The sequence below is a fragment of the Protopterus annectens genome, chromosome 4.part0, assembly GCF_019279795.1.
Source record: "Protopterus annectens isolate FY-2018-M chromosome 4.part0, PAN1.0, whole genome shotgun sequence".
Lineage (NCBI taxonomy): Eukaryota > Metazoa > Chordata > Ceratodontiformes > Protopteridae > Protopterus > Protopterus annectens.
Window position 1 is genome coordinate 1,201,067,029 of NC_056733.1, and position 72,089 is coordinate 1,201,139,117.

Consider the following 72,089-nt stretch of genomic DNA (forward strand, 5'->3'; position numbering starts at 1 on the left):
GAAATTATTATGCTGCACCATCCCATCTCAAAACTGTACAGACCTTTGTAAAATGTCCAAATCATTGCATCATATTTTGAAAAGCTCAGTTTGTTAAAATATCATTCATTTCTGCTGTTTTGTATTATAGTAAGTTGTTTCCATCATAAAGTAAAAAAATATTTGTTTTATACAAATATTAGAAGAAACATTTATTTTTCTCTTTCTCCTAAACTCACAGGAGATTTGCCATATCAATGTTTCACTACCCCCCTTGCAGGTCACAGTTGCCCAAACAGGGACAGATGGTAACCCTACTTGTGAACGATCGATTCCAGAGAAGGAAAATTCATGTAACCGTGCCAGCTCTTAAATGATAAAGCATGATAATGAAGTACACAACATTTAATATAAGCAGTCTTTATTTCCATGATGGTTAGCTTCCAGTTGTAGTTTACTGTGCAATTTTTGACTCACATTTTGGTCCATTTCTCATAAAATTGTAGTTTCCTGGCAAATCATTGAGACCCACCTGCTGAGTGAAGTCAGAAAATGATGGCAAACATTTCATTTTCAGACTTCATATCCTCCAGAAAAATTCATGCTAATGCAAAACCTGTTATTCTATCAACTTTCTAAGTTTGTAAGAGAAATATTTAAATGTGCCCCATATTTATGGGCCCTTGTCCCCCTGTTTTTTGTGCCTTTTTTCAGATTTCTTGCTCTTAGAGGTTGAGAGATGTGCTTCAGTAACATGGTGCCACTGCATCCCTCAGCAAATACCTTCACAACCAGCAAGAGAACACACTGTAGCAAAATGGTCCTATGACAGCAACTCAACCCAGGTGCTCAAACTACAATGACCAAAGTGAACGCAAAGTGAGCCACCAACTTGAGCATTTCATGACTACCCCCTGCGGATGAAGGACAATTCAAATATCAAGCAACTGGGCAACCTTGCGATTTCCGTACAACCTAAACACACTACTAAATGGGCCAAGCAAACCACTTTACAGAAATATTCTCAGGAGCACCTCTGTAAGCCAGCCCCAACAATAGTCAAGGTTGCAACCCCAAAAACTTCTCCCATGTGCCAGTATGTCCACTCCATTCTACAAATGGCTCAAACAAAAGGATAAGGATCAAACCCTGTACTTTGTATCTGTGAGGTAAACACCTTAACCATTATGCCAACCCCAATGCAACATGTACACAGCAAAATAAATGGTGAATGTTAAGGAGCTCCATTGGTGTTGTTTCCAATGCTCACTAATGGCAACACCATGCATGTGCAGAATACACTGTTACCTCAAGGAGCTCGCAGCTCACAAAAAGGATTTTTGAGGCTCACTGCACCTCACCTGTCCACCAAAACACCTCAATATTAAACCACCACGACCAATACCGATGTTGCCTTAACAAAAACACCCCCTGACCTGCAACATACTGCAATAACACACAGTAGCCAATGTCGCATGCACAATGCCACAAAAAACACACAGTTAAAATGAGACCATTGAGGCAACCTAATACCGATAACAGCAACAAATCACAGAAAAAGAGGACTGGGGTTAAAATCAAATCAAAGTGCTAGTGATGAATTGAACTGCCCCACCAGTACATTAAGTGACCACCTGTCCCTAAACACATTACATCTATCATCTATTGCGTTAACAAAATTAAACACCAGCAAACCATTACCAGCTCCACCACTTGGCCAACAGCCTCATAGAATCATCGTTCTCACAGCATCCATTAGAGAAAATATAAAGGTAACCTACAGAATCCTAATAGGGCTACACTTCCTTTTCATGCCACTAAGATTTACCATATCAACAGGAAAAAATATATATATAAACCACTCGTCTATTATTCGCATCCAACTACTATTAACCCGTTGCCTACCTGTTCTTCTGGAATACCTACAGGTCATCTCGAATGTAACACTTGCCTTAGCAAGTTAATTCCAAAATCTGATACCTTACCCAGTTACACTCACACAAAACTAGTTAAGCCCCTCCTTGTACTTCATTTCCACCCAACCCTCCTACTTCCCAATTTAACCCTTCCATCTCACCACATTAAGTTTCTTCCATATTATCTTAACTACCATTACTATTCCTATCTGACCCTCACAGAAGATGTCCCCTGTACAAATTGGTTGTTTCCCAAACCTCATTTACACAAGGAAGTCCATTATGGTAAGATTACATCTACATACATATTTATAATTTATTAAACAATCTCTGTGAATTTTTAATATAAATAAATTGAAGTCAAACTGCAGTGGCACTAATAAACTGGTTAGGTAGTTGCTAGAAATGTTTTGCACTCACGCATGAGTAAATCATGTAACAGTTTTAACTCTGCCTTACAAAGAATTCTACACTGCATTTTAATTGAACATCTTTATTAACTTTAATAACAAATATGACACATATAACAGCATGAGTAATCAAAAAAGCATCAACACCATGTGCTGTAACATGGTTCAGTAATTTAGTAATAAAAACAGTTTTTTTTTTCATTTCACACATTCACAACTATAGTACATTTATTTATTTATGTATGTATGCATGTATGTATGTATTTATTTATTTATTGTCATTTGTTAACCGGGTTAGTCTAATTGAGCCAAAGGCCCATTTTCAGTGGAGACCCAAGGAGAAAAGCTTCAATTTCAATTACAGACATTCCAAAAAGAAAATTCCAGTAATTAATATAAAGACTAAAAATTACAATAGAAATAATGACAAAGAAAGATTTACATAAAATGAAATCAAGAAAGACAATCCCTGGGATTCATGAACCTTGCGCCAGGCGCCCGCATAGCGTCGGCGTTATAAAGCCAAATATGGCCACCGAGCGATTCAGGTATGAACCAATCCCACGTGCACTACCGGCGTGCGCCGGACCTGCGCCGCCCCCGGCGTAGGTATGCTAAACACACTGTGTGCGGTATTGCACCATGCAAATGAAGGCAAATAGCGATCCACGGTTGGGCAGGCGAAGGTAAGCACGGCAATGTAAACCAAAAAAAACGGTTTACATTTACCCAAACATGACCAAGGAGTAATGGAAGGCTGTCAACGTCAGGTATCATACAGGTGCAATATGCCAATGGCGAAAGGCACCGAGAATGTCCAAAGAAAACATGCACAAACTGTAAATAATGACATAAATGTTATGTACGCAGAAACCACAGCAGAACCCCGGATATGTGCACAGAAGGTGCAAAACAATGAAATAATATGAGAATGTCCTAAAAGAGCAGTATAATACACATCAGATGCACAGCCACCACACACCATAGTATGTATGGAAAGCCTCAACCCCAGCGCAAGGGTTGTCAAGGAGTGGCGGCAGTGTTCGCGCCGTAACCATGTATTAGCAGTCAATGCCATGCAAATGAGGCAGATAATAGTGAATCGCAAAACCGCGCCGTGTAAGGATGGAGCAAACGGCGAGCGGTAGTATACCGAGGAGTGGCCTACACGGAATACATGTCAATCGCAGAGGGGTGTGCCACTGTAGGAGGAAGCACATTGGAGGCCAGCAAACATGGGCTGTACAATGCACATCACAGCAGTAGGACCGGGCGTGAGGAAATAGATGCGCTGAGAGTACATAATGCGCGACAGATGCATGTGCACGAGGATGACTACGTTCCCCAACCCAGTCATGTGACGGCCTCCCGTCAACAACCACGGATATAGGAAGGTAATGCGGAGAATATGAGGAAATGCGGAAGCAGTGTAATTGGAGCCGTAATGAGCAATCAACACCAATCAATCCAGGAAGGGCAGACGGCGGCAGCTGACAACTCTGCATGCAGACTCCGCAAAACGGGAAAGGGGAGGCATAGGAATGCAAAGATAGTAGGGGATGTAGTAGAAATGCAAAGAGCAAAGAACCGAAATAGCACAGCCAAGTACAGAGGTAGCATAACGGCGGCGGCAGACAAAATGCATCATATGCCATGTGCCTGCAGGATGCACTGCAGGCAATAGTAGGTGCAACGTGCAGAAACAGTAATGTAAGATGCAAAGCTAAGCCAATGCAGGCAACTGTAATGTAACACTAAAGGCAATACCGTTGCAGTTGCAACGGTAAAACACCGAAGATAATCCACAGATACGGCTGCACAGACACACCCAATGACATCACCGGGTATACAGCACAACAGTATAAAGTGTGAATGCACACAACACACAGCGATTTCCCAAACGCCGCACCGTAGGGTGTAAACACACGGGGAACTTTTAATATGTATATGTTGGGTGCCGCCGTGATGCATAGGTATGTGTCAGAGACAGACGGAGTTGCGGAGGAGGGTGCCGACAACTACCGTAGGCCTCATAGGAGAAGGAGAGTGTTCAGACCAAGGGTGACCTACCAGGGGCTGCAAGACCTGGAGATAGTAGAGCGCTACAGGGTGGACAGGGACACGTTACAGCAAATAGTGGAGCTGTGCCGCCACGCCTGAGAACAAGAGACAACAGAGGGGAGCCCATCCCAGTGGACACAAAGGTATGTGTGAGCTTGCGAATACTGGCTACAGGTACCTTTCAAAGGCCAACCGGGATATAATGGGTATCTCACAGGCATCAGCATCCAGGGTACTACACCAGTTCCTGGATGCCATGTTACGACATGCCCATGAGTATATAAACTTCCCCAGATCTCAGGAGGAGTTGGCTAGCAATATGCGCCACTTCCACCGTGTGGCACAATACCCGGAGGTACTGGGTGCGATAGACTGTACGCACATAGAAATCAAGTCACCGCCCGGGAGCAGGGTAGACGCTACATAAACCGCAAGGGATACCCCTCCATCAATTGCCAGGTCGTGTGCAATGCGCAGGGCATTATCATGGATGTGTGTGCTGGCAGCCCTGGAAGCTACCACGACTCCCATATCTGGCATGCCTCACAGCTGTATCAGGTATTCGCCAGGGGACATCACACAAGGTCACCTTGTGGGGATGCTGGCTATGCACTGGAGCCGTGGATGATGACACCCATCAGAAATGCACACACACACATGCAAGAACGCCATAATGAGGCACACGCACAAACCAGAATAATCATAGAGCGTGTGTTTGGGATGTTGAAATCACGGTTCCGGTGCTTGGATACATCCGTGGAGCCTTGCAGTACTCTCCAGGCACATGTGCCCACATATTCATAGTATGTTGTATGCTACACAATATGATTCTGCGGAAACAGCTGCTGCAGGGACATAATGGTGTAGGGCCACCAAGCCCGCCACAACTGCCAAGGCAAGCACAGGCACAGGGCGTTCAGCGCCATGAACACACTGTGCCAGCCCCAGTAGGTAGACGGAGGTGACCCAATATGCCTACGCCCTGGCAAAGAGGGAACGATAGCACATACTTTGACAGCGTAGGCCCCATGGACTGACACCTCCTTACCTGCACACACAGTGAAATGGACGCCACACAAACATGTCCGCCCGTAATGTGTACCGTATGTGCGGACCTATGTGTGACTCCAACAAAGGCACCACCCAAACACTGCACACCCAATAGCCAGCAGAGCATGGAACGCCAACACCTCAACCAAGACGCCGGTTCTACAGCAGACGGCGAGTCAGATGCTGCCACTTTCGCCGCAAGTCGACTACATATGTACTTATGTGCATACACAGATACGGAAATAGATATCATTACACACGTAGAAATATATGTACACATACACAGATATAAAGTACAACAGGTTAATATGGAACCCAGGGATGCAAGTTTACAGATAAGTAAGACGCGAAATCCCCACATAGTAAACATAGTGAACGACAACCCGATCATCCGGGAGGGTGGGCAGAGCAGGGAACGCCAGCCATGGAAATGTCAACCTGCATCAATACATATCCGCGGGTCGGGATGATCGCCAGGCCACGGTACAGTAACGGATATGTGCGTGTCATATCCATAGGCTATGAGTGCGGAGGTACACACCGCCGGCGATGCGGCCAACGTAGGTACTGTGTGCAACCGTCGGTGCGAAAGCGGCAATCATACCTGTCAAGTGTACGTCATTATGAGGAACGACTCATTTGGGGTCTAAAACAGTTCATGTTCCTCGAAGTTCCTCAAAGTTCCACATTGAAATAGTCTGTCACACATTCATTGTTAGGAATGTATTTAAATGAAATCCTGGTAAATAGAAATTAATCATAGTAATTCATTAAAGGTTCTTCTTTGTAAGTAAATCAGCATATTTTAACCATCCTATGACCTTCTTAGCTGAAGTTGTTAGTAAGCCATTAGTATGTGTTCCACATTTTGCCCATTTGTTCCACATTATGAATGTGTGTGTTCCTCGTTTTGGAAATGGAAGGTTGAGAGCTATGGCGGCAATATGTGTATGTGTGAGGTGAGGTTGTCGTGTGTTCCGCTGTGTGTGTGTAATGTGTGTGCCACTGTAAAATGTGTATGTAGGTGACATGTCACAGGCGGAGTGTAATAACATGCGTAGGCATACAGTACAGGAACCATAGCCGTATGTACAGCAGTACCCACAAAGTAGTACTGACATCTCCTCAGTGGCTAGGTGTGTGGCGACGTAAAACGATGCAAAGCGGAAATGTCCCAGAATGTACCACAGGACCATAGCCAACAGGAGATGCAAAGGACGCATGTACAAACCATGACCGTATGTATGGCGGCCATATGGTAGACTCAACACGATACGTCGGCAACGTTACACAGCATCAGGCATGTACGGCGAAAATACGCATGTGCTATCCCAGCACCGATCGTGGCCACCTACGGTCCCGTAAATACCGCTGTGTGTTCCACGACCGTTAAGTAAGCAAGAGCCACACGAATAGGAGGCAACCGGTAGCATACAGGCCGTCCCAAGTACAGGACCACAATCACCGTAACTATCAGTGACAAAATGCCAATGGATAGTAGGCACGGACGAACATCCGCAGATATATAACCGATGTGAAGGAGGAATACGTGCAGGAAGCAAACATGCAGGCGATACCGACACCACACGACATCAACAAAACAAACATTCCCAGAACAACAGACAGGTAACCTGCAGCTCCCCAAGCAGGGATGGAGCACACACACAAGCATATCTTGTATGTATAAATGCAAGACCCACACCCGCACTGCCACCCACATCCGCAGATATACCCCATCGCACATATCAAAGGGATAACAGCCAAAACCGTAGCAAAACATACAGGCAGTCAATGACAGCGCATACCCGCAACAAGCCGTGGGAAACACTAGCAGCAGCTGATGCATCCTTGCATCCGTTGTGTACAGGAATATAACAGCTATGTTACACATCTGAATGCACAACGCCATCGACAGACGCCAGGACACGGAGACCCACATGTCGAACAGAATACCATACCCAACACACACAATCCACGGCTAACACCACAGCGAAATGTACCTGACACCACACATAGCGGATGCAGTCACACAAACATGATACAATACATACCATCCCCACGAAGGTATTGCAAATAACCAACGCCCACACGAGGAATGAACCATGGCCTAGTGCCGACGCCAGAACGCATTTAATGGAGGAGGATCACCTGTGATATGCGCATAAGTACACACCGAGGAACAGCTATTGGCGTGATGAACCCACATGCCTCAGGTGACGACGAATATAAGGAAGACTCCCTGGATATTCAAACCGTATGTTCATACCGAACAAATAGTGAATACAAAAGAAGGAGTAGCAAGCAAGTACTGACGAATACAGAACCAAAGGCCGGAAAGGTATGTCGAACCCACGAGATGTACTGTTGTGTAACGCATGATACGTATGACGAATCTGTACAGTATGTGAACGGTGTGTGTAAGTAAAGATACCTGTCCATCAGGCAGAGAGTGGTGAAAGTTGGTTATGTAATGCTAAGCCGCGGAGCATACCAACGACTGTGGACAACGTGTGCACAGCAGTGGGACAACATGTACACACCCGGGATAACCCCAGGTTAGGCTTGCCACCTTTCAAATGGCCAAAGTGGGACATTTTCGGACACACATCAGATGTTACAGGCGGACACATACCCATGGTCAGTACAAAGGGTAGAACTTTACTCTTTTGCCTAAATAAAAGCGTATTCTTGTAGCAGTTTAGTTGCTTATTGTGTTTCTTGTAACATTTAGGAATTTTACATACATAAATAACTATGTTATGCAACTATTACATAAAAATGGGACATAATTATGTCCTACAATCTCAGGACATTTGCCATTTGTAATATGTTTTGTCAGGACACAACTGCCCAAAGAGGGACTGTCCCTTGCAAAGTGGGACAGGTGGTAACCCTACCCCAGGTCCGCCATAGGGATTTCAAACACAGAACAATGCCACCACCCACGCTGATGCTGGCAGTGGATATCCAACAATGAAGTGCCACAGCAGGGGATAGGACATGTATGTATAGTGTCACAGCACACATGTGTATGGGCATATACCGTCGATGTCATACGGAATGTGCGCACGACGTGCACGTATGCCTCGCAGTAGGGGTGACTATGTCAATTATGTGTAATGCAAAGCTGTCATGATGGATATGTTCAGAAATCATATACAGTATCACAGGCATAGCATGCATGATGGAGGGATGGCCTAATGTTATGTACATAAACAGGATATGTATGGCCTGCACATATGGGACAGAGTAGTAGCAGAATAGGTACCCAAAATGGAGGGAACAGCAAGTAACCGTGTCCAAACGTTCTGTAGCAGGTGCAATGTGTGCAACAATGATGTCCGGCAGGGCCGTGTGTAAACACATGTGCAATGTACACAGTAGTGTCACCCTCCCCATGGTAGTGTCCACTGAACAGCAGAGGTGGATGTCAACTGTATGTCTATACTGTACTGCCACTGTGGTGGTACCATGGGTCTGTGTCACCCTACCAGCAAGGGAGCTATCACATGACCAGTGACACAGTGTGTCCCTGTGGGATGTGCACAGGACCTATGTCCCACAGCACGGTGTGTGTCCAGTCTGCGGAGGTCACACAGATGCCCAGGCTGGGCAATGTGGCATGTGTGCACACATGCAGGAGTGCTCCATTCACCCTGCCCACTGCAAACGCCATGTAGGAGTACTACATGCATCAGTAATGCGGAGAACATGGCCCATGGCAGAGTAGATGACACCCTGTGTTAGTGGTATGCAGGTGAGTACAGATGTGTTTCACGACTGTCATTTGCATATGTAAACTGTCTGAGCCGGGTAGACATCACGGCATGACTATACTGTGACATGTAAAGGTGTATCCATTGTGTAAGGTACACCACACATGTGTTATGGTAACATTGCCCGCGTGTACATGTGTGTATGGCACAGGTACAAGGGCACCCAATGTATCAGCTAGACATACAGTCCAGAAATGTGTGGCCCTGCACATGTGTACCCACGCCATAGTGGAATATGGCAACCACAGCACCATGTGGGGCATGTGTGTGTACAGCAACCATGTACAATGTGATATGCATGTATAGGGACAGTATCCATGTGATACACAGTGCATGACTGTCACTATGCAAAGGTGATGTGTATGCACTATGTGTGATGTAACTGATGCAATGACATCCACATGATATATCTGCCACACTGACACCTGTATGGTTGTTAGCAGTATGAGTAGGTTGAGCTAGAATGCTGCCAGGTATGTACATGTGGTATATGTAGGCATGGACAGTACTGTGTGACAGCATGTAGTGTTTGTAAGCAAATAGTGAGCATGAGGGGCCACATGACTGAGGACTGTGCAATGTCACATGTACCTGACATGTTGTAGTTAGCATGATATGCCTGCACCACTGTGTGACCTGTACAGGAGTCACATGGTGTAACATCCTGAGACATAGGGTATGATGTGATGCTGGATGCGGACATTGGCAATACCATAATGTGGAATGGCGCTGAAGGGCAAAGAGCGGATAATGTGTGATTTGTTACCCTCTGTACCACACCAACCACCCATGCAATGGTATGACAGGTGGCCAGCATGTGGATGTGGTGTGCTGTGGCACAGAAGCCCAACAAGGGTGCCAGTAAAGGCATGGAGGTCGTCAATGAGTGTGTGAAGCATGTATGTGAGGATGTGGCCCAGTGCCATACTGAATGGCCCAGTCATGGGTGTACAAATGCAGCCCCATATGTGCAATGCAGTACCACCCATGTGTAGTGTGTTAGATGTGGTAGTGTGGTGGTCAGGGTACACAACGCCCATGAACGGGCTAGCAGTCAATGCAGTGTGCTGCTGCAGAGACATAACACAGCCAGGTTGGCGGGATACAACAACCACGGAGATCGGAGGTGACATTGGGACCGTGTCCCAGGACATAACGTGTGCATGGCAGTACCATGTATGTGTCCACAGGGTTAATACAATGTCCAGCCATGGAGTGGAACCCTGTCGTGAGTGAGAGTGTGTATTGTTGGTAGGTACCCCATTGGCAGGCACGATGCCAGCAACATCTGTGTTGGCAATGCCTGCATGAGTGTTGTATGCTGCATTGAATGTGGATGTAGCCAAACAGCAGAGACATACCACCACACTGTGTGAGGGCCCACACTGCAATGTATGCCAGTCATGTGTAGGTAGCTAGCTGTGGAGTATGTGATGCACCATGAGGACCCACCATGACTGTCAAGTGACGCACCACACACATGTGAACATAACTACTGTGCAACAGCCTGCACATGTGCCCATACAGCACATGTGCATGGAACAGGAATACCACTGTGGCGTCTGTGAAAAGGCCAGTACCACCATGTCTCTGTGTGGAATAGCATGGTCCCTACCAGTGCGTAAATGTAGCGGAAGTGCACTGTGATATGTGTTGGCATAGTCACGATACTGTCCATCGTGACGGGTGCCATGCCATCAACTACCTCTGTCAGTGGATGTCGGTAGTACCGCCTGTAGAGCGTATGTACCATGCATGTTGCGATGGTCGTGTGTCTAGGGCGTGGCTAGCAGGGCTGAGAAGCATGGATGTTCAGCAAACAGAGTGGGGATGTCTGTAGGTATAGCACACAGACACATGGAGGTATGGTGCATGCCGAGGGTAGTGTAGGTATGGTATGTGTCATGTAATGTGTCACCCAGCTATGCGTACTGCATGGCCAAGCATGTGTGGGTACATGGGAGTCCATACTAGGGAAGTGCGTGTTGCTGTCAGTACATGGCAGTAGCAACTGTCCCAGGTGCAATGTACAGTATGACAACACGGCCAGCATGTAACCTGTGGTGTACAGTGTATTCACCGTCGCGTGTCACAATGTGTGTAGCGGTCCCGAACATGGGTATCTGAACATGGATTACCTATGATGCAATGTGTCTCGGGAATATACAGTATGTGTGTAAATCACTGTGTGGTGTGGGAACCACCCACCCGTGTTTGTTGCAGTCCAGGTATGTGCCTGGGAGGTATGATCTGTGTACAATCTGGACTGGCAGGTGTGCTGTGTAGGGCATGGAGGCAGGTCCCAGGCACTGCAGATAAATGACATGCGTGCCGTACTGTGTGTGCAGTGCTTGTGTACAGCACAGTGGAGGGTGTAAGCATTGTCACACATCACTGCATGCTGTGCCTGCCTGTGACAGCCCTGCCGGAGACAGACATGTGACACTGCTGCACAGGCAGCATAGCATGTGAAGATGTACATGTGGGCTGCACACCTTAGGCAGATGTCCGCAGGTCATGTGTGCCACGGTAGTGTGGTTGAACACGACTGTCAGACTGGACAAACACCACATGCCTGCATAAGTACAGTATGACCATAGTCAACAGTCCCAGTGACAGAGTAGGCCAATGTACAGTATCCCTGTGTGCAGACCACTGGCTACTGGACACCTGGCTAGACACACACCGGAGGGTTAATTCACCATTGAGCCATCACATGTCCCAGTCCATGTGGCCCGTATAATGTCATCACAGGGTGGTCACAATAGCAGGTGGCAAGGCAGACACGGTGTACCAGGTGATGTGTCATGCGTGCATATGTTGAGTAGCACAGCCGCTCACATGTCCGCAACATACTGGTGCACGATGTATACTGTTACATGATGTGTGGGACTGCACTGTCACCCACTACAGGGCCATCTGACACAGGTGTGTTGTGACAGGTGTAACCCATGTATGCACAGGATACACACTGCTGTTGTAGGCAGCCATGCTGGTGGCTACCACTGGTACATGCAGTGGTCATACAGCCATACTGCACACAGTGTTCATGCAGGAATGTCCATTGTTGTGGACAATGTGCTGCTATGTGAAGGTAGGTGTGTGTTGTGAATGTTACACATCCAGATGACACCATCTGGCGCAGTCATGGTTGTCAACACCATAACACACATCCACAGCAGTCAGAACCCAGTCCTGACAATGTGTGTCAGTCACCCTCGTACTGTGTGACATATGTGCACATGGCGGAACACCTCCCACTGTCATCTAAGATGGCTACATGATGGCTGGAATGTGCTGTGGAAATGTACAATGCTGGTAGCCCAATGAAGTACCTGGAATCACACACAGTACGCTATGGCAGCCATGTAAACCATGCACTACAATGACCGCCCAACAGACACAAACAATGCATTGACATGTGGAACATGTGCACATGACAACCCCAATGAGGTATGTTGCACATATTGATGTACAATTGTCATCTATGGCCATAGCATGGATGCAGACGCACATACCCCACAGGTAGTACCACGTGATGTAGGTAGGGGGGCAATGCTCGTGTACATGTGATAGTAGCTGTACAGCCACATGTCCTGCATAGCTGTCATGTAGGGGTAGCTGTGGCATGTGACCGCTGGACATGCCCGCACAATTGACCATGTCCCACAGGAGATGTGTTATGTGTGTACCACATGTGATGTGCCGACAACAAGCTGTGACGTGTACGGCTGCCGGTGTACCTGTGTGACATTGTCTGTGATGGGTGCAAAGGCATATCGTATCGTATTGCATGCCCACAAGCCCCACATAGGTGCATAGCCTGAACATACAATACAAGGAGGGTGTGGGATGATAGCAACCACAGGAGGAGATGGGTACGGACGGCAGCCCACAACCACATGTGCGTTTACGTTGTTCATGCCCACGACACATGAGCATCTGAGAGGCTAGCGTTACAGCTGTACAGGGTTGCATGCATATATGTTCAGCAACATCCCTGTGTGTCCCACCACTGGCCCGTGGACCGATGGACACCAACCAAATGTGCAGATATGAGATGTGCACAGCACATCACAGATGCCTACTGTAGAACAGGCTTACCGTGTAGACATGTGCACAGTAGGTCTGCGCCAGCTGCAGTCAAACACGTTATGTGCTGAACCACAGCAATAGTCCAGGCCATGCCACAGATGGACGTGCATGCATCTGTGTATGTATGGCTGTGAATGTCTCCGGCATAGCAATATAGCTGTGTCACCGCTTGTGAACAACAATATGAATGGGCTGTATGTGTGACGGGTGCGTCATACGTGTATGGTCAGATCGACGATACCATCAGTGACCCTGCTATGTGAACATCCCTGTCCCCATACATGGATACCTATGCTGTGCCCAACACCACATTCACAGAGGGAGGGATGGCGGTGTGTAGTGCAGCAGCAGACATGGGGTGGCAGCAGGCACTGGATGTACACATATGTGGTACCCACATCAGTGCAGGCAACCATCCATGTGCACGGGATAGCGGTGTGTGTCCACATACAGCACTGTGTTGATCAATATCCCAGCACATAGCACCTGCCAGGGTTACAGTGTATGCATGGATGTGTGATACCTGCATGCACCAGACACACCCTCAGCAAGCAGTGTGCAGCATACCTCGCTTGAGGCCAGTGTCCACACCATGGTGATAGACATGTTGAATGTCCATATACACATAGCAATGACATACGGAATGGACAGCCACCCTGCCAATATCACCAACCCCCAGGTGGATCACAGCCCAGTGCCATGTATGTGGCATACCCTGCCATACCATGCAGCCCTGCCCAGCAAGGCTGCATGAGCTATCACAGTCCTACATGGTGCAATGGACAAACGGCACTCTCACTATCAACCATACACAGCAGTAATGTGGCGGTGATGCACCCTGTGGTGTTACAGGTGCTGTGTGTTGCTCTGGACAATGTGTGTGTGTACATGCTATGCATGGCCTTTCCTGCTAATGTGTCATGGTTACACATTGCCCTATGTCTATCACATGTGCAACACAGGTGAGCTGTGGCAAGTTGTCCAACACCCGTACAGTGCTGTGTGGATGTACATGGCACAACACATGCATGTGCAGGTGTCCATGTGTATGTGTACAGTGCCACTGCTGATGTTCACAATGGGTACAGACGTGATGTTTACTGACATATACACAGCGTCCAGGTGAACAGTAGCACCGACGTCACATGGGGACCTATGCCAAGTGATATGGACACAGGTGCAGCCAGGTACACATGTCCACAGCAGGCTAACATCTACATGGTGCGTGTACAGTGTGATGGGGTGGCACACAGATATGATGTGACACCCACTGCTCAATGGTGTGAAGCCAACACATCGGCTGTGTCACTGCCACGATGCCTTTCACAGATTACTGTGCAGATGTCGTACATGTCATAGCAATGTATTTCCAACAGTATGCCAGCACAGCAGTGTAAATGTGACCTGCCACCATCATTATGTCTTACAGATAATGCCACGGGCCGGCTTCCCGCTTTCAGCCATCAGGAGGATGAGGTGATCATCCCATACCTCCATACAAATCATGACGCCTTATTCAGTCATGTGCCACAGCAGGCACAGGAACGACAGGAGATGTGGGAGGAGATGTGCAGGAGGGTGAACAGCCTGGGCGGATACAACCGCAATTATCAGCAGATCCGCAGGCACTGCACAGACCTGATCCGTCATGCAAGACAGCGTGCCGCTGCAATCGCCAGACAACAACGTGGGACAGGTGGTGGTCCACCAACACAGCCCCCACTCACAGCCACAGAGGAGCTCCTGGCCAGTCTGGGGACACCCACGGAACAACACACAGAAACTCATGCGTCCATCGTGGAGGTGGGTGTCGTGCAAACTATGAGGTCGGAGCAGCCTGGTAAGTCAGTGTTGCATGTTTGTATGATAAGCGACGTGGGAGTGGGTGTCATAGTACAACACATAATATAGCAACACATGCCAGATATATGTCCACACAAGATGCATACTACAGTATGCTATGTTGTGTTACCAGACATGTGCATAGCAGATGCGAACTCACAGATGCATGATGTGACATGCACAGTGCTGACTGTGGCGATAGTAATGGATAATGTGTATACCTTTGTGTCATTCCTTTACAGATACGTCTGGCGTGTCGCAAAGACAAGGGTCTGTCGCAGGTAAGTCTGTTGCTAGTCAAAGGCATGATACAGTGTATTGATATTCCCCATGTGTCCAGGTATGACATGCACACCTGTGTGTGCCCCAGTCACGGTATACAGGCTGCACCACCCGACACACACAGCACCCATGTACAGTAGATACAACCGTTAGCGTAGAGTGGTATGACACCACACAACCTATTGGTGTGTTATGTGCAGTCAGCTATGCATACAATGTTGTCGGTGTTCCACAATGGCTGCATGTGTAGTATGCATTGGTATGCCTCTGCAGTATGCACACAGTACCACATAGTGAGCTGTGATCTGGCCAGAGCACAGGTGTTACCAATGTGACCTATGCCCCTGCATTGGGTGCACACGTTGTGACATGGCACATACCATGTCCCATGCACGTGGATGTCTGTCTGCAACATTTTCACACCATGACATGACCTATGCACGACATGGCAGACATCCACACTGTCTGCATATCCGTAGGGAATGTGACACCTTACACTAGTATGTTTGTATGTGACATGGGCCACCACAGGGCCGTGCACGATGTCCACCACACACAATTGTCAATGACCCAGACAGACAAGGCCATGGCCGATACCTATAGGCATGTTGTCACACAGTACATCCACAGTGGGTATTCACTGTTGCACCCTGTACACACATAGTGGCCTCATCACTGTAGTGGACCCCTGGACATGCGATGTGATACACCAGTGACATGGAATGCCTGTCCACAGCTACTACAGGTGCCACCATTGTCCACCATATATGTGCTGCTGAGCAGCTGAACTGATTGTCAGACATGGCAATGTAATGCGCCCAGGTCACGCATCGCACAGAAACATACCTGTGTCCTGCTACTGTGCAGTGGCACAGTGCCTGCACTCCACACTGTACAGCTATGTATACAGCTCACACCAACCGCACCTGCACAGACATCCCTGTTACCCATACATTGTATCTGTAGACTGTACACATAACACTGCACTGTGACAGCTGTTGTGATGTGGTGCATGTGGTGGGACACCATTGTCACATGTCCACATGATACCGCACATGTTTGCAGTGTACATGACATAGTGTCGGCAGCCATGTGTAGTGTCAACTCGCCCGTGGCCACACGGTGTATCACGGTGATGCATGCAAACTACCATGAATGTGTGTACTGCATGCCTAATAAAAGACACCTGCCTGTTGTAGTGTACCCACCAGGGCATTGTGCATACTGCCACTATGAATGTCTGGTCTGCATTCACTGGTCTGTGCTGTGGGAATGCTGCATGCCACCTGCACTATCACATGCATGATGTGTGTGTGTGTGTGTGTGTGTGTGTGTGTGTGTGTGTGTGTGTGTGTGTGTATGTCTGTATTGTAACGGATGGTATGTCCTTGTATTGACAGGTGCTGTAGGTGAGTTCCCCTCCTGCGGGCCATCTGAGGCTAGTGTCCACACAGATACTAGTGGTGATGACCATGTGCATGAGGCACAGGCAGGGTCATCACAGGCAGACACTGTGCCATTGGAGAACATCACACTTACGTCCCATTCATCCCTGCACACGGTTCAGATGCCGACACATACCCCAACACCATTGCCCATAGATGACGGTCAGTCAGCGTCTGTTGGCACCGAGCAGGAATGTGCGGTGGCTGCAGAAGGTGTGGCTACACACGATGTTGCCAGTGCAATGACTGGTGCAGTGCCACACAGGCATGTGGCAGGTGCTGCTCGTAGGGGGAGCACCGCTAGACATACACCTGCCGTACAGGGTGCAGCAGCTGGTATAACCAGACGCATGTTCCAGACTGTAATGGCGGCACAGGCACGTGCCGAACGGCAGAACCTGGAAGGGCAGAGGCTGCAGAGGTCTGCAATCCGTTCCTTGAATGACAACATCCAGTCATTGGCGAATGCCCAACAGCATCTTGCCGATGTTCTGGATAGGAGATTGGGTGAGATGGCTGGGATCCTCGACCGAGGCATGGCCATCCGTGAGCGTGAGCTGTCTGTGCTGGAACACATGGTAGGGGTGAGGCATAGGGCACGTGGGTGTGGGCCAGTAACACCAACAGGTGCAGGTCAGCGCATGCGTGCCACCTCCCATGCCCACCCACACAGTGCTGGTAGCAGCAGCAGTGCAGCTGCTACTACACCAACCACACCAGGACACAGCAGGCCACGTGGACGTGGCCCTGGACGGCCCCGGCGTGGGCATGTTACCAGCGGACATGTGACATCGGAGAGTGGACAGTCTGTATCTCCGCCCGTAGTGCCCGTGCAACCCCAGGCAGGCGCGGGTCATGTCGCCGCAGGCGGACACAGTGAGCCGTAACACCTGCACTGTACAGTCTGGGGCTGTCAAGCATACCCCGTGTAGGCATCACAGATGACTGAACCATGTACACACATACCCACACACAGCAAACACAACTGTAGGGCTCCACCACATCCACATGCAATCTACACAGTCATGCCCAGTCAATGCACAGGCCCTTACACACACACATGATGTCATCCATTGGTACAGCCCATGCCTGTGGCACACATATCACCCTGTGCATATGATGAAGTCTCTGCCGCAGAACTGTGAGCTACACCATCGGTGCACGGTTATGCAAACATATTCTGATGCACAGGGTGGACAAGATAGTGAGAGGTGTATGTGATACCTGTGTCCGCATAGTACGTGATGTGTATGTTGTGGTGTGTGTGTATGGCTGGTGACAGGTGTGTATGTGATGTGGGCTGTGCACTGACATCATGCAGCAGACATACCATGTAGGGCAGGTGCAGCATTCATTGATCTGTGTACACAGTATGCGTGGTGGTTACATGTGTAGCACCATGTTGGTTCAGTTAACCCGTATGACAATGATGGTGTGCTTGCATGTGCCTACTGGGAGCACTGTTATTAGTTCCCCACGTGTAGTCATGGGGTACCCACAGGCATGTCTGGCAACATCAGCATAGTACAGGTACCCGCAACTGGCATGGACCCCTACATAGGTACATAGGTGCACATGTACATACCAGGCTATGTGCCCTACGACATGTGGAGACCTCGCATGACTGTGTGTGGCTGCTAACACCCCTTAGGATGGGGATGCCACATGCATCAGTCCCCAGTCCCTCGTCCAGCACTGACACACGGATGATGCCTGGTGATAACTATGTTCACACATCCACACATCATGATTACTCCTGGACGAAGGCAGTCAGGGCCTTTCCTTAACATGGGCTGGCACTCCTCTCCGTGTCGTAGGTGGTCTCTGGCCGTTGACCCTGTTCCCCCAGCATGTCCCACTCATCTTTGTGGTGAGGTGTCTGACAGTCGCTTCTGTGCCCGTGTTTGCCTGGAGCCTAGGAGGTGGAATATGCCCATGTCACCCAGGTCGGACATGGCCGTGTATGCCAGGCACAGATCACCACAGAGCAGATGTGCTGGGAAGGTATACAGCTGGAGTCCCCTTGGTCGTGCAGCTTGTGACACATGTCCTAGCACCGTCATCCCTGCATTGTGGAACATTTGTGGTCCTTCTGAGTGCTGCAGGTGTCAGCTTAGGTACAGGCCAGATGTGCCATCGTACGCAGTCATTGCTCTGGTGTGTGATGTGTACAGGGGTACAATGAACACCCCTGATGTGGATGCGATTCCTTCCAGACTAGGTGGCCACAGTGGAATGCCTTCACACACACATTGCCATTGTGTGTGTTGACAGAGGTTACCGACAGGTGTGGTACCCATTTCCATGAACATGTCCACCATTTTGAATGGCCTACCACCTACATGTTACATTGGGCCGAACATGTCCTTCACACTGGGTAGGTCTGCACCTTCTCTGGCATGTAGCAGCAGGCCATGGCTCTGGCACCAGTTATCCATGTCTATTACGCCCTAGGTGGATGTCCGTGTCACATGGGGTGTTGGGTATGGTGGCTGGTGTGTAGCCATCTGCATACCTTGTCTGCCACAATCCCCCATGATTGCATGCACATTTGAAGGTCGAATGCCACATGGCAGGGGGCCCAGGACTGAGCCCTGTGGGCCTCCACTGGAGACCAGATATGAGTGTGACACGGCACCAGGAACACCAACCCTGTGTGGTGTGACCTCCAACCTTTCTGAGAACCATCGGGTGACATATGTCCCCACATGTACGCTGGCAAGCCTTTCCATGAGTCCCATGTGGAGTGTACTCTGAACGCTCCCACCAGGTCATGGTACTGTGTGCAAACCCGCGTATCCCCATCAATGGCCTTGGTGACCACTCCAGACAGGACGAGCAGCTTCGGGAGGCAGGATCCACCCTTGACTATGTTGTTGTGGGTATGTTCCAGTATTGGCTGTACACCGCTGTCTGTATCCATGGGCACCTGTATGGACCTCCACACAGCTTTGCAGACAAGGCTTGTCAAGCTGATAGGGTGTGGCTGTCTACAGTCCAGAAGAGCACTACCCTGGCATAGTGGGACCACAGATGCCATATGCCATCCATCGGGACATAGCCCATAGTAAGGCTAACATGACACAGTGGCCTCATGTGTGGGTCGAGGGCTTCAATGAGGATGGGTAGCACACAGCCAGGGACACCATCGGTGCCCATTGGTGCTGTGTCAACCGCCATAGACTTATGAGATCACTCCAGGCCATATGAGATGTTTTGGAGGCTACACTCTGGTGGGATGGATATGTGCCCTCTTGGGGGTGGATGTATGCATGGAACATGTCCGCTGGTTTGTAGACAATGTCTGTGGGTGCAGTGACCGTTGTACCATTCTGGACCACTTCGCGCCAAGTCTGTGTGCCCCCAACCATGTCCTTACCACAGTTAGGGAAGGCCCTATGGTTGTCTCATGTGCCCTCTGCAGTACCACTCCCACAAGCGGCTGTGGATGATTGTATGTGTGGCCGTATGGTGACGCCGGTATGAATGGGAGATGGTTTCCATGGTACTGACATTGCTCTGTCATGTATTAGCTCCAACTGTTGATGTACAGCTTGTCAGTGGCTGGGGTCCACCACACCATGTGCCTACCTGTGGTGGACAAGGTCCTGATGTTATCATGTTTGCCTGTTGCAGACATGCATGGGGGTGCTCAGAGAAGGCATTCGTAAGGCGGTTGGCAGTCTGGCCTGTGTTCAACACTGGCATGGAGGACTTGTAGGGTACCACACCGGGTCGTATGATGTGTGTGGTTTGTTGTGGAGAGGTCATCACTTAGGTCCCCCATGCCGGTGTTGGGTGCAGGATGTGGATGACCAGTGGATCCACTATATGGTCTGGCATCACCATTGAGGGCTGTACATCCTGTGTGGGGCATATCCTCACCATGTGTGATGGGCAGAACTGTCAGACATCCCCCCCTAGTGTGTATGGTGCATGGCTGTTTAACAGTGGCCAGGTGTGAGAACACCTGGGACCGTGGCGAGTGTGTTGTGCCATGGGTAATGTTCCCAGTCTATGTATGGGTGGTTCATGTCACCCAATACGGTGCTGTTGTGAGAGCATGCACACTCACCAGTGTCCTCAGGACGTCTGTGCAGGTATCCTGTGTTTGGGAGGGTTGTCTGTAGCATGCAACAAACTGTAGGCCAGTCCTACAACTGGTTAATTGCACCTAGATATTCCTCGCTGCAACGGCCATGTCTGTGGCATGGCCGGGTTGTTGTGTGGCTGGACACACACGACGGACCACATTCCGCCACCCATGCCGCCGCACCATGTGTATGCATGTCTGCTCTGTGCCGAGTCTAAGTGTCTGAGCATGCCCAGTAGGCAGCTGTGTAGATAGACACACAGCACAGTGCACACCGCGCCCGACTGCAGTTATACCCCAGGTGCATGCCTGTATCCCCTTCGCAACGGCCACGTCTGTGGCATGGCCAGGTTGCTGTTGTGTGACTGGACACACACGACGGTCCACATTCCGCCACCCATGCCGTCGCACCATGTGTATGCATGTCTGCTCTGTGCCGAGTCTAAGTGTCTGAGCATGCCCAGTAGGCAGTGATGTACTGATCAGTAGTTACTTGGTATTCCCGACTGCAGCACTAACGTGTTACTGTACGGCGACCTTGGGATGGTAACAGGCTGCGTGACTGCGCACTCTGACATATTTCCCGATCGGGCGCATTGCCTCTGCAAATGATACCACCCACGTAGGGGTATGCCTCCTGACAGCGCTCTGCTCAGTAAACTCGGTAGCGCGTTCTGTAAATGCTTCATACTGTAGTGTGTTCATGTAGATAGGCGTAGGTTCGTCTCCCGTCCCTTCCGTGTGTGTGTGTGTGTGTGTGTGTGTGTGTGTGTGTGTGTGTGTTTCCAGCTGCCTCTGCGAATGAACATGCTTTTAGACGCTTCGCAACACATACCTTGGCTATTGCCAGCTATTGTCTTGCGGGTGATGTCACCAGCCTACAAGTATGCCTCTGACAGCGCTCTGCTCAGTAAACTCGGTAGCGCGTTCTGTAAATGCTTCATACTGTAGTGAGTTCATGTAGATAGGCGTAGGTTCGCCCGCCCTTCCGTGTGTGTGTGTGTGTGTGTGTGTGTGTGTGTGTTTCCAGCTGCCTCTGCGGATGAACATGCTTTTAGACGCTTCGCAACACATACCTTGGCTATTGCCAGCTATTGTCTTGCGGGTGATGTCACCAGCCTACAAGTATGCCTCTGACAGCGCTCTGCTCAGTAAACTCGGTAGCGCGTTCTGTAAATGCTTCATACTGTAGTGAGTTCATGTAGATAGGCGTAGGTTCGTCTCCCGTCCCTTCCGTGTGTGTGTGTGTGTGTGTGTGTGTGTTTCCAGCTGCCTCTGCGGATGAACATGCTTTTAGACGCTTTGCAACACATACCTTGGCTATTGCCAGCTATTGTCTTGCGGGTGATGTCACCAGCCTACAAGTATGCCTCTGACAGCGCTCTGCTCAGTAAACTCGGTAGCTCGCTCTGTAAATGCTTCATACTGTAGTGAGTTCATGTAGATAGGCGTAGGTTCGCCTCCGCCCTTCCGTGTGTGTGTGTGTGTGTGTGTGTGTGTTTCCAGCTGCCTCTGCGGATGAACATGCTTTTAGACGCTTCGCAACACATACCTTGGCTATTGCCAGCTATTGTCTTGCGGGTGATGTCACCAGCCTACAAGTATGCCTCTGACAGCGCTCTGCTCAGTAAACTCGGTAGCGCGTTCTGTAAATGCTTCATACTGTAGTGAGTTCATGTAGATAGGCGTAGGTTCGTCTCCCGGCCCTTCCGTGTGTGTGTGTGTGTGTGTGTGTGTGTGTGTGTGTGTGTGTGTGTGTGTGTGTGTGTTTCCAGCTGCCTCTGCGGATGAACATGCTTTTAGACGCTTCGCAACACATACCTTGGCTATTGCCAGCTATTGTCTTGCGGGTGATGTCACCAGCCTACAAGTATGCCTCTGACAGCGCTCTGCTCAGTAAACTCGGTAGCGCGTTCTGTAAATGCTTCATGCTGTAGTGAGTTCATGTAGATAGGCGTAGGTTCGTCTCCCGGCCCTTCCGTGTGTGTGTGTGTGTGTGTTTCCAGCTGCCTCTGCGGATGAACATGCTTTTAGATGCTTCAAAACACATACCTTGCCTACCAGCAGTCATTCCTGTACGGTTGTTGCCACCCACCTGTACATGTGCCTCTGCTGGTGCTGTACTCGGTGGTCCACGTAGCGCATACCATACCTGTGTTGTACGTTTGTGCGGTTGAGTATGTGGGGGTGTGGTCAATCATCATGCGTGCCACATGTGTGTGTGTGTCCAGGCTCCCAGCTGCATGGGTTCATACGGTATGGCTCTGAGTTTTACGCGGAACACCCATAACCTGGCGCCATCCTTCTGTTTGTGGATGGCGGGACGCAGCTCGTGTACTACTTGTGTGCTTCTTCTGGTCGGCGACCTCCGCAGCGTGTTCTCCACGTGCACCCTACTATGGTGTTGTGGGGTGCTGCTGTGTACATTACACTCACGGGCCTGCCGGATGTGTCCGTCTGTATCTCTTTCTTTGTATATCTATGTACCTATGTTGTGGATGTACCGCTGCTCTACCATGGACAGCTGTCTTCCCCATGTATCGCATATTGTCACGGCTGACACATATAACTGTGGTACGTTGCATATCCACACATTGTCCATGCACCGTCCGTATTCCAGAACACCTCATAGACATCTGCTGGATTACGTGGCAGACAGCTATCCTTGCTGTCCTGACACTGTACCCATAGACGACATACACCTTGTGTGTAGTTGCCTATCTATGGTGTGTGTATGTCTAACTGTGCTGTATGCATGGCCGTGTGTGTCCCGCTATAGCCATGTGTGCAGCTGTCGCCACTATGGGTATCCTTGTGGACCGCTGTTACATGGGCACGCCTGAACATACCTGCAGACTGTACTACCCCTCCGACGGCAGCGGCCTTAGATCGTCCGCTACCCTAGGCTGTGGGGCTACATGGCGTATGCCAACACAACACATGGTGCACCCATCTTGGTATACCTACGTGACACGCCTACTAGACAGGTGGCCCTACTAGAGCGGCGCCCTGGGCAGCCGCAGGATTGGCGTATGCCTACGGCCGGCTTTGGGCACATCACAAGGCAAACGTCTACATTCGGTGTTTTACGACGTCTAGATTATAACACCACAGGAGGGACCTCCTCAGCTATGCTGAAGAATGCGGATGTGGATAGATTAGTAGGTGGAGGGTTGGCCACACACCAGGGCTGACCGATGGATAACTGCTGAGGCATCTTTTGAGAGGCAGGTGGAGCAAACACCCGTAACGGGAATGTAGTGTAGATACAGATGTAGGGTTAACATACATTTGTCCACTCTGTCGGTTCTGTACCGTTGTATTACAGTGATATGCTATGCATATCTTCCATAGACATTGTTAGGTCTTCGGTTTTTGAGGATTCGACATAGTACAATATCATACTACGGAAATACGGAAAAAATGCAAAACCGTGGAAAACAAACAAACCAGCAACCTGCGGCAAGATTACTCCCCGTACTCCGACACAACACAAGTCTTCGTAACGTTTAAACAGTTTATTAAAACATGCAACGTTTTCGTTGCTTTCACAACTTCTTCGGAAAAAAGCAAATTCTTCAACTGTTCACAATCAACAATGTGAGATTTAAGAACTCGTTAAGACTCACATTGTTGATTGTGAACATTTGTAGAATCTGCTTTTTTCTGAAGAAGTTGTGGAAACAACGAAAACGTTGCATGTTTTAATAAACTGTTTAAATGTTAAGAAGACTTGTGTTGTGTCGAACTACGGGGACTATTCTTGCCGCAGGTTGCTGGTTTGTTTGTTTTTCATAGTACAATATCATGTAATACGTGTGTTCATAGGATGCTTTCTGAGATGTTGACATGTGTGTGTGTCGTTAGCAGTGCGTCTGTGCTTTCTATGCTGTGGCTACATGTTCATTGTTCGCATAGAAAGTGACAAATGGAAGTGTAAGGGTGGATATTTAAAGCCTGGATGCTTCCATGTTATGTGTAAGTCTCACGGGCCTACGGGTGATAGCGCATACATGTCTATGAAGAACCTTTGGATACCATATGTGACCTGTCGTGGACGAAATGTTTAAGTTGACTGTTCCATCTACCTATGTGTGACATGGTTTGTGGCCATAGGGTGCCAGCGAGTCTTTCTTGTTCATTGGGTGTTTTCCATGGTCAATTGACATCAATCCTATTAATTCACTGAAGGATGTCTTTCATTGGTGGGAACGCCATAGTTTGGCCATCGTATGTCTTTCCCAGCCGACGTTGATATTGTGCCATTGGTATGTTTCCACAGGTCACCCATCTGTTCCACTGTATGGAAGCGTGTGATCCCCATTTATGTGCTGGCAGATTGAGTGCTGTGTACGCCGGTATCTGCCCAGCGGTCTGGCTTTGTATGGGGAGTGTCTACTGTAGTCCCTATCTGTATTTCCTGGGTTATGCCTTGCAACAGCTGTGGATTCCACAGGTTTGCAGCTATGGGTGCCATCTCGGCCGTACGTTTGTCCATCCATGGGAACTGCCTACTGGACACTAGTATAGGGCTGTACACATTTCACAGCTGCATTCTGCATTTTCCGATGGATGATTGGCATTATTAGTGCGGAGTAACGCACATGCCATGGCCACGTCCCGCACATGGGGCGGGACAACGAATCATCTGCCAATCCACACCGAGACCCATTTTTGCATACCCACGATCCCATGTCTGCAACCCTCGACAGTACCCATTGCACACCCTTCATGTGTGCGGAAATGGGATGTGAACGCACGTGTATGGACGCAGCAACCTGGGGAGTCCTATTCATATGTCCTGCATTTCATGGACAGTTGTCATCACCCTTGAAGACGCTTGTGGTGCATATATCTACCTGTGCCGTAGTCACGGCTGTCACCTCTTCTGGGTCACACGATCGCAGCCTGTTGCCAACACTTAAGGAGAAATTTTGGGTCCTGCAATGGACACCGATGTGCATATGTAAAGTGTAGAACATGTTGGACTGTGTCCATTCGCCAGTGGGTTTGACTGCCGCCGTATGTTCCCCAGTCGCGGATGTCTGTTTGCCTACCCATATTATGTAGTGCTACGGAACCCGTGTCCTTCCACAATTAACCCATATGGTGTTACTGTAGTACTGCAGGTTGGCAACTGCTTTAAGTAATCCTCAGAGGTACCATTGTGAACTATCCGCCACTGTATTGTCATTATAACACAGCCGGTACATGTAGAACCTATTTATTCATGAAAGGATGTTATTTATGTGTGGGAACGCCATAGTTTAACCATAGTATGACCTTCCTAGTTGACGTTGTTGGTGTGCCATTAATATGTGTTCCACAGGTCGCCCGTATGTTCCGCGGAGTGGAAGCGGGTGATCCCCACATACTTGCTAGCACCTTGGTTGCTGTGTACGCCGGGATTCGCACGGCAGGATAGATTTCTATGGGGTGTGTCTACTGTTGTTTCCATCTGTATTTCCTGTGTTATGCCTTACTACGGCTGTGTGATTCCACCAGGTTCGCTATTATGGGTGCCATCTTGTCCATACGTTTGTCCATCCTTGGGAAATGCCTACTGGACACTGGTGTACGGCTGTACCCATTTCACAGCTGCATGTAGCATTCTCCAGTGGATGATTGTCAGTATTGGTGGGTGGTAAGGCATGTTCTGTACCCACATCCCTCCCACGGGGCGGGACAATGGATCATCTGCCAATCATCTCCAACACCCATTTCTGCATACCCACGATCCCATGGCTGCAACCCTCGACAGTACCCATTGCAAATCCTCCATGTGTGCTGGAATGGGATGTGGACGCACATCTGTGGACTCGACAATCTGTGGATTTCTGTGCATATGTCCCGCATTCCATGGACAGTTGTCATCAACCTTGAACACGCTGCCGGTGCATATATGTAGCTGTGCCGTAGTCACGGCTGTAGTTCATCTTGGTCTTCCGCTCGCACCCGGTTGGCGTTGCAATAGGACAAATTTTTGGGTCCTACAATGGACACAAATGTGCATATGTAAAATGTAGAACATGTTGGACTGTGTCCATCTGGCCAGTGGTTGTGACCGCTGCTGTATGTTCCCCAATCGCGGATGTGTGTTTGAATACACATATTATGTTGTGCTACGAAACCCATGTTCTACTACGATTAACCCAAATGGTATTGATGTAATGCTGCAGGTTGGCAACTGCTTTAAGTAATCCTCAGAAGGCCCAGTAGGACATATACGCCACTGTATTGTCAATATAAAACAGCCAGAACATGCATACCCTATTTATTCATTGAAGGATGTTCGTTATATGCGGGAACGCTAGTGTTGAAACATCGTATGACCTTCCTAGTTGAGGTTGTTAGTGTGCCATTAGTATGTGTTCCACAGGTCGCCCATTTGTTCCGCAGTATGGAAGCGAGTGATCCTCATGTTGTTGCTGGCAGATCGAGTGCTGTGTACGCCGGTATTCGCACGGCGGTCTGACTTTGTATGGGGAGTGTCTACTGTAGTCCCTATCTGTATTTCCTGTGTTATGCCTTACCGCAGCTGTGTAATTCCACCAGGTTTCCAGTTATAGGTGCCATCTTGGTCGTACACTTGTCCATCCATGGGAATTGCCTACTGGACACTGATATAGGGCTGAACACATTTCACACCTGCTTTTAGCATTATCCAGTGGATGCTTTGCATCATTAGTGGGGACTAAGGCACGTGCTATACCCACAGCCCTCCCACGGGGTCGGACAACGGATTATCTGCCAAACAACACCGAGCCCCATTTTTGCATACCCAGGATCCCATGGCTGCAACCCTCCACGGTACCCATTACACATCCTTCATGTGTGCGGGACTGGGATGTGGACGCACTTCTATGGACACGACAATCTGGGGATTTCTGTTCATATGTCCTGCATTTCATGGGCAGTTATCATCAACGTTAAACACGCTGGTGGTGCATATGTCTAGCTGTGCCGTAGTCACGGCTGTCACTCTGTCTGAGTCGATCACAGCTGGTCGATATTGCAAACGGAACAATTTCTGGAGTCCTACAATGGACACCGATGTGCATATGTAAAGTGTAGACCGTGTTGGACTGTCACCATCTGGCCAGTGTGTTTGACTGCCGCTGTATGTTCCCCAATCGCGGATGTCTGCTTGACTACCCATATTATGTATTACTTGGCCTATCTATATCTACGTGCCAGTAAGCGGAAATACAGCAAACCTTGCGTCCTGCTCATCTTCATAAAATACATTATTGAACATATATCGCCAAAACAGACAATGACAAAAGCGATACACTCCACAGTCAAAAGATACTGAGCTCTTTCACCCACTAACATGGGGCATCGTCAGAGTACGAAATACATTACATAGTCGTCCCTCATACACTTCCTTCAGAGTCAGTTTAAAGTCAATTAATCAATAAACCTGCTCATAGTTAAGTGGACAGTGCTCCAAGTCTTGATGATAACGTGACATATACAAATCAGTGTTGCATACATTACTTAATGGAAACAATAATACGACAACAATGTGTTAATATAAATACAATATTGGTCAATACAATCAGTATATTGAAACATAGTTGATAAATGTTGTGAGTAAACCTTAGAATGTAGTGTGTTGATCAGGATATTGTATATCAATGTGTATAATTGTAGCATTACGATTCCAAAGCATGGAATCAATATGTACAATTTAAGCATATATTTTATAATTATGAATGTAAATGAGTCACAAAGTTACATATGAATATGACTGTATTATAACTATATCAATATGAAATGGAATAAACTGTAGTTGTTTACATCTTGTTTTCAACTGACAAATCTATGTCCATGCGTCATATATACGGGCCGTCGGACTGCTGTGTGTAGATATATACATGTGAACCCCTCATTTCATACCTTTCTTTGTTACTGTCTGTGGATTACCTGTGTACACACATCAATTACCATGCCATACCTTTCCACTGTACAGGTTCTGGCAGGGTGTACGGCTGGTTGGCCCTTACTCTTGCTGTGTGTTACATTGACCATTGTCTATCTGGCAATTCGCTGGCGTGTCATGTGTGACCTTCTTGCTACTTTAGGGACCTGATCCCATACTTGTGACGTGCTTCCACTGGCCATATATCTGTCTGTCGTCTGGGATCTGTGTGGAACCAGTCCTTTCAGGACACTTGCTATTGTTGTTCTTCTTTGGTTACATATATGAGTACTTTGTTATGTTGTGCTATTATTGTGTGTGGAGAATTTCTCCACGGGCCTCTGCTGACACTGGACATATATCCAGCTAGACTAGCCCGTTCAACAAGTGTGAGCCAACTGAACGCAATTGCACGGGGCACCTTCTGACAAGTGGGTCGGGTTACTGATGCATAACCGTCATCAATCCATACTACTAACACATACGTTATTCTATCCACAGTCTATGTTTGTCTCATCACATCCCGTGTGTTTCTCACTATTTCTAACGGTACTTTACATGGCATTGCCCGATTCCATACTTTCAGAGGCTAACATTTTTGAGACATGTCTGGTTGACGTGGAGGACACATCCTTAACCTTACCTGCTTCGAGTGGATCACACACGCACACTCGCATTTCCTAATTGTGGGTTACGCGCAGGCGCACATGCATATCCGTATTCTGTTTATATATGTTTACTGGGTCTGTGTGGTTACGTGGTGTGTGTTAGTTGTGACTATTCCAGGTAACATATCTCTGATCCGGTTGACGGACGTGTGCAGAACGCACTTACACCTTTATACATGTAACAGTCTTTGCAGCATGGACGCATTACGTACACGTTCACATGTATATGTTCTATAGTCGTAATTCAAACGTGACTGCATTCACGTTTGCCGGTTACTGTGACCACTACACGTTAGCTGTTCGGTGTCATTAATATGCATACCCATGGTACTTAGCTACATTTACATATCCCCACCCCACCCCCGCACTCACGCACGTCACAGGCATCCATTCTCCTGCTGGGAAAGGTGCGGTACTGCATGTTAAACATTCCTTATTCCCTCTCGCTCATGGCCCAGGATGCATATGTCGTGACCGCAGGGATGTTCAGATCACAGTTGCTTATATCCCCTACGCATACAGGCCTTCGATTGTCAGGGTGTTCCTGTGGTGCTTTGGGTTTGGTCTTGTCCGCCCAGTGTACGGAACTGCCCTGACCGTGTACGAATGTTAGATGAGTCACATGGGCACGGTTTGTCCGTGTCTGTGATACCATGTCACCCCCCCCCAATTATTCATAACCGTGTGCGCTGATTGCCGGTGTACCCGTTGTAGATCTTGTTATACTAATTGCACACGGTCTGGTCGAACGGACCTATTTCCATTACTAACCCTCGGTATGTATGACCTGTGTCGCAATATTACATGGGTTTAACATTGCGTGACGGCTTTCACTGAGCCACAGACATGTCCGTTGCTTAGTTTGGGCCGGTTCCGCTCTGCTACACACATTTAACATGGCGGAACAGGTTGAACAGCTCAGCCACGGGACATCGGGCTCTCCGTCGCTGTTTAGTATTGAATCGCTATGTTGACTTTGTTTCACAAAGCGAGACAGTGTCGACATTGGTAACGGACATCTCGCGCAGTACGTCCGCACCGCTGGTGCCGTAGGTCTGCGTTTGGGCGGCGGACAGGCATTATGCTGTGCCATTATGTCTGGGAATATATGGTTTCTTGCCATAGGTGATATGGCATACTAGCAATGACCCGCGTCTGGGTGTGGGTACTGCTGTATTTACCCACGGCAAGAGTGGCCTTAGGTTAAGTGGTGCCCTAGGCAGAAGGACTCCATGGTGCCACCGCCACATCACCCACTACCCCCCTCCTGGTCTACCTACACCAAATAAAGTCTTGAAAGGTGCCCTGAGTAGAGCAACGCCCTAGACGGCTGCCTAGTTGGCCTATGCCTAAGGCTGGCCATGTGTGTGGTCCCTCGGGCATCGGACTCGGGAACGCGCCACGTCTGCCGTGGGTATGTCCAGCATTACCCACATCCGGCCGTGGTTTATTGCTATGATGTTCCATGTGTACAGTGGTGCCGGTTACCATACATATGCCTTTCTCAAAAGCCGATGTCACACTTCTGAACACTACTGTGGTCTCCTTTAAGGCCCCTGAGCCAGTGGTGAACATTACTCGAACCGCTGAATCACGTACATATGCCTACCACCAGCACCTACAGGACTGCATGGATCAGGCAATCACATACAAAACCGAGACTCTTTGTACCAAAGACAAGCATCCAGTCTGGTGGACCCCAGCCATGAACAAGCTCTACAACGACAGGGGGTAGCTACTACAAGTTAAAGCGGAATACTTGTAAGGTAAGACACCCTTGCTCATTATATGTGAAGAACTACAAGCTGTCATGAAATCATCCAGGGGAAATTCAACAGAGAAATTAACAAGGACTCAACAGACAATCATAAGGCCTTCTTTAGCTATGTTGGACACCTGGGAGGACACTCCCAGATATGCTCAGACTGGGTTCAGAATGATGTGAAGATGACTGAACCTACACACATTGCCAACATACTGGCTGACAGGTTCGGTGCTAACTTTTCCCCCTTCCCCCCCACATGGAGAGATATCTATACCAGAGGATTGTAGATCCTGGAACATCTGTAACGCACAGGTGGGAAATGCTGTCTCCAAGGCAGTAAACACAGCATCCATGGGACCAGATGGTGTCCCAGCTGTGTACTCCATGAACTCTATGGGGAATTAAACCCACAGTTAGGACAGCTGTTTAATCTTAGCCTCACCTCAGGATACGCACTCCAAGTAGTAGCACAAGGCGACTGTAGTCACACTTCACAAGGATGGTGCCTCCACTGACCCTGGTTATTACCATCCCATTAGCTTGACAAGCCTTATCTGCAAAGCCATGGAGAAGGATCATAATGGAACTCATAGATAAAGACATAGGGACTTGCATACTTTGGTTCCAACCCGGTTTGGCTTGGTCAAAGTCAGATCATGCCTTTTACACGTGTTTGACTTTGTAGGATCAGTCACCAAGGCCATTGATGAGGGTAAAGCAGTCCATACAGCCTACCTCAACCTGGCAAAGGCCTTCGACACAATACCCCCCTCGGGTATCATTGATAAACCCGTCAGCTTGAACGTAAATCCATACATCACCATATGGGTTGCAAACTGGCTAAGTCACAGAACCCACACGGTCATAGTTGCTGGCACCATGTCATACTCACAGCCGGTCACAGGTGGTGTCCCACGGGGCTCAGTCCTGGGTCCACTATTTTCAGCATCTACATTTCCAAAGTACAAGCAAACACAGGGGGGTTATGGCTGACAATGTTTGCAGATGACTGCAAACTGGGTGCCATAGTCGGACACACATCTGACACAGATATCCTTCAGGAGGGCCTCACAGATGTGGATAAGTGGTGCCAGAGACATGGCCTACAGCTAAATGCCAGGAAATGCATAGTCATACCCTTCGGGAAGAACAAGGTTACCCCTAGCTACCATATAGGTGGCAATCCACTGAGCACAGAGGGTGTTACCAGGGATCTGGGGACCCAGGTTGTTGTTAACCGTTCGTTCGACACACACGTTGCTAACGTAGTTAGGTAGACCTTCAACATTGCCCACATCATCATGAAGGGATTCACATCTAGATCGGGGAGGTCATTGTCCCCTTGTACTCATCACTCATTTGACCTATGATTGGGTACAATGCCCGTTCAGAATGTATCTGACCCGACACCTGCAGCAGCTGGAAAGGCCCCAACAGTTCATCGACAAACAGATGCAGGGTCTCAGGAATATGTGTTATGCTGACCGACTGAAAGAATTCCAGCTGTATTCAGTCGCATACCACTTGCCCAGAGGTGACCTGTGCCTGGCTTACAAGGCCATGTTGAACCCAGATCTGATGACTATGCTTCACCTAAAGAATTTAGATCCCTCTGAACCACAAGGGCAGGTGACGTACACCTTGACACTGTCATTAATAGAACGTGCTGGTGGGACAGATTCATCACCCAGACACTCACTATGCTGTGGAACAACATCCCAGTACATGTGAGGCCGAGCACGTCGCTGGCCTTGTGTTAGTCTTTTGACAAGGATGTCTGAATTGATTTATTTAACTAACCTTCTAAATGAATATTTACTTTACCACATTGTGAATCTTTACATTTCGTTGATCTATTTTACATTAGTCATAATCATACGGTTTATCTCTATATATTATGGTTCATTTATATTACTAGGTGTCTGTATTTCTTTTAATATATTGGCACAATCCGTAGAACATATATATGTAGCTTAAACAGTCAGACATTTGGAAAACATTATGTTGGTTCTTCTTTCATATATATACATATATTTTTATTTTTCTATGAAGAATGTACCTTTTGAAGCAATGTCTGATGTACTCACTGTGTGGAATCTGTAACCCAAGTAAGGTTTGTTTGCTTGTTTGCCTTTAAGGCATTTAATTAATACTTAGCACATCTAATTTAATGACCAATTAAGGGTTTTAAATGTAGTAGGTTGGACTGCATTGTATGTATTCTGAATAAGTGTGCTTATGAAGCAGACGAAAAGAGCTTCAATAAACTATGGTGACTGCATTTAATTCCTGGTGGGCTCTGAGTGGTCACTGACGGTGTCTACAGTACCTCATCTTTGCTTTGGACTTTCTCAGCTGGTTGTCTGTGGTTTTCGTATGGGGAATGTCAAGTGTAGTCCCTATGTGTATTACCTGTGTAATGCCTTACTGCGGCAGTGTAATTCCACCGGGTTTGCAGTTATGGGTGCCATCTTGGTCATACGCTTGTCCATCCATGTGAATTGCCTACTGGACACTGGTATAGGGCTGTACACATTTCACACCAGCATTTAGCATTCTACGGTGGATGCTTTGCATTAGTAGTGGGGAGTAAGGCAGGTACTATGCCCACATCCCTCCCACCGGGCAGGACAACGGATTATCTGCCAGACAACACAAAGCCCCATTTCTGCATACCCAAGATCCCATGGCTGCAACCCTCGACAGTACCCATTACACATCCTTCATGCGTGCGGGACTGGGATGTGTACGCACATGTATGGACACATCGATCTGGGTATTTCTGTTCATATGTCCTGCGTTTCATGGACACTTGTCATCAACCTTAAACACGCTGGTGGTGCATATGTCTAACTGTGCCGTAGCCACGGCTATAGCATCATCTGTTGTTCGGAAACGTCTGGAGTGAGTTATGTGAAAAGGTATTTTAGGGTCCTTCAATGGACACCAATGTGCATATGTAAAGTTAGATGTTGCTGGACTGTGTCCAACTGGCCAGTGCTTTTGACTGCTGCTGTATGTTCCCCAATCGCGGATGTCTGTTTGACTACCCATTCTTCGTGGTGCTATGTAACCAGGTGATTTACAGCTGTGAACAGATGGTGTACATCCAAAGATGCAGGTTAGCAACTGCTTCAAATAAAACTCAGACGTCCCAATAGGACATATCCGTCACTGTATTTTCAACATAACACCACCGGAACATGTAGATCCCCTATGTCTTCATTGAAGCATGTTTTCTTCATAGGTGGGAACGCCATAGTTTACATATCCCTGTTGACGTTGTTGGTGTGCCATTAGTTTGTGTTGCACAGGTCGCCCATCTGTTCCACAGTATGGTAGCGAGTGCTCCCCCATTTTGTTGCTGGCAGATTGAGTGCTGTGTACGCCGGTGTTTGCATGGCGGTCCAACTTTGTATGGGGAATGTCAACCGTAGTCCCTATGTATATTTGCTGTGTTATGCCTTACCGCGGCTGTGTAGTTCCACCGGGTTTACAGTTGTGGGTGCCATCTTGGTCGTACGCTTGTCCATCCATGAGAATTGCCTACTGGACACTGGTATAGGGCTGTACACATTTCACACCTGCATTTACCATTCTCCAGTGGATGCTTTGCATTATTAGTGGGGAGTAAGGCAGGTGCTACGCCCACATCCCTACCACGGGGCGGGACAAAGGATTGCCTGCGAAACAACACCGAGCCCAGATTCTACATACCCAGACTCCCTTGACTGCAACAGTCGACAGTACCCATTACACATCCTTCATGTGTGCGAGACTGTGATGTGGACGCAGTTGTATGGACCGGTACCCTGGGTATTTCTGTGCATATGTGCTGCATTTCATGGACAGCTATCATCAACATTGAACACGCTTGCGGTGCATATGTGTACCTGTGACGTGGTGGCGACAATGAGTTCACGTGGGTGATGCAGGAAGCTAGCAGGCATTCAATGAATGGGATTTTGGGTCCTACAATGGACACCACTATGCATATGTAAAGTGTAGAGCCTGTCGGACTGTGTCCTTGTGGCCAGTGGGTTTGACTGCTGCTGTGTGTTCAACAATCGCGGATGTCTGCTTGACTACCCATAGTGTGTAGTGCTACGGAAACCATGTTTTCCGAGACCGGAACCAAATGTTGTACATCCAATGTTGCAGGTTAACAACCGCTTTAATTAATCCCCAGAGGTCCCGGTTGGGAAGTATCGCCACTTTATTGTCAGAACGACACCTCCAGACTAGGTAAATCATGGGCACTTTAGCCGGTCTTACCGGCCATTTGCAAGTGTGATTAGCAGACACGTGTCAATACATGTATGATAATACATATTGTCATGCCGAAGTTAATCTATGTTATTTGGACAATGGCTTCTGCTATTGACTACCATTGCTGTGGGTGTTGCGGTTACCATACACATGGCTTTCTCAAAGGCAGAATTCACAATTCTGAACACTACTGTGGTCTCCTTTAAGGACCCTGAGCCAGTGGTCAACAGTACTGCAGCCACTGCATCACTTACATATGCCGTCTACCGGTACCTACAGGACTGCATGGATCAGGCATTCCCTTACCCAACTGTGGTTCATTGTACCAATGCCAAGCATCCAGTGTGGTGTACCCCAGCCATACACAAGCTGTACAGCGAGAGGAGGTGGCTACTACAAGGCGGAGCAGACACCTTGTGAGGTATGACACCCTTGGTCATTATATGTGTAGAGCTACAGGCTGTCATGACATGGTCCAGGGCACGTTCCACAGATATATCTACATGAACCTGGCTGACAATCATACAGCCTTCACTTGCTATGCTGGACACCTGCCAGGTCACTCCCACATATGCTCTGACTGGGTTCACGATGATGTGGAGTTTACTCAACATACACACATTTCCAAAATACGGGCTGACAGGTTCGGTGAGGACATCTACTCACCCTACCCCCCACATGACGAGATGTCTGTACTGGCGGTTTGTGGTCCCCAAATGTTCTGTGACGCACGGGTGGGACATGCTCTCTCCAGGGTAGTGAACATAGCATCCATGGGACCAGCTGGTGACCCGACTGTGTACTCCACGATCTCATTGACGGATTACACCCACAGTTAGGGCAGCTGTTTCTTTGTAGCCTCACCTCAGGTAATGTAACCGGGTTGTGTCGCACGGCGACTGTGGTTCCACGTCACAGGGCCAATGCCTCCACTGACCCTGGTTATTACTGTCCCATTACCATGAGGAGACCTATCTGCAAAGACATGGGAAGGGATCATACTGCGGCTCGTAGATGAAGGCATAGGGGACCTGCATACTTTGCATCCAACACGGTTTGGCTTGGTCAGGGGCGGTTCATGCGTTTAAAGCATGGTTGACGTTTTGCGACAGTCATCAAAGCCATTGATGGGGGTCCTGCAGTCCATACAGCCTACCTCGACCTAGCAAAGGCCTTCAACACATCACCCCCCTCAGGTATCATTGATAAACCCATCGTCTTGGATGTGAACACGTACATCGCAGGATGGGTTGTAAACTGGCTATGTGACACGCCGACGTGGTCATAGTTACTGGCAGCATGTCGGACCTACTGCCTGTCGCAGGCGGTGTCCCACAGGGCTCTTTCCTGGGTCCACTCCTCTTATACATCTACATTTCCACAGTACAGGCACACACAGGGGTGTTATGGGCGACATTGTTTGTAGATGACTGCGAAACGGGTGCCATAGTGGGACGGACATCTGACACAGATATCCTTCAAAGGGGCCTCCCAGATATGCATATCTGCTGTCAGGGACATGGCCTACAGCTAACTGCAAGGTAATGCAACATCATACCTGTCGAGGAGTACTAGGACACCCCTGTCCAGCATATGGGTGGCAGTCCACTGAGCGCAGGGGTGATTACCAGGGATCAGGGGACAGCAGTTGTCAGTCACCATTCGTTCAACACACACGTTGCTATCGTGGTTCGTTGGGACTTCTACATTGCCCACCTGTTTGTGCAGGGATTCACATGTAGATCAGGGTAGGTCATTGTCTCCTTGTACTCATTACGTGTTACACCTATGATTGAGTACAATGCCCCGTTCAGAATGTCTGTGACCCAACACCTGCAGCAGCTGGAAAGGCCCTGACAGTTCATCCACAAACGGATGCAGGGTCTCAGGAATATGTGTTATGCTGACCAACTGAAAGGGTTCCATCCCTATACCGTCGCATACCACTTGCCCAGAGGTGACCTGTGCCTGGCATCCAAGGCCAGTTCGAACCCGGATTTGATGACTATGCTTCACCTAAAGAATCTAGATCCCTCAGAATCACAAGGGCAGGTGACGTACACCTTGGCACTGTCATTAATAGAATGTGCTGGTGGGACACATTCATCACCCAGACACTCACTATGCTGTGGAACAACATCCCAGTACATGTGACACAGAGCACCTGGCTGGCCTTGTTGTAGTATTTTGACAAGGATGTCTGAATTGCTTTATTCAACTAAACTTGTGAATGAATATTTACATTACCACGTTTGTAATATTTACATTCCATTGATATAGTTTACATTAGTCATACTCATAGTGTTTATCTCTATATATTAGGGTTCATTTAGATTACTAGGTGTCTCTACTTCTATTAATGTATTGGCACAATCCCTAGAACATATATATGTAACGTATACACTCAGACACTTGGTAAACATTATGTTGGGTCTTCTGTCATATTAATACATATAGTATTATTTTCGCGGAAGACTGTACATGTTGAAGCAATGTCTGATTTACTCACTGTGTGCAATCTGTGACCTGAGTAGACTTTTTAGCTTGTTCGCCTTTAAGGCATTTAATGAATACTTAGCACATCTTATTTACTGGCCAATTACGGGTTTTAAATGTAGTACATTTAACTGCATTGTATGTATTCTGAAGAAGTCTGCTTATGAAGCAGACGAAAAGCGCAATAAACTATGGTGACTGCATTTAATTCCTGGTGGGCTCTGAGTGGTCACCGGCTTTCTACAGTACCTCAGTTTTGCTTTGGACCTTCTCATCTGGGTCTCTGTGTTACTTGTATGGGGAATTCCAAGTGTAGTCCCTATGTGTATTACCTGTGTAATGCCTTACTGCGGCTGTGTAATTCCACCGGTTTGCAGTTACGGGCGCATTCTTGTTCATACGCTTGTCCATCCATGTGAATTGCCTACTGGACAGTGGTATAGGGCTGTACACTTTTCACGCCTGCATTTAGCATTCTCCAGTGGATGCTTTGCATTATTAGCGGAGAGTAAGGCAGGTGCTACGCACACATCCCTCCCACAGGGCGAGACAAAGGATTGCCTGCGAAACAACACCGAGCCCAGAGTCTACATACCCAGAATCCCTTGACTGCAACAATCGACAGTACCCATTACACATCCTTCATGTGTGCGGGACTGTGATGTGGACGCAGTTCTATGGACCCGGTACCCTGGGTATTTCTGTGCATATGTGCTGCTTTTCATGGACAGCTATCATCAACATTAAACACGCTTGCGGTGCATATGTGTACCTGTGACGTGGTGACGACAATGAGTTCACGTAGGTGATGAAATAAGGCGTCCTGCTGGTCTTTAAACATTTTTGGGTCCTACAATGGACACCACTGTGCATATGTAAAGTGTAGAGCTTGTCGGACTGTGTCCTTGTGAGCAGTGGGTTTCACTGATGCTGTGTGTTCAACAATCGCGGATGTCTGCTTGACTACCCATACTGTGTAGTGCTACAGGAACCATGTTTTCCGACACCAGAACCCAATGGTGTACATCCAATGTTGCAGGTTAACAACCACTTTAATACCCAGAGGTCACGATTGGGAGGTATTGCCACTTTATTATCGGAACAACACCTCCAGACTGTGTAAATCACGGGAACTTTAGGCCAGTCTTACCGCCATTTGCAATTGTAATTAGCAGACACGTGTCAATACATGTATGATAAGACATATTGTCATGCAGAAGTTAATCTATGTTATTTGGACATTGGCTTCTGCTATTGGCATCCGTTGCTGTGAGTGTTGCCAGTTACCATACACATTGCTTGCTCAGAGGCAGACTTCACAATTCTGCACACTACTGTGGTCTCCTTTAAGGACCCTGAGCCAGTGGTCGACAGTACTGCAGCCACTGCATCAATCACATTTGCCATCTACCAGTACCTACAGGACTGCATGAACCAGGCATTCACTTACCCAACTGTGGTTCATTGTACCAATGCCAAGCATCCAGTGTGGTGTACCCCAGCCATACACAGGATGTACAACACGAGGAGGTGGCTACTACAAGGTGGAGCAGACACCTTGTGAGGTATGACACCCTTGGTCATCATATGTGTAGAGTTACACACTGTCATGCCATGGTCCAGGGCACATTCCACAGATATACCTACATGGACCTGGCTGACAATCATACCACCTTCAGTTGCTATGCTCAACACCTGGGAGGTCACTCCCACATATGCTCTGACTGGGTTCACAAAGAGGTGGAGTTTACTCAACATACACACATTGCCAACATACGGGCTGACAAGTCCAGTGAGGACATCTCCACACCCTCCCACACACATGAGGAGATGTCTGTACCAGCGGTTTGTGGTCACCAAATGTTCTGTGACACACGGGTGGGACATGCTCTCTCCAGGGTAGTGGACATAGCATCCATGAGACCAGCTGGTGACCCGACTGTGTACTCCACTATCTCATTGAGGAATTAGACCCACAGTTAGGACAGCTATTTCTTTGTAGCCTCACCTCAGCTAACGTACCCAGGTTGTGTCGCATGGCAACTGTAGTCCCACGTCACAGGGCCAATGCCTCCACTGAGCCTGGTTATTACTGTCCCATTACCATGAGGAGACCTATCTGCAAAGACATGGGGAGGGATCATACTGCGCTTCGTACATGAACGCATAGGGGACATACATACTTTGCACCCAACACGGTTTGTCTTGTTCAGGGGCGTTCATGCCTTTAAAGCATGGTTGACATTTTCGGGACAGTCACTGAGGCCATTGATGGGGGCTTGCAGTCCATACAGCCTACCTCGACCTGGCAAAGGCCTTCATCACATTACCCCCTCAGGTATCGTTGATAAACCCATTGGCTGGGATGTGAACACGTACATCACAGAATGTGTTGTAAACTGTCTATGTGACACAACCCACACGGTCATAGTTGCTGGCAGCATGTCAGACCTACTGCCTGTCGCAAGTGGTGTCCCATGGGGCCCTTCCGTGGGTCCACTCCTGTCATACATCTACATTTCCACGGTACAGGCACACACAGGGGTGTTATGGGCAACATTGTTTGTAGATGACTGCAAAACAGGTGCCATAGTGGGACGGACATCTGACACAGATATCCTTCGAAGGGGCCTCCCAGATATGCATATCTGCTGTCAGGGACATGTCCCACAGCTAAATGCTAAGTAATGCAACATCATACCTGTCGAGAAGTACTAGGTCACCCCTGTCCAGCATATAGGTGGCTGTCCACTGAGCACAGGGGTGATTACCAGGGATCAGGGGACAGAGTTTGTCGGTCACCATTCGTTCAACACACACGTTGCTATCGTGGTTCTGTGGGACTTCTACATTGCCCACCTGTTTGTGCAGGGATTCACATCTACATCAGGCTAGGTCATTGTCTCCTTGTACCCATTACGTGTTACACCTATGATTTACTACATTGCCCCATTCAGACTGTATCTGACCATACACCTACAGCTGCTGGGAAGCCCTCATAGGTTAATTGTCGTACAGATGCAGGATGACATCATTTTGTGTAATGCTGCCCCACTTGTAGGACCCCTGCCCCATTAAGTCACATACCTGCTGTTTAGTGTTGACCTGTGCCTGACATACGAGGCCATGTCAACCCATATGTCATGTGTATGCTTCACCTACTGTATCTGCATCCCTCAGAACCACTAGGGCAGGTGACATGAACCTTGTCACGGTCATTAATGGGATGTGTTTGAGTGACACATATATCACCCAGACACTCACAATGCTGTGGATCTACATCACAGTACATGTGAGACAGAGATCCTTCCTAGCCTTGTTCGCGGGTATGTTGTCCATTGGATGGAGAATTGCAGGTATAGGCCAGGGATTACATCATTATCACTGCTTGACGGAGGTACAGCAATATCATGAGTATTTTATCTGAAGCACAGAAGGTTGGCAAAGTCATCCTAACTATGGTGTAGTGTTATGGCTGAACCTGGGACGATGGCCTACCCTGTACCTATGGACGTATGAACCTATATTCATAGTTTGTCACATTTACACTTGTCTATCCCTATCCTCTTTCTCCAGTGTATATTTCTGTGGCACATGATTGTCCTCTGTATTACATGCAGGTATGCTGTGTACAGTGCACATACGTCACAGTTGATGACAGTGTATCTGTGTCCCTAACACTGTGATACTGAGGACTACCACACATCCTTCACAACATTACATGCATATGTTCTTTCTATTCTTCTTTGGCCTATGGGGGGGTGTTAAGGCAAACATTACACAAGTCCCTGTTTGTGCATGCTTCATGTTGGTGTCTGACCAGGCTCCGTTGCAGTCGTGTGTTGGACGGTAGTGTTTCTGTGTGTTTGCCATGTGTTTTATTGCCGGTACATCTGTGGGAGGTGTGGTTGGCACATGTTCCTCTTTGCAGGGACACCCATCCTGGGGTTTGTGTCATGCATCTGCACTTGGCATGTGCCATATGTCCTGTACTATTCCCACAGTCGTGTATGCCTTCATGCACTACTACTGCGTGTTACTGGCTGTTTGTATGTGGTACACATGGACATTGTGATGGTTGGCTTGACCTATTCCCATGCTAGAACATACACATCTGTCAATTACGTTGTTTAAATCAAACTGTAACACTCATTCGTCTTTTCAAACTGACAGTCAATAACACAGGAAGCTGAGATTAATAACGTTTTACTACTGTGCAGCAGGAGGCAAAGAACTATGCAGTACAAGTTTAGACTTTTGTTTTACTCTATACATGTTACAGCTGTATGAGCATTGTGTATACTATCATCTTTTGCACACATTAATGATGTGGTCAGTCACAGGGCATTTACATCACTATAGTCCACAATATTGTATTCCTACAACAGTGCTAAGGTAATGCTTATTAAATGTTTTCCCATGAGGATAGCACAGCCTTGCGAGCCACATAGTCAATTAGAATGTACTTTGGTAAATTCTGCTCTGTCACGGTTCCAACACTGTTCAGATCCGGTCGTCACTCCATTTCCTACTAGGTTCCTTTGTCTCTCTGGTGAGCAGCTGTACTCTGTGTTAGATAGAGCTCACAAGCCTATCCTCCTCAGTGGAAGGATGACAGATATACCTGTACATACATTTATTATTCTCTAACCGAGCAGATGACTAATGCTGAATGACATACACCTGCTGCACTGGTTACTGCCAGGGTCAGGGTTCAATCACACTGCAGCTACACTACAGGCAATTACATGCATGATAAGCTCTACTGCCATATTGTAAGATAGAATAATATGCATTATACACTATTTGCTTCTAAAGTAGCACGTCATATATATGTTTAAATATGTCTTTTGCTAACATTCTCCCTCCTTTGATTGCTTCTATTCTATCCAGAAACATATACAACATTATTTCATTCCCTAGCCTCTTCCTCTCTGGAACGTTTAACTAGGCAAGTAATTTGTTGTACATTTCAAGAAGGATTGCATTTTGTATTGACAAATACCACTACAGGTCTTGATACATAGTCTCGGTACAGATACGTCGACAGAGTCCCTGACTAATACTTACATGCAAAGTATCCGCTTAATAGACACATGCTCCCAATATGAGCAGAACAACACAAATGGCAATCATGATATTCAGTATGACTGAACCCCATCCACCAAATGGTTTGTGGAAATGGTTCGTCAGTGGGTTTGGGCCTGGTTCCGCCATGGATGACACCTGCTGTATTACCTCTAGGTGGGCGTTGATTTTGGTCATTTATGTGGTACTTGGACACAGCGATCTTCTTTAATAAGCGCCAAGTACCAATTCTCCGGCAGGGTGCAGTCGTGCGCTATTACATTTTGTGACACAACAGTTCTCATTGCATCCAGTTCATCAGTCACAAGTTCAAGAGCGGAAAGTCACATTCATCATTCCTCCGACAGGTTTTGACAACTTCCTCTGTTCCCTGATTGATTTCACTACTCCACAAGCTGGGAGTGTTCCAGCCCAGGTTATGACGCTGTCACTCAAGTCCATATGAATCGATATTCCTTTATCTCTTGCAGAAGACTGGAATGTCAGAACAGCTTCCATTTCACCCACTGGATTAGTAGGTTTCTCGACTGTGTTCCCAGTTCCTTGAGCTATATGTGTTATAGTTCGTTTCGCACCCAGAGGCAATTGTGCAGTATGTCATGTGACTGGAGCCAGATAACCCAAATAACAACTGCCGGACCAATTCTCAGGTAACCATTGATATGCTTTTTTCCCACAAACAACATAACAATATTCTACTTTACTACTGATGCGGGTTACCTCTGCATGTAACATCTTCCTGTCTATAACAGAGGACTGTTTATACAATTCAGGATGTTTCTGCACATCCTTCCACGTTGTTCTCATGAAGCTTCAATACAGATAATGAATGGTGCTACAAGTAGTACTGTGATCTTTGGCTGTTATATGACATTTGTAAGACACAGTTATGTTACAAATACTCCCACCAACTTGAACTGTATCATGTTTATGACAACATACAATTACTTTTTGTGTAACAGGTAAGTACAGTGCCACTTTGTCCTGTGATCTCACAGAACCTGTATCAAAGTGTAAATATTCACAAGTCTCAATCTATCCCCAAGGGGACACCATACATCGGAAGTCCTCCATATGATGTAGGTATGGCAGTACAAACACAGCAATTTAAAATGTTCATAGTCTGTACATGCACACGCGTCATGCCTAGGTATTTGTTGAAGTGTGGAAGACACTCTGTGGCCAGTTCATCACGTATCACTATTTGTATCCGTGTAGTTATATGCAGGTAAGGTCCCAGCAAATGTAAAGTAAACACAAACATGGTTAATAGGTGTATAATCATTATGACAGTAAACCAAATGTCTTTGGGGTTGCTTTGTATTGTTATACAGTCTGGCCCGGGTGATTCAGGCTCTATGGTATATCAGCTACAAGATGTAGATCAGACTTGATATCCTTTACCGGTTTGAAAACTGTGAGGTGAACCCAGGACGACCTCTCTGCATACTTTACTGCAGTAGGCGTTGCCAACAGTACCTGGTACAGACCTTCACACTTTCCACTTGCCAATTATCTTCTTTGGATAACAGTGACATACACACAGGATACTGGTGTCAGCTATGCGTCCGGCTTCACTTGCTCTTTATCTGTAAAAGACTTTAACTGCAAAACAGTGTTATTGGTTAACAATCCTCTCATGTCACCTGCTAATGAGCCATCGACCTCCGGCTCTGCAGGCATGACAGCTTTCCACTCTGGCACATGATATGCCATTCCACATACTACTTCTAAGTGGGTGCAACACTTTACATTTGGAACTGTTGTCATGCTCAGCAATGCTAGAGGTAGACAGCAAATGTAACTCGTCTGGGTGTCACCCACCAACCTCCTCTACTTATTTCTCGGGATCCCATTGTACCGCGCCAGCAGTCATGCTGACTGTGGGTTGTACATGCAATTTACATTCATGGAAATACAAAATAATCCCCCAGGTTGCGTGATTGTCTGGTTCACTAAATGTGTTCTATTGTCACTGTAGCTTCTTTACAGTATGCCAGATCTAGGGATACTTTATTTTACTGGCACCTTTGCCACTGCTGCTGCATCCGGATTCATGGTTGGGAATGCTTCTACCCATTTTGATTATATATATGTGTAATCACTAAACAGTATTTCTTCCCTTCACATTTATTCAGATGTATGAACTCCATACAAATAGTACGGAACGGTTATGGTGGTGTAGGTAAACTCACTCCCTTCGGTTTAAATGCTCCCTGTGCATGATATCTACTGCAAATGTGACACGCTGCTCATGATGTTTGTATGTGGTTCCTAATTCCGTATGTTAGGGGTATTCTGTTAACCAAATGTACCATTCCCCCTGTTGAGACATGGCTCTACCCATGGCTCCACAAAGCCGCATATCTGACTACATTAGACGTTAATATTGGCTTTCTCACTGTGGATATGTGCAGTCCGTCTTCAAGGATTGCTCCTCGTCATACCCACGTCGGCTTTTCTGCTTTCGTAGTTGATGTTTGCATTGTTTGTAACATTACTACATCTAGAATGTCTGAGGATTGTCATTCCTCATTCAAACAAACACTTTCCAACTGTGAGGCTGCTTGTTTTGCAGCTGCATGAGCTCATGCCTTACCTTTCCTACTGTTATCCTGTTGCTTTCTATGACCTGCACATTTACAATTAGCTACTTTAGTGGGTAACTGAATGGAATCTAATGCATTCAAGATCAATTGCGCATGATTAATCGGTTTACCGGTGGATGTTATCATTCCCCTATTCTTCCACTGCTGCTCATAAACATGCACTGTACAGACAACATACTGACTATCGGGATAAATGTCCACACATCAGTTTTTCGCTACAGTACAAGCACGTGTTAAGGCTATCTATTCTGCTGCTTGAGCAGACACGTTATGCTGCAAGGGTTGGCGTCTACAATCTCATTATCAATAACTACTGCATAACCTACTTGATTCGTTCCTGTAGGACTCTGTCTACATGATCCGTACACATTAACTGTCACCTCTGCATCATCTAAGGGTATATCAGTGATATCATGTCTGTGTGTAGTTATTTCATCCATTTCGTATAGGCAACTGTGTGGTGTGCCATACACAGGTGTCGGACGTGACGTTGATAGGTTTAATGTTGTACAACGTTCAATCACCATATGAGGTTGACTCAGTGGTATGGTCAAACAAGACAAATGTCTAGCACGGGTCAGGAATGCTATCTTCTCTTGCAGCAGAATGATCGCGACTGCATGAGACATTCTCACAGTGAGAGGGTGGTATAATAACATTAAGGCCGAGGCCTGTACTGCCATGGGTGCTACAACAACTGCCTGTACACAATGTGGCACTGACCATGCCACAGTGTCCAACTGTAATGAGTAGTAAGCTATGGGGCATTGCTTACTTCCATGCTGTTGCATCAAGACTGACGTCATATATCTCCGCTTACAATCTACGGTCTGACAACATGTGTTATGATTATTCGGCAGACCTAATACAGATGTTGAAGCTATCAATCGTTTTAGTCTGCAGAAAGTTGTTTCTGCTACTGTAATCCAGTGTAGTATGTGTTGTGCTGCCATAGGTGTATTAAAGATTAAGGCAGACAATACAGCGGATTCCAAAGCATTGTTTGGTAACCAGCTTTGACAAATGTTAGTCGGCCCAGAAAGGACTTCATTCCCTTCTTGGTAGTTGGCTTGGGTGCTTGTGAAATTGCTACCTTCCTATCGTCATGTAATGTTCTACCCTACTTGGATACCACATATCCCAGGTACTTGACCTGTATTCTCTGTAGTTGCAATTTATGCTTGCTTACTTTATGTCCCTGTTCTGCTGAATATCTCAATAATGCTATTGTATCTTCCATACATTGCTGCTGGGTAGGGGCCGCAAGCAGAATATCATCCACATAAAGTAGAACTTGACTGGCCCCGGTGGAGTAAACACCGGAATGTAGCTAGCCATCTCCTGTGGGAATATCGTTGTACTTTCACAGTATCCCTGCGATAGCCGGGTATGGCTGTATCTGTTACCCTGAATGTAAATGCAAAGCAATACGGACTATCTGGATGTATAGGTATTGCAAAGGAAGCATAGCTTATATGTACCACGGTAAGATACTTCTGTGGCGTGTTCATAGCATTCAATATTGTGTGTGGGTCTGGCACCATCGGTACCCTAGGTATTATTACATGATTTACAGCTTGTAAATCCTGTACCATCCGCCATTCCCCTTTGTTTTCCGATCAGAAGATACAGGGGTATTGCATGGTGAATAGCGATTACTTTGTAGATGGGGAATTCCCTCTGTGACTTTACAGATATCTTCTGGTGTCCACGGTCTATACACTACGGGGGTGGGTCCTGGCCTTCCTGTCCTGCATGACGGTTCGGTACTTCAATTAATTGACAGATATCCTCACTCTGTTCTAGTGACTGTCTTCTTACTCGAGTGTCCCTAGGTATGTTACGAGTTCGGGATGTGGTTTCAATAGCTTCTGTTACATTTGGTCGTTGTGATACCTCTGTTGCCACAGGATAACGTGTGGGGACTAGCCTGCCCTCCCGCTTCATATCCTGGATGTGGTATCGGAGGTGGTAGGGGTGGGGGCTGTCGCTACTACTGTATTATGATCTTCTCTGTGTACGTATGATGCTTTCGCATTTGTAGTGTTCTGTTCCCTTCGGTTCACTACCTCAATCCACCTATGTGCTTGACGGATACCCAATTGTCGCTGTTTTGTCGCCTGCACATCTTAGGGCTGCCACCTTTTCAAATGCACAATGTGGGACATTAGTGTTCGAACGTGTAATTTGCCAGGAAAAACATACCCACGGCCAGTACATAGGACAGGATTTCACTTTTGCCAGGAGAGCTACCAATTCTTGTAGCATTTCAGTTGCTTATTCTGTTTATTATGATATTTTGTTGTTCCAGATACAAAATTACTGTTTTATGCTACCATTTGAAACGATATCTGGGAAATCTTTGTCCTGAGATATCAGGACATTTGCCATTTGTTCGGTTTGTTTGCAGGACACAACTGGCCAAGAGGGACTGTCCCTCACAGGGTGGGACAGGTGGTTACCCTAGAACATGTGCATCACATTTTCAGAGATTACAATGTTTCAGTAACTATATTTTGTCTAATATACCATCAATGTCATATTTATTACCCCATTTTGCAGACTATCTCACATTATGTGCTCTCTGCGATTGCATATACTTCACGTCACCCGTCAAACGCGGATCACATGATGTGTTTGTTCACTAATCTCCCATATCCTCTACACGACTGTTACGTACCCTTCTCTCGTACCACGTGGTATCTCCTTTCCTGTATCCACTGTAGTGTCTACAATGACTATTTACTCTACTCTGTGTTCCCCTGACCTATGTCCAGATTTAACACTATTTGGATTGGTCTTCGACCTGCTATCACAACTGTTAACAGAAATACAATGTAGTCTGGTCCCTGATCTACAATAGACACAAAGAGGCAAACCCTCCTTACCTGAGCCTCCTGTTTATGAGTGCACGTTTTCTTCTTGGGATCCAGTTTTCCGCTTTTCAGCCACAGATCAGACAGTAGACAGCCTCTTTACACACAACAATTCAGTCGGAGGTCTTTTCATTCAAGAAGAACCATTTAGGCAAATTCTCCTGCGCAGATGTCTAACCACCCATGCACTCTGACCTGTAGCTTACCAAGGGAATTCCGGCTAAGAAGGATCACAATGTCAAATAAGTTGTTAAAACCAGACTGTAGTTATCAGTAGGCTTTTCTAAGTGACAGTCAATAACACAGGAGGCTCGGGTTCACAACGTTTTAGTAGTGTACACAGGCAGGCAAAATAATATACAGTCCAAGTATGAGAGTTTTGTCTGACTCTATACAGTAAGCAATTTCTTTATATAGTGTTTACAATCAGCTTTTGCCCACCTTACTGACGTGGTCGGTCACAGGGCATTTCCATCACTATGGTCCGCAATAGTCTATACATACGTGGGTGCTGAGGTCGTGCTTTTAAAATGTTTTCCCATGAGAATAACACAGCCTTGCAAGGCACCTGGTCAATTACAGTGTCCTTCTGTGATTGTAGCTGTTTCAAGGACCCTGGACTGTTCCGATACAGTAGTCAGTTCATTTCTTAATACGTTGCTTTGTCTCTCTGGTAAGGAGTTGTACTCTTATCTTCGATAGAGCTCACAAGGCCATCCTCCTCAGCGGAAGGGGTGATGTTATGCATGTACATACATTTATTTTTCTGTAACCCAGCAGATAATTAATGCTGAGAGACATAAGCCTGCTGTACTGGTTACTGCCAGGGTCAGAATTCCATCACACTACAGCTTAGCTTCACCAATTACATGCATGATCAGTTCTACTGCCATATTGTACGGTACAATTCAATGCATTATATAGTATTTCGAGTCTAAACTGGCACTTCATATGTGTTTCTATATATATTTTTGAACAACATCCATCCGCCATATGCATGTTGTTCCGTCCTTTACCTTGACCGTGTGTATTTGGCCGTCCGCAACGCTACTCTCCACATGTGATGTCCCACCTTCCCTTCTTTGCCTGTAGCACCCTGTTAGGACGTCCTGTTTGGTAGGCACGTGTTCCGCTATATGTGTTCGACTTCTCTGCATAGCTAATCATCGATGCGGTGGTTCAACAACCCGACTTGTCCACATGTGTACAGTTATGTGCACCGTGTCGTATGCAAACCTATATGGTTTGGACGGGTACATACCACATGCGGGATGTACACATTCTGCAGACACATTCACATGCAGCCATTTCCATATCTGTACCTGAGGTGGGTTGGTGACATGTGGGATGTGATTTGCCAGCGTGGCACTGCCTAACACAAACATCTTACCACATTTCAGGTATGCACATTGTGTGTAGGTGTATAGCTGCACACGGATGCTAGCAGGTTTGGGTGCACAGGTGTACATGGGTGGGACTTACATGCTACAATGAGGCTATTGTGTATTACATCTGAATGCATGGGTTCTGCTTCTGGATATTACACTTCAACATACGCCATCCAGTGTATGCGACAGAGACGTTGCTGGGTGTGGGATATGTTGCTATGCACATGTTTGCCTGTGTTTAAGGTATCTTGGTTCCTTCCTGTTGTTATGTCAACACAGCTACCCGGCTATGTACTCTCACTACTGCTTGTGACCATTATGGTTGGCACCTTTTCCAATGCCCATAGTGGGACATGTTTTGTGGAAACTTCGGATTTTGCAGGACAACACATACCCACGGCAAGTGGAGTTGACAGAACTTCACTTGTTTGCCATACTATACGCTTATTCTGTTAGCATTTGGGTTCCTTATTCAGTTTCTTATGCCATGTATGTGTTTCATATACAAATTATATGTTTTATGCTACTATTACATGTATATTGCGGAATATTTTTGGCAGGGAATCTCAGGTCATTTTCCATTTTTCGATTTTGCAGGGACACAACTGTCCAATGAGGGACTGTCCATGGCACATTGGGACAGCTGGTAACCCTGGTGACCATGCCCATGTCGCTACTGGGGTTGCCACCTTTTCCAGTTGCCAAGGTGGGATATTTCGGGACACACATCTGATTTTACGGGCCGACACATACACACGGTCACTATATAGCATAGAACTTCACTTGTTTGCCTAAATAAAAGCTTATTGTTGTGGCAGTTTGGTTGCTTATTCTGTTTCTTGTGACATTTAGGTATTTCAGTTACAGACATAACCAATTCATGCAACCATTACATTAAATACGGGATATCATTATGTCCTACAATCTTAGCACATTTGCCATTTTTAATATGTTTTTTCGGGACACAACTGCCCATAGAGGGACTGCCCCTCGCAAAGTGGGACAGGTGGTAACCTTAGTCGCTACTCCTATGTCGGTGCGGCGCGCTGACATGCTGCGGTACACCTTCTCTGAGTATAACCACTGACGGTGCATTGCGGGACAAACGCGGTCTCATGCGTATCCTTTGCTCCTTGGACGGGTACACTTAAGCCTTCGTGGGTTGTATTTGCTTCTCCGTTTAGTTGGGACGGGTACTATGTTGCATACTCTACGTGCGTTTCATTCTGCACGGGCCCTGGCTGCTGCCATTACTATTATGGGCGGACCGTGGCAGTCAGCACATTAGGTTGCTCACCGCATGCCGGCTTAGACACGCCTCCGGACGCATCCTACTTGGGCTCGCTCACGTACACTACGCACGTGTCTGTGGTTGCGGCGCACTCTCATTAATATGCATATGGCGCTACTACGCCGGCTATTCACTGCACCGCCGGCGCAGCCCTTACGCCGGCCTTGCGCCGAGCTTCATGAATCCCGGGGAAAATATTTATATACAAGTTTCAAAACATCCAATACAATAGCAGCAGGACAAACCCTGAGTAGGAATATTTACAAGAACCTGATTGTAGAGATACTGTAAATTGGACTGTTACAAGAGCAAGAAAGAAGGACGGATAAAAAGAGAGAAAAACTTAAAATAATCAAAAGTAGAATTTAGGAAGAAATCAGTTAAGGATCAGGTTAGAGCTTGGCAGAAGAGATACAGTATACTGCATTCAGAAGTAAGAGTACTGCAACCGCTGTTTACACTGTCTAGGTACTCTATTTCTTACATCAGAAATTGCACAATCTGTTGTACCAACCATAAAGTTACATTCCTTTCTCAGCTGACCCATCCTTTTCAAACAGAGTATCCCTCTAGTATGTCATTATTTCTAATCTTCAATTCAACCCCCCCCCCACAAAAATAGTAAATTCTATTCCATTTAGTTGGAATCCTCTTATTAGAACCTTTTCCTTTTAAGTATACTCCCTATGTGTCTATGTAAGAAATCCCTGCACTTAACCCCTGATGGGGTCATAATATATAGATATATATATATATATATATATATATATATATATATATATATATATGTGTGTGTGTGTGTGTGTATATATCTATATATATAGCTATATATATATATATATATGTGTATATATATATATATATATATATATATATATATATATATATATATGTGTGTGTGTGTGTGTGTGTGTGTGTGTGTGTGTGTGTGTGTGTGTGTATGTATTTTACAGTACTTACTACTGCCCATCATCCTATTTCATACATTTTTATTACTTCCGTGTATGCTTTATGATGACAACAAAATATCCAACATTCTAATTGCATTGAAACTTGGATTTTGAATACTCTTTACATTGTTGAGTCTAAATGTTGCCACCATACCTACCTTATTCATCCCCTATCTACAACACCTATCATTACATTTCCACAGATTATTTTGTAACTGTAAGACTATGAAATACCCATTATAGAGTAGTTGCAATTGATAATCTGTAAACCTATACCACTTTTCTGAATATTACACACGAATCTTTAAAAGAAGTTCATATTTTCCAACGTTCTCTACCTTTTATAAATCAGTCTTTGCATTACTTTACTCTTCCTTCCAATAAATCTGATGAGATTGCATAGGCTATTCACATTTTATACTGACTGAATTTTTTCCAGCATAAAAGCCTAATCTTTCAGTCTCCTTTAAGACTTTTCTTCTGATGACCTTCAATAGCTCATATACTAGCTAGCCCCCTTTCTTTATCCTAAACTCCTCCATGATCTCTTCAAGCACCTTGCATCCCATTAAACTATCCTCCCACAACTTGGTCAACTGTTGTCATGTTTTTATTGTTGCAACCTTGTATTGTTTCTCTCAGCCTATCTGGGATATTTCTAATATTTTTTGGGAGTGACTCCAAATTTCCAGAACTAGGCCTTTCTTGAATCAGCTTTCCCTTAATCTACTGAAATCTTTATTAAATAAACCCATTTTGACATTACCCCCCCCCCGAGTCTTATAGACTTTCAATGGTTCATATCTGTATTATCTGTGTTATATGTTTAACCATGACTTACTGAAAGTACTGTTCCCCACATTGTCAGGGTATTTGGGATTTTGTCACTGAAAGCATCCTGTATTTTACTCACAATGCACTGTTATTTAGTAAGATTTTAAGCAACATCTGTTTTTGAGCTTGAATCAACAGGTTTCTGATTACATATAGAATATGAGGAGGTGTGATTACTGTAATTACTGCAATGACCTTTACTTTCATTGAGATCATACTGAACATTTCTACCTTTATGACTTCATTACTAATCTTTTCCTCAACCTGCCCACTAACAAATAATCTCGATTAGGCAGCCACGGTGGTGCAGCAGTTAGCATTGCTGCCTCACAGCAAGATGTCCTCTGGTTCAATCCTCAGTTGGGGTGCCTTCTGTGTGGAGTCTGCATGTCCTCCCTGTGGTCACATGGGTTTCCTCTGGGTGCTCCAGTTTCATCCCAAAGACATGCTGTAGGTGGATTGAGCACTTTAAATTGGCCCTAGGCATATGTGTGCCTTCTGTGGAAGGTTGGGTGCTGGGCTGGCAACTCGACACTGTAAAACTCCACTGCCAGTCATGAGCAGACAGATGATCCGCTGTGGTAACCCCTAACCAAAAAAGGCCAGAAGAAGATATGGGGTATTCTTGATTAGATATAACAGAAGATGGAATTTAATGTCCTTCATGGTCTAATCTAACCAGAAGAAATTTTCATTTACTGCAGCAAATCCCAAAGTTGCTTCAAATTCTTGAAATATGGACATTGCCTTCTGTATTGCTTTATCAATACTATCACTCAGCAATAACCAGTTATCAGCAAATATGTAGAAGGAATTCTTTACTCATGTCTTTGCATCTCTGTCTTACAGAAATCTTCTGGTTTTGCTCACCAGCTCATTTATGGCCAAAAGGAACACATCTGTGGTAATGAGCACTCTTGCCTTGTCTTGGGCATCTAGCTATATGTCCAGGTTAAGCACTACCACCCCCCTTTACAAATTATGTAAAATATAAATGTATTTAATATAATTTTACTGCAATTAGGAATAGCATCATTAACTACTATGACTAAAATATATGTTTAAATGCATTTTATAATGAACTGATTGTTTACCACGCTAGTACTTTGGAACATTCTATGTTTGAAAAAGGAAAATGAGCGGGTGCACATCACGGGAAATGATGTTTGAACTGGAACTAGCAATGGGAGGATAGCTGTTTCAAGATGCATTATGTTATTCTTATGAAGTCTGTATCAGGATGAACGTGCTCAATAAATTGAATTTACTGGTGGTCATTTTTGTGGTTATCATCGAGACATTATTTGGTAATCTCAGTTAGCAAAGGGAAAGAGTTAGGATTAGCAGATATGAGCGATGTGGTACAGGGGACCACAATGAGCAGCAGCAATTACAGGAAAACAAATACAATAGCAAGGAGATATAAAATATCAGACTTCATCAAGCTAAGGAAATTTAGACACTGAAATGTGAGACAGGAGATGGGTAAGGGGAACACATAGCCAGTGTGAAAATGAAAGGAGACCATATAAATAGCTACTGTGTGCAAATAAAGTTAGAAAAAACATGCAAGGCAGACAGAACAAAACAGATAATTTACTTCAAAAAAATGTAATGTGTTAGTGCAACAAAGGGGGAAAAACATCTATGAGTTCTTCAACATATAAACAATGGTGAAATTTATGAGGGTTGATCCGAAATGATGGTGGTGCCAGTTTTCAGGGGTACAACAGTGTTAAAATTGCCTGGGTATTTACAAATCTACAAGTCTGCCCTCCGCAGCAGGGAAGGTTATGAAGATTCTGAGGAAAAGGTTAGCTCAGTTCTTGCAGAAGACAAAACTTCAAGATAAATACCAAAATGAAGGTGTGGAAAACTGGTCATCTGACTAAGCCTAATTTTGTCTTATGACTGGGGTATACTGGAACTTGATAAAGAACACACAGTTATTGTTGCATCTTAACATTAGCAAAGCTTTTGACTCTGTGTCTCATAAGATACAAATAGGCAAGGGGAACATTCTTGGACTAGGACATAAGTTGCCTATTTGGGTAGAAATGTTCTTCTGAAAGACGGAGCAAGGAGCACCAACTATGGAATGTCCTCAAGGAAAGAGAAATGGCTATTGGAATTTATCTGTGGTCTGTCTTATTACCTATGTCTTTAGTATCCTTGTCTCAAACATCACATGGGCCGCAATGTGAATACAGTATGACTATTTCATATAACACAGGAATAGATGGGACAGTAGAACAAGTCTTCAAAGGGAGATAAGATAACTATCAGAACAGGCTAAGAGTTTGTACATGTGAAGTACAAAGTAGTTCTCTGAGGCGACAATAATCCTGATAGAAAGTGTCCCCAAGACATATAGATCTGAATCTGAACTAGTTAAGGTACTAACAGTAGAAAAGAGCCACCTGGTACAATTTAAAAAAAATTAACCAAGGCCAATAAGAATCTGGGAAGCATTTTTAAAGGAAAAGATCCTATGAGCATAGATTTTATATTACCCCTATATAGATCCCTGGTCACACCCCAGCTAGATTATTTGTTCCTTTCTCACATCCACGCAGAATAAGGCTATCAAAACAATCGAGGAGGTACAAAGAAAGACTACTTTGGTAGTTAAGGAGATTTAGAAGTGCAAGGAGGAGTTAAATCTGTCCTCAGATGTGGACAGCCGAGAAATGGCCAGATTGATATAGCGACACAAGGTTTTTCGTGAACAGTATGATGACATATAGCTTTATAAAAAAACAGTGGAGGAATACCAAGCTTCTCTAACAGATTAAGGACATAAAGTCAACTTTAAACATTAGAACAAACTTTTTTAACAAAAAAATACTTGATAAATGAAACAGGTCATACTAGTCAGTAAGAAACTGTAAAACACAGTCCTACAAAAAGGGCTGGAGTGGATGGTGGTCTACTAGAAGGTGCAGCAAATAAGACTTTAACTACACATAAAGGACAGACTAGCAGGCAACTTGCCTTTTCCTTCCTTAACCATAATACCAAATAATATACTAGAAACTAATGATTTCTCTGGCTTAAAAAATAAGCATGACATGCCTCCAACCATGCAGTACTGAAGGTCATTTAGTTTTGTTTGTACAAGCCATCACAAATGTCACATTACTGGAGGGTGGTAATGGTTTCTGTCAGCTTAATGTTTGCCTGCTGCAAGAAAGAGAACTGGAATCAATAATCATTTCACTTAATGCAGAGCTATGTTCAGTGTCTCAAATACGTACAATATTTAAATGGAGTGTGGCAGTCCAGAAAGCTTTCATTTCTGAAGCAAGATAAACGTTTAGCTGACATTTGTGTGCAAAGCTGCAATGCATAATAACTTCAAATTAAAAATATCGCTTTCATGCATGCAGTCTTCTTTAACATACTACCAACACATAAAAAGCCTGGACTATGCTATGTTTCTTAGCATTACACTTAATACTCAGTGGTCCAACATTTCTCAGATGGTGAGACCACCCTTTCTAGTGAGATCCCAAGCAGCATCAGGAAAGCCCAAATAACATTTAAATATCTTATACATTTTAAAGGTGCTGCTTTTTTCAGTAGACCAGTTTAAGTCAGTGGATGAATAAGCCAATAAGCATATCTTGTTTGGCTGAAATGCAGTAAAGTAACAGCAGTCAAAACAGTACTACTTAATTATTATTTGGGTGTAAAATAATGTCTGTTTATATAAATGGAAAAAAATAGTCATTCATCAGAATAAAATGCTGTATGGTGTAAAATTATACCAGTTTGCAGTGGCAGTCCCTGTGTCATTTTTTGGCATTTAGGGTAAAGTTCAAAATCTTTTGTTTTGAGGATGGCTTCCAAATAATAATCTCAGACCCTGCACTCTAGTTATATTTTCTTGTTTATGTTTCACTTTATCTAAAAAATGTTTTTAGTTACCAAATCTCATGATAATAGTCTTCTTAGCACAAACAACAAAGCCATCATGCTGGCATAATATAAAGACCGTATTAAAGCTTGGAAAAATAACCAACATAATTATTTACAACATAAAAAATGGTGTCAGATCTGTCAGATTAAGCTGCAATTCAGTGCTCTGTCAATCTCAAAAGAGAACTATGGCATTTCAGTAATATAGTGGTGTGTGAAGTATGTATCGTATTCAATTCAAATCAGACAAAGAGCAGCATAAAGGAGTGAAAGGTGATATGTTCTTGTAATAAATGTAGTGGCCATATATGCAGTATAGTGCTTCTTCTGCTGGACTACCTACATTAAAATTCATTAGATCTGAATTACCTAGCAAAGCCGCTATGCCACAGCGGCTATTGGCAAAGGGCGTTGGGCAGCTTATTGCAGAGGGCTGATAATATAAACTGCTAATAACATTCATACTGTAGTCCTGGGTTTTGCTTCTATCTTCATTTGTCAACTGTGTTACGATGAGCAAGTCATTAACCAGGCATTACTCCCAGGTCACCTCTGAAAAGGTGTTAACTGATCAACTAGTAAAATCTACTTTCTTTCCAAAGGATGTGCCCATCTGATTAATAAACACAACCAAACCACGTGAGAACAACAAGGTTCATTATGTATGCTACATCACTGCCTCGCAATCTGCATCTGGCATGTGCCATTATCTAACCAGAATCACTTCAGTTTGTGAATGAGTGGCAACTTTTTGTACTTCATATTGCTGTTTTTTAAGTGTATCAGATTTAATAAACACTGTGTTGTTCCAGTAAGCAACACACACATTCACAACATGCAGATTTAATCCTCAGCAGAAAAAAAAAACAACAAAAAAAATTCAAAACATGAAATTGTAAGAAATGACCATCATTGAAAACTGCTGTTTAAAAGGATTCGTACTCTAAATCTTCCTAATGATATTTTTATTCACTATATAAACCTGGAGAGACCTTCATCAACATATAGCTTCCTTGTTACAGAAAAATACAGCACGATTTATATCATCCAGGAGTGAGATTGTTGTCTATATTATTATGTAAAATTAACTAATGTGAAACACTGCTGCTATGAAATATTTGCAGTGATTTCGTCTCTAGTCTCATACTCTAAAATAAAAGCACAACAGTCAAGGCAAAAAGGATGAATGGTTCACCCCCCCCCCAAAAAAAATGGAGTAAATTCAAAAGCACGCAAGAGTGAACCAAAACAATGTGGCAGTCAAAAAACAAACCTCTGGTGGAATTAAAACCAATAAATTTAATGGTATGTTAGTGCTTTCACAGTAACTGAAAATTACTGCTTCATCAGACTTTAAAACCAAACCAAACACTCCAATTAGTTAATGAAAGAACGAATAATGTTAGAACCAGTCACATGATAAAATGTATCAATATCCCGGCAACAAAGTAACTATAACGAAACTAATCCTACTGACTCAAAGGCACACCATAATAAAATAAATTAGCTAAAAGAACAGTTCAAAAATATCATAAGGTAAAACATGCATAACAATGTAAAATATTCAGAAAAATGCATTCATAAAAATATATATTCATAAAAAAATGTAATTATTTATGTAAAGATCTGGCTTTAATAAGGGGTTTCAGTGGAATCTTGTCATTCAGGCTCCTACCTACATCTGCTCTCAATCTGATAATCCATCTTGTTTACAATAATTCAGTTAAATTCCTAATGTCATCACCATGTTCATTCACTACAATCCTTTCCATTACCAAAACTTTTAAAGTATGCATTAAATCATTACCAACTACATGCTTAGCCAAAGTGTTGGCAACATTCCCAGTCCTAATATTGTATATATGCTCCATTTTCCTGTCTCTAATCTGCCTATTGGTCTTCTCTACATAAAAAGATAAGCATTTGGTGCAGGAAGCTAAATAGACCACATTCAATTAATCACAATTCGTATTGACTCTGAAAGTAAAGACTGTGCCTGTGTACAGGTGCTTAAACAACCCTGATGAATTAATATAGGCACAAAATTAAAGCATGCGACTGTCAAAAGGGTGCTGTCTAATGGTGTACTAGGTTTTCTGCTCTTTGGATAACACAATAGCCATTTAAGGGATTTCTAGTTCTTAAATTAAAAATACGGTCTATCCCTTACTATATCCTTTATGTTGGGATTACTAACTCGAACAGGCCAGTATTCATAGGTTCATAGGTGTGTACTAGGCTAATGGCCCTGGAGCCTTTATAGGTTCATAGGTTCATAGATTCATACTAAGCTAACTGCCCTTGCAAGCCATTTTAAGCCTAGCCAATTATCCCTTGTGAGACTCAAACCCTGCACCTTGTGTTTGTAAGGCAAACACCTTAACCATTAGGCCACCCTCCCAACCCCTACAACACCTTACAAGCCTAGTCCATAGGATTACCCTGGCATCATGCCACCCGACCATAGTTTCCAGTGCCTCTGTCAAGTAGAGCCACTGGAGTCATCCTTGGTGTGAATTTTCTATTTCCCATCCACTCATCGAGATTTCTCTTGAAGAGGGCCAGTGAGGCACTCCACTTGACATGTATGGGAAGTCTATTCCATAGCATGGGCAGTCGCTGGGTTATGAACCTGTCCCTCCAGCTTGTTTTGTTGATTGTGGTAATGAGGTTGAGGTATCTGGCGCATGTAGTGGAGGGACTGGGATTTATTTAGATGAAGCATTTCTAAAAGAGCTGGGTCAGGCATGGCTTTGTAAGTCAAGCAGAGATCCCCGCTAAGTAGGCGATATGAGACAGAGAATAGTTGGAGTTTTTTGAGTCTGTCCATATAGGACAAGTGTTTAAGGCCTAGGATCCTCTTTGTGAGGTATTTTTGCAGCCTCTCCAGTTGTTGTAGGTGTCTAGTGAGGTACATGCCAAATGGGGCATTGTACTCTGTGACTGGCCTAATGAGGGAAGAATAGAGAGAGACAATGACCTCTTTCTTCCTGAATGAAAAACCTTAGTAATGAGATGTGCCACATACAAGGATTTTCTGACGACAGTGACAATGTGGAGGTCAAAACAGAGGTTGCTGTCAACCTGTGTTCCCAGATCTTATGACACCTTCTGTGTTCAGTGGACTATCATTGATGTGATAATTTATGGGAGCTGGGTTTTTCCCAAAGGGGATGATGTCACATTTTTTGGCATTGAGCTTTAGGCCATGGTTCTAACACCAGTCATTGGTCTCAGTGAGGCCTTTCTGTAGGATGTCAGATGAAGTATTCCTTTACTTCTTCTGTCATTGAGTTGACATTACTAGTAAAGAGCATTGGAATATGACCTACATCCTTTTCATGGCCTATAATGATATCATGTTGATCAATGGGTTCTGAGAAACAGGGCTTAGTCATGGCAGATCTGTGAACAAGGGCTTAGCTAAGTGAAGTTTCAACTTCATGACCATTATACACTCTCTCCCAAAATCTTGTCCTTAATTCATCGAGCTCACCCATAAATTTATCATCTTCAACATTCAACCTTGACATTCTCAAACCTTGCCCCTTCAATATATTCTTAACATTATGTTTCAGGTGCATGCTTGTTCTGTGTAATAAGGTGTCCCTATGACCTTCCTTCCTATGTATCATAGTACCTAAGAACCCATCGGGTTTATGATAAATTTTAACTTTTAAGAAGTATATCTCATCATGGGACTTTTTCACACTAAACCCAAGAAAATAAGTACTAGTTTTCATAAAGTCAAGTAATAATGTCAATTCACCTTCACTGCCTTCCCACAGAAAAAAGAGATCATCGACAAAGCATCTTTCAAAGGCCATCTGTCTCCACCTCGAAGACGTTAAAAAGGTTTCCTCTTCCCATGTAGACATCACTATATTTGCATAGCTGTTTGCACTAGATGTAACCATGGCTACACCATCCTTCTGCAGAAACACTTCATGATCAGATAGAAAAACATTGTTCTCAAGAACTAACTCCATCAAAATACAAATCAGGTCAACAAACTTACATTTATAAGAAGTGGAACTCAATAGATATCTTTTAAGCATTTCAATTACAGTTATATTAGGTATGACCATGAACAAAGAGCGAACGTCCAGTGTTGCCAATAATAAATCATCAACATGCCCATTCCATCCTTTCATTATCTTATACAAATCAGTCAAAATTGCTTAGAATCCTTCAAAATATACTAATATTGATCCGAAACAGGTCTAAGATGCTTCTCTGTCTCTCTGTCTCTTTCTATTATATTATATATATATATATATATATATATATATAGAGAGAGAGAGAGAGAGAGACCTGGAAAACATGGGTCTAAAGGGTGAATGCAATGGATCCTTATGGATCTTGGGGAGACCTTGTATGACAAGAATCATAGTAGCATCTATAACAAAATAGTTGCATAAATCTAAATCAATAACTCTACTTAACAAACAGTTATAGAGCATGTTTTTCACCCTTGAAACCATTTCATCAACATCAACCAGTCCAACTCTCTCATATACATTTTCCTCACTCAGCATACGGCTCATAGACTTAAAATAATAGTCTCGGTCCATTATTACCACAGGCCCCCCTTATCAGCTGGTTTGATAGATGGTATCATCAGATTGTAATTGTTTCAGGGACTTTCTCTCACCTGCATTCAAATTCATGAACCTCTTAGAGCTTACTTTGCAGATTTGATGAGGATCATTTTCACATAACTTACAAAAAGTTTCCAAAACATGATGGTCGGTTGGTAAAAAACTGCTGTGTTTCTTAAAAATTCTATTACTGTCATGCAACCTAGAGTTCTTAAAAATCACTTTCAGCATACGGTTCCTAATAAATAACTTTAAGTCAATAATAGAGTCTGTTACCTCTGTGTTCTTTGCCGTTATAAATGAGAGACCCCTCTCACGTAAGATTGAGGGCAGATGTAGGTAGGGGCCTGAATGAGAAAATTCTACTGAAACCCCTTCTTAAAGTCAGATCTTTACATAAATAATTAATTTTTTTTATGAATATATTTTTATGAATGCATTTTTATGTATGTTTTTCATTATGTATGTTTTACCTTATGATATTTTTGAACCTTGTTCTTTTAGCTATTTTATTTTATTATGCTGTGCCTATAAGCTAATAGGATTAGTTTCTTTATAGTTACTTTGTTGCCAGGATATTCATATATTTTTATCATGTGACTGGTTGTAACATTATTGGTCCTTCCATTAAATAATAGCAGTGTTTGGTTTGGCTTTAACGTCTAATGAATCAGTAATCCTTTCATTAAATAATAGCAGTGTTTTGTTTGGTTTTAACGTCTGATGAATCAGTGATTTTTTGATTACTGTCTAAGGACTAATGCACCATTAAATTTCTTAGTTTTAATTCCACCAGAGGTTTGTTTTTTTTTTTTTTTTTTTGACTCCCACATTGTTTTGGTTCACTCTTATGTGCTTTTGGTCATACTCTAAAATGCTTGAGAATGAACTTGTCATTGCAAGTTTTACAGGTATTATCAAACACAATGTTTGCTTATAAGCCTTGTCCCTCATTTCTACTAGCTTTTAGTACAAGGTAGTAACAGGAGTAATGTACTTCTTCTTGAAAATTTTCATAAACAGTGCTGCATTTAATGAGATCATGTGCAGATTAAAGGAAACAGGCTTCATAAGGCAAATTGTATTCATATAGAAAGATCAATAGGTAGACAGGCAGCTATATGGATAGATAGATAGATAGATAGATAGATAGATAGATAGATAGATAGATAGATAGATAGATAGATAGATAGATAGAGCTGCAAAAATACAGCCCTCTATGTGGGCAGTGCAATGGTAATATCAGTGGCTAATTCTCAGTGACTTGGCTTTCACTGAAATAACTATCAAAAAACTGGATGAGATGCACAATAACATACCAGAGGCTAGTATAAAAATGAAACAATACTTTACTTTTTTTCATTTTTTAACCATCTGTCAGCTGTCAAACAGGGAGAGTCTCTTTTTCACAGCAACTGACCTTCAGGTGATTCCTTACGTGGATTTGGGTACATTTATAGAAATGGAAAAACAGCAAAAACCCAACATAAAACCACAATACCAAATGATGTACTGCTGTATGATGTACCATAGCACAAAATACACGAGCTGAAATAATAACACTTTATTGTAAAAAATACAATAAAACAAAACCACTCTGATTAAGCACTTTCATCTACTAAAAGACTTCATCAGAACACTGTTGATATGATTGAAACATTGATTTGTGTACACTCACAATTACTCACCTGCTCATCCTCAGTTGTGAGCTTATTTTGTAGAAAAATGACAGCTGCCTTACTATAAATTAAAGAAAGGAAATCATATATTACTTTTGGGTACAAGTACCTAATAGCTGTTTAGAGCATTCACCTTTCTTAGCAAATGTGAATGCAGGGCTTGGCACGGTGGCACTTGCTAACTTGGTGTTTCTGCTGAGAGACTTTAGTGCTCATATGGGAAATGATTTAGCTTTCTGGATGAGTATGATTGGGAAAATATGTTGTTTGATCTGAATCTGAATGGGAAATTTATTTTAAACTTTGTTTATGGATAATCCGTAATGGTTATTCTGTCCATAGTCAAGTATAAACTAGATGAGTTCTATTCCCAGATCTTGAGCTGCCCGTTATTATTTTTTAAGGAAACCACTGCTGGTGCAGTTCTATTTGTGCAGTTACAGTAATTCCAGATGTGTTTTGTTTTTCTGTTTTCTCCATGGTTGTGAGACTGTAAAATTATATGGGTCTACTTCAGTTTATTGCATTATCATATAACCAAAACTAAAAACAATGAGATGACAAGATCAAAATGGCACAATGAATGTTGACAATATGGAAATTCATAACACAAAACCAGCTGCGGATGTTACACATCACTTCTGACACCATGTTAACAAAACCTTCATTTTTTTCTCAAAACAGTTATCAGCTGCAGATGTTACACACCACTTGGAGCTTCTGAATGGAGATCGCAGTACAGTGAGGATAGGGAAATTTACCATTTTCCCCATTGTAGTGCAGTTTCAGAGTTGATATATATAATTTGCAGGGCGGCTTGCCCACCTTGCAAAAAATGTAAAAAAAGCTAGATTTTTGTGTTGAAATTATGTGTTTTGAATGAATAGATGATGTCATGGAATTTATTAAGACTATAACAATAGTTTTGAATATGTGAAAATGGAACTGTTAGTACAAATAGACACTTGTCCCTTTAAAGCACACTGTAATTCATGGGAAGTTATGCAGTATACACTGAGGATTTTTCAAGTGATAATTGTTTTGCGAAAAAAATGAAGGTGTTGTTCAGTTTGTCTTCACAAGAGTGTGTAGGGTGTTGGGAGTGGTGTGTGACATCCACAGTTGTTTTTTTGGTGTTTTTCTGTATTGTACACTTCTATTGTTGTGCAGTTTTGATCTTGTCGTACCGTTTTCAGCTTCAGTTATTATATGATAATTCAATAAATTGAAGTAGACCCATATACATATATATATATATATATATATATATGGGTCTACCTGACAACACCGACACATCACAACATCGACAACGAAATCACCGACACCACATAACCGACAGTTCACAAACACGAAACCTCACATGCCCGACAACGAAATCACTGACACCACATAACCGACAGTTCACAAACACGAAACCTCACATGCCCAACACACCATAATAATGATAATCAACAAACAAAACAAATCCCTTGTCCAAAAAGCACACACACAACACAAGCACACCAAAATCCTTACAAACCCACACTAAACCTCACATACACAACGATCTACAACCTTAACCCAAACCCTAACCCTAAGGTCCGTCACTATCGCACACTTACCTAACCCGCACCCTAACCCTAACTCACTTAACCCACCCCTAACCCAAAGACTATCACTACTGCACACTTACCTAACCTGCGCCCTAACCCCAACTCACTTAACCCGCCCCTAACCCAAAGACTATCACTACCGCACACTTACCTAACCCGCGCCCTAATCCTAACTCACTTAACCCACCCCTATCCCTACAGACCGTCAATATCACACACTTACCTTACTCGCACCCTAACGTCCGTCACTACTGCATACTTACACAGCCTTTTCCCATGTCGGTGTTCTCAGCGTCGGTGTTTACATCCGTTGGTCTTCTCAGTTGTCAATCTTCTGGCGTCGGTGTTCTCAGTGTCGGCGTTCTGAGCTGTCGACATTGTCAGGCAGACCCATATATTTATATATATATATATATATATATATATATATATATATATATATATATAAATAGATAGCTATAGCTATATAGATAGATTGCTATAGATATATGTTATATGGGTGTGTGTGCATATATATATATATATATATATATATATATATATATATATATATATATATATATATATATATATATATATTACTAAGTGACGGTATGTACATGCTTGGAGGTGGTTGCCCCCCTGCAAAAAATATAGTGATCACTACTCAGTTGTTAGAAGCTAGAACTCCAGAGCTATACTATTAAATGGCATTTTGCAACAGATATTACTTTGCAAGTCATTGTCACAAATGTTATAGCAGCTAAATATGTTGAAATCAATACTTCATATATCCATAAAGTTTTGAAAAACAAATCAATGATCTTAGGGTCTCTCTATATACATGAGTGTGTGTCTGTGTGTGTGTGTGTGTGTGTGTGTGTGTGTGTGTGTGTGTGTGTGTGTGTGTGTGTGTGTGTGTGTGTGTGAGTGTATATATATATATATATATATATATATATATATATTTACATATATATATCTTAATCTTTTAACCACTGTGGTATAGAAATGTGTAAAAACACAAGTTTACTAAAAAGATGTGATTAAGTATCCTAATGGAGTTTTCACAGTTTGAGTCAGAAATGAAAAATAAACCACAATTAATTTCATACTAATTACAGAATTTTGACAATATTTGGCTTCAGATTTTCAGTCAATAAAGGGAAATCCACCAATTTTCTTACACACAAACTGTTACACAAAGCACTTCTAGCAGGAAGCTGTATAATTCAGGTCACAGCTGCAGGCATTAGGAAAACATCCTTTCCAGTTTCACAAAAAAAAAAAAAAAAAAGTTCTTTACCTGATCTTCCTTTAGAACTCATCAAACTCATCTTCAAGAGGCCGAAATGAGACAATGCAGGTCCAAGAACTGTAATACATTGTGCAGAGCCCCAGGTCTACCCCATGATGATCTACTTCAAGGTACTATCGAATGTTGATAGGAGCTTTATCTTTTGTGAGATGTGTTAAAGGAAATTAAGCAATCACAAAGCTAGGTACAAATTTTCTGTAGGCACTAGAAAGCAAAAGGAAAACCTTGACAAGTTTTTTAGTGGAAGGTATGAGTCAGTTTGTTTTTGTTTGGTTGGTCGTTTGCTCATTTTTGTTACAATCTCTGTCTTTTTTAGCTCTGATTTTATCGCCCTTCACTCTAATGTATCACGGGTATTTGGATTCCATTATGCCACACTTACCTATTTAGCATAAATGTTCAAGTCTGCCTCTTATATAGATTCTAAAACAGCTTAGACTTCAGGTAAGTGAGACCCCTAGCCCTCTGAGTTGATGACCATGTTATCTTAGCATGTAGCACATTATAAGTGGATCTTCAATATTTTACATATCCGTTGCTGAAAAGTGGCTAGAGCTTCATACAGGCCAGATGGCAGCACTGTGTAATGAAATAAACCTTCCTGCATTACAAATCCTGCATTTTCCCCTGCATTTTCTTTAGGAAAGGGGATAGTGGTAACTATCAATATCCTTCTGTTAAGTCTAATGTGAATGACCTTGTTTTTCCTGGGATCTCATTCAGCTTCTCAATTCCTGGCATGGGATAGCTATCAGACTTTTAAATGCTATTCAGTTTTCTAGAACTGTTACACAGTGCAACATTTACATCAGGTTTAGTATCTAACACTATTGTGCTTCTTCACTCATTCTGTGACTTGTTTATTACTCATACCCTGTGCATCTTTTAAACTTATTTTACTAATTGTTTTGTGTCTCCGGCACTGTGAAGTTTTAGACTCCTCTATAAATTCCAGCTTGGAAACACTCCACATAACCTTCTATTGCTTTCCATGGTTTTAGTACCTTAATATGATGAGCTCTACCTTTCTTTTTCCTTGTATAACTTTGTAGTTCAGTGTACGTAGTCTTACAGTCATCTCAAAGGACCCTCAGGACTTAGCCAGATATGTGTTCTTATGGAAGGTAGTAGTACTATTGCTGTATCCCGTGTTAAATTCGGTAACTCGGGTATTCTTATTATAAACATGTTGCATCTCTTGTACTTTCTGCATGAGCTCCTATGGTCTCAACCAGCATTATTCTATCTAGCAAATTAACATTATCTTATGCTTTTAAATGGTCTCTTCTCTTCTCCGCACATCTTCTAAGTATACCCATGGATGCCTGCCATACAAGAATTCAAATGGGATAAACCTAGTTCAAACTTGTAGCAGTTCTCCTCTTTCAGACATTAAGAGGAATATTAAGTGGTCCTATTTCTTACCAGCTGTATCATTGACTTTTCTTAACGTGAATTTCAGTGTTTTACTGATTCTCTCTTCCAAACCATTAGTGTGTGGACAATAACACTGACATTAACTGCTTCACCGTAATGTATTGGCTCAGCTGATGCAACATTCATGAAATAAATTATCACAATAAAGTGTCGGTGATGCAACAGGTAGCATGCTTGCCTTTGATGCAGAAGGTTGCGGGTTCTATTCACACACCAAGTTGAAGGATTACTGATACTACAGTGCAGCATAAGGGGAGCATTTCACTCTTGAGTGTGTTGTCACTTGGATGAGATGTTAAACTGAGGTCCCATCTGCTTGAGTTGATGGTTGCTTAGGTGGATATAGAAGATCTAATGGCAACTATTGAAAAGAGTAAAGGTCCTTTATTTATATACATATTTACATGTGTGTGTATATATATATATATATATATATATATATATATATATATATAATGCATATTTACAAATGTATAGTCATTTGATGTAATTTTCATTTTCATATTTTACATATCAAACTTGCCATTCATGTAGTTTTATATTGATCCTCACTCCTTTTCCATAACCATAATGTCATTTTCTTTAATATTAATGACATTATCCATTTTTGATTAAACATCATTTCATTAATTAATTAATTAATTAATTAATTAATTAATTAATTCCATAATATCCAAACTTCATAAATACTTTCTTATCTAAACCTATGTTTTTTTTTTGGTTTTATGTTTTCATAATATCCATATTCAATCAGATCTATATTTATATCTTCATTATTTCTGAAATGTTGAAAAACTTTTTCTGTACATAATTTATTCCATGTTTTTAACACTTTTAACATTAGGAAAATGTATTTTGAGGTTTCTTATTCTCCACGATACAAACGTGTCCATTCACTTTTCTTTTTCTAAGGCAAGTTTTCCTTCACAGGTAATTTCTTTATTCCCAATCTCAACAAAAAATCTTGGAATCCAACATTATGTGTACATGATTTCTTTTGTCTTTAATTGATTTAATATTCACTTCTGGAATATTTTTCATGGATTAATACAATATTTCCTCATAATACTATTACACCATTGTTTTATAGTTTTCTATCCTCTTCTACTTCATCAGTCTTTGTTTCCATATTCTTATATTTTGTTGATAATTCTTTATTACTTCATTAAAACATTATTCTGATCTTTTATTTCTTTTATTTACCCAAATCCCTTATACTTTTACTTAAATACATTTATAGGTTCATAGATTCATAAGTAGGTACTAGGCCATCTGCCCAAAGGCATTTATAAGCCTAGCCAGAATGTGTTGGCTTTCACCGCCCCCTTAGATTAGTTCCTTGTGCCTCTGTCCAGCATGGCCACTGAAGTGATCCCTGGGGTAAACTTTCTGTTTCCCATCCACTCGTCAAGGTTTCCCCTTGAAGCATGTTAGTGAGGAGCTCTGCCTAATGTAGATTGGAATCTTCCTCCAAAGCACGGGAAGTCTCTGGGATAGGAATATATCCCTCCAGCATGTCCTATTTATTGTTGTGGTGAGGTTTAGATCCCTAGAGCGTGTGGCTCGAGGGAAAATGTTTTTTTTTATGTGGAGCATGCCATCAGTTCTGGGTTGGACATGGCCTTGTATGTCAGGCAGAGATCACCTCTGAGTAGGCGGTATGCAACTGAGTACAGCTGGAGTTTTTTCAGTCAAGCTGCAGAGGGCATCTGTTTGAGGCCAGTGATCCTCTTGGTGAGGTACTTCTGTGGTCTTGCCAGCTGTTGCAGGTGTCTTGTAAGGTACATCCCAAATGGGGCATTGTACTCTATGATGAGTCTGATGAGTGATGAGTAGAGGGGCACAATGACCTATTTTGATCTGGATGAGAACCATTTTGTGATTAGGTGGGCATAGAAGGATTTTCTAACCACTTTGGCAATGTGATTATCAAAGGAGAGATTACTATCTACTTGGGTCCCCAGATCCCTTATTACATCTTCTGTATTTAGGGTACTATCACCTATGTGGTAGTTTGTGGGTACTTTGTTTTTTTCCAAAGGGGATGACTATGCACTTTTTGGCATTTAGCTTGAGGTCATGATTTTGACAACAGGTATCCATTTCAGTGAGACCCTTTTGGAGGATGTCTGTGTCAGCCATCAGCCGGAGAGTCAGTTATAGCCCCTAGTTTGCAGTCGTCTGTGAACTTGGTCAGCCATACTCCTCCTGTGCTTGCCTGTATCTCTGAGAAGTATATGTTGAACAGGAGGGGTCCTAGGACTGAGCCTGGGGAATGCCACTTGTAACTGGTTTAGAGTCGGGCCTAGCTCCCGCAACTCTCACCATGTGGGTTTTATCCATGAGCCAGTTGGCAACCCATCTTGTGACATAGGGGTTTATGTTCAGGCTGGTGAGCTTGTCTATAATACCAGAATGGGGAATGATGTCAAAAGCCTTTGCGAGGTCTAGGTAGGCTGTGTGTACCACCTTTCCCTCATCTATTGCCTTGGTAACTGTCTCAAAGAAGTCCACCAGGTTTAGGAGGCATGATCTGCCCTTAACAAACCGAACTGGGTAGGGTCAGGTGTTTGGAGGCTCCCAATGTCTCTGTTAATGAGTTCCATGATGATGCACTCCATAGCCTTGCAGACCAAGGTAGTCAGGCTTATAGGGCAATAGTTCCCAGGGTCTGTTGTGGCTCTACCATTGTGGAGCGGAATAACCATTGCTGTACACCACTCTATGGGTATGTAGCCTGTGGAGAGGCTTAGTTTGAACAGTGTGTTTAGGTGAGGGGTTAGATCATCTTTGAGCTCATGTAGGATGCAGCCTGGGACACCATCTGGTCACCCTTGAAAATATTCCTCATTTTTCCAACAGAGTCATTATAATTCATTATTATGAGGCCACCCCCTTATCTGGCTTTAGAATCTTCCTTTTTTAACTGTTTCAACCTCATATACACCACTCTATCCAAATTATTCCTCACCTTGGCATTTGTTAATTTCAAATTGCGAATGTCAGTTTCACATAGTGTCTCAAACAATTGTAAGGTTGCATGAATCAGAGGGTTAAATGTACTAGATATACTTAAGGGACTTATAGTAGCATCAACATCATGAAATAAAATATTAAAATTTTCCAATATATTGTTTTAATTGCCATATTATTTAATTTACCTGGCATAAAAGTTAAACCCTTTGCAAATAAACCACAGCACTCCCTGTTAATTGGGTACAATGAAAAATTAATACTTTAAAATCCTTTTCCTTATTAAAAACAGTGTTAGCCAGGGGGAGTAGGGTATTAATCTCCTCCCCATCCAGCAAATCAGTCCAATTAATCAGTTCCTGTCCCAATGGTTCCTCCTCATTCTCCCTCTCTGTATGTTGTGACCACACTCCCTGGGGGGGCCTGGTCTCCCTGGAATTTTCCCATTGGTTGGTCTGTTGTTGGTACCAGTTTCTCAGTCATTCCAAACACCTCAAGACTGTTACTAAGTTCTCATTTATTTCATGTAAACATTTCAGTACCTTATACAAATGTAATGAAGCAGTATAAACTATTGGATTTTTCATGCTGAATCCACGTTCTTCATTCATATATAATGAATCCCTTTTAACAGGATTTAATCTTGATCCGCATAAAAAGGAGAAGAATATCTCAAGTAATTTTTTATGTACTCTAGGAATCACAACAACACTGGATAAATATGCTATCTTTCCTATTAACACTGAACTAATCAAATGCACTTTTTATATGCTAATTTGTATGTTTTCCATAATATACAGATGTCTTTTATCACCCTCGTTATTATATTCAGCTTCTTCTTATTTTCTTTTTTACCATAATGTATCCCTAGAACAAATATTTCTTTCATAGAAAATTGTAAACCTGATGGGCCGGATTCACAAAGGTTTGCAAGGAGTCTTAGAGTAGATTAAGACTCCATGCAGCCATCATGTCCGACGAGCTATTCAGGAACAGCCTGTAGGGGCATGTAAGAGAGCTCCTAAAATGGCTCTTACACGGACAGGGCTGGGATATGCAAATTACCTCAATTGCAGGCGAAAGGCATGCAGATGAGGTAGATTTGCGATTCAGGAAACACGAACCTGTCCGAGTAAGAGCAGTGTTATTTGCAGAAATGTACTCAGTTGACAACTGAGTACCATTCTGCAAATAGCAAAACGGAGCCGTGACAGCTCCAAATAAAGGTTGCATCCAGTGCAGGAAGCATGCCAATGGCCAAATAGATGGCCATTGGAAATGTTTCCTGATGCAATATAAAAATAAAAATATTTTTTTTTTCGCCAATTTCCGATGTTTAAGCGTAGTGCAGCACCACGCAAACGGGCTGCACTCAAAAACCCAGAATACTAAAAATGAAAACCCACAAATGTGGATTTTATTAAAATTGTTAATGTACAGTCCAAGGGAATGGCAGGCTGAAGACAACATGGCCACCGAGTA